At 44.7% G+C, this 71,450-nt stretch overlaps 2 protein-coding genes across 11 annotated transcripts in view; both read right to left on the bottom strand.

Annotated features, from left to right (window-relative positions):
• Nucleotides 1-9,992, bottom strand: part of LOC308485334 (CD209 antigen-like protein D) — a 58,202-nt gene extending 48,210 nt beyond the window's left edge. For 2 of the 5 annotated variants that reach the window (XM_081021079.1, XM_081021083.1), the window contains exons 1-5: nt 9,161-9,266; nt 7,026-7,118; nt 3,067-3,156; nt 2,119-2,229; nt 225-323 (exon numbers count right to left, since the gene is read on the bottom strand). In XM_081021079.1, the coding sequence (XP_080877205.1) occupies nt 225-323; nt 2,119-2,229; nt 3,067-3,156; nt 7,026-7,110 (385 nt within the window). In that variant the 5' untranslated portion in view covers nt 7,111-7,118; nt 9,161-9,266. Of the gene's footprint in view, nt 1-224; nt 324-2,118; nt 2,230-3,066; nt 3,157-7,025; nt 7,119-8,400; nt 8,528-8,899; nt 9,132-9,160; nt 9,267-9,700 lie in introns of those variants that run through there. The other 3 variants (XM_081021080.1, XM_081021081.1, XM_081021082.1) reach the window with 3 other exon arrangements.
• Nucleotides 9,993-50,051: 40,059 nt separating this feature from the next.
• LOC308485373 (CD209 antigen-like protein A) lies at nt 50,052-71,077 on the bottom strand. Of its 6 annotated transcripts, XM_081021220.1 has the most exons (10): nt 70,967-71,077; nt 67,530-67,629; nt 65,981-66,091; nt 58,111-58,221; nt 56,961-57,059; nt 56,108-56,194; nt 53,351-53,502; nt 52,188-52,297; nt 51,635-51,711; nt 50,052-50,421 (listed from the first exon to the last, which is right to left on the bottom strand). In XM_081021220.1, exons 3-9 carry the CDS (start codon nt 66,060-66,062, stop codon nt 51,672-51,674), a joined length of 681 nt encoding a protein of 226 aa, XP_080877346.1. In that variant the 5' UTR covers nt 66,063-66,091; nt 67,530-67,629; nt 70,967-71,077; the 3' UTR covers nt 50,052-50,421; nt 51,635-51,671. The 6 variants fall into 6 exon arrangements, with proteins under 6 accessions (XP_080877346.1, XP_080877343.1, XP_080877345.1 ...); XM_081021217.1 differs by lacking the exon at nt 51,635-51,711 and having other exon boundaries at nt 67,527-67,629; XM_081021219.1 differs by lacking the exon at nt 51,635-51,711 and having other exon boundaries at nt 65,981-66,076; nt 67,527-67,629.
• Between the last annotated feature and the right edge of the window lie 373 nt (nt 71,078-71,450).

The following is a 71,450-nucleotide window of genomic DNA, read 5'->3' as shown; positions in this document are numbered from 1 at the left end:
ATGGGGAAGGACAGCATTTCTAGTGGGGGGATGTGAGAATCACAACCATCTGCTTTTCTTCCTGCTGAGCAATGAAACGTGATAAACTCTATTGGGTGATGAGTTTCATTGAATAAATGTATTGCTTACACAATATGAATCCCAAAGTGAACTACAGGAATTGAAGCCTGTTTAAATTAAACAAGGTCTAGCAAAAGTGAGGATGTGCATAAAAAAATGCTTACCATCCTTGTCTTCATGGATTGTATCAAGCCCAACAACAAAGGTCCGAATGATATCCATTGCCATTTGAAACTCCGCTCTTCTTTTTAGTTCCTTTTGATCTAAGGATGAAGTAGGTAGAAAAGAAATGATTAAATTGTCTGATTAACTGGGGGAGGGGATACTTGGTTTCAAACTGCTTTTAATATTCAATTTAAATTGCTGACTTGTAACGCAAATAAGAAATCAAATCAACAAAACCATGGCTATGACTTTTATTAATATTTTCTGCTCTCAGCCCTTGATAGCGGCTGCCCTGCTGATCTGAAGTCCTGTTTCCATTTGGCCTGTTACTTCTGTCATTAGATGGTTTGGCCTCCCTTTGAGAGGTTTGGATTTTTGGTTGTCTAGATACACCTGTCCTCTTGGTCCTACAGTCTTGCATTTGCCAGGCTGCCTCATGCTCTGCCACATGCTTAAAATATGCAAATTCTTGGATCATTTGATTCCCCCCCCCCCCCCCGAGCTTTGCTTACTTTCAAGTGCCCTTTAAAAATGAATTAGGTGTTCAAATAGGTCAAGGGCTCATCTATCCAATGCTATTTTTCTGCAAAAAAAGGTGCTGGAACTCAGCATTAATGCCTCCCTTCTTCTCTTAAAATGGCCACAACGCCCACCTGAGAGGGGCCAGAACAGGGTCCAGATCAATTTCAGCTGAAAAAGCCCTGCATATATTTCGATATTTAGGTAGGCTCTGGACCCACCCAATTGGCCATGGCCTTTTCCTTTGCAGCCTGTTTTCCCCAAGCACTTTCCTTCAGGGGACTGGAGCCCTAGCAGAGGGCAGGCTTGCGAGGATCAGGAATTGGGCCTGCAGCGACGCAATGGCACTCTTTCTCCCCCTGGCACCGCTGTGCCAGACTCAGTTTCCCTTCCCTCAGGTGAATTCCCCCAATGGAGAATGAATCACGAGCAACTGTGGCTTTTACTTTTGGGAAAACAGGTTGCAAACAAACTTTATTACAACAGATGTAAACAAGGAGTTTTGGTTCTTCTTCCACAGAAATGTAACAAACAGTGAGGTTATTAACTGCGTGATGCTGATGCTTTTTATTAAAACATATACTGTTTCAAGTTATAGGCTGTATGCTATGCAGGCTTAAGGTTACTTCCTTTTACACATCTTTCATAGATCAGACTTTTCCACACACATTTCAGGAAATTAGGATTTTAACTGGACTGTTTCCTTACAGACCCTCAAATCCTCCTTAGCCTTGGAATCACTATTGCCCTTTCCAGTCAGAGTATCCCCTCTGAGGACCCTTTTTTCCTGTAAACAGCTTGTGGGACTGTGTCTTGTCTATTTTAACAGAGTTCTGCGATTCAGAACCTTAGAGCATATACTGAGAGTTCTCAGCTCTCTTCAGCTCTACCACCTGTCAGAACAAACTCTCCTAACAGAATCCAACTCACAGACTGAATTCCTCTCTCCCACTCCCTCACTCCACTCCAATTGCCTCCCTTGGAATGCTGGCCAATCAGGCGCTGTTGTTAGTTAAGTGTTTGCTGGTGGGGGGGGACACTAGATGACTCAACCTGCTCAGAAAAGAAACGTTTCCATCACAGGGCTTTCCCACAAGCAAATGAGGATTAGTTGGGAAAGGGAATTGTCCAGGGTGTCCCAGGGACTTGTGTTATCCTGTGCTTCTGTTCCAAGTGCTGGAACTCACTTATTCAGGGAGAACAAAACAGTGCCATTGCTCTCAGTGGGTGACAGCTGTAACTCACCCCCAGAAATCAAAGAGAGATGAAAGGGGTAAATGGAAGGTGGATCCTGCCATCTCTTTTTGGAAATGCTATTGACATTTAAGCAAAGCACATGACATTAGTTGCAAAGTATGCTAATTATGTACTTACATAGAAGGAAAAGCAGCAGTGTCATGGCAGTAAGGATGAAAATCTCAAGTATTATATATCTTTCACCCGTTGGAGATTCTAAGAAGGTAACCACGTCTTGAAAAACAGATGCTTGAAGAAAGAAAATTCTGATTTAGCCATCAGTAGCCAACAGTGTTCTTGAAGCTACCAACATGAGTTTGACCAAACTGCGGGAGGCAGTGGGAGACAGGAGTGCCTGGCGTGCTCTGGTCCATGGGGTTACAAAGAGTCAGACACGACTAAATGACTAAACAGCAACAAGCCAACATACCATTGCCACTCCAGGGAAAAGGGTTTCCATATGCTGTGATAGCCATCAGGCAGAGACAGTCAACTGTTCAAGAGGTGGTAATCTGGGTGGTTGAGCATGTGGAGGAAGTAAGGGGAGATACCTTGCTGCTTGAGGAAACTTTTCTGACCAATGTCTGGATCAGAAGACCGTAGCCTTTGATACTAAAGGACTTTCTGCCCACTAGGCAAATGACAAGATGCTCCCTCCAAACACATAATTCCACATACAGAAGCTGGGCTGGACTGGCCATTGGCTGATATTTTGATGCTGCTGATGGGGCAGCAGACTAACTGAGGAGGTGCAGTGCAGCTTGTGTGGTCTACCCATCTCTACCCACCCCAGCACCTGCTACCTGAGGCAACTGCCTCATTCTTCCTAATGGTAGAGCCATTCCTGGCTGCACACAGTAAAGGAACACCACAGCCAGCAGCAAAGAGTAGGCTGAATCCTGGGGTTTCTGTGGGGCTTAGTGGATCTCTGGCACCCAAAGAGCTGTGTGGGCTCTTCTCTGCACTCCTCCCTAGCACAACATGTCTGGCTCCACTCCCTGCCTGTCTCTCCATCAACTTCCCTTTCCCATGCATTCCTCTACTTTATGAGAAACCTCATCCCATATGACTGTGCTGTATACAGACCACGAGTTTCAGTTGTTGTTGGTGTTGCTGCTGCTGAATCCTTTCTGGATGCTTCATCAATTCCGGACTTTTCCATCCTCTCAGTTGCATCTGTGAAACAATAAGCTATTATAACGACTATGAACACATTGGTTGGATGGTGGGTCTTTTCCCTTCCAAGCTCAGAGTATTAGTCTCTTGTCAAGCATGAAAGCTCACAAAATTTGCTTTTATTCTCCTGCACTTAATCTCCCTATTACAGGAACATAATTTTTAAAATAGATGCACATCTACAAATGTCAAGGATTTCATCGGTACAACGTTGAAATGGACAACAACATCAGGCCAAAAATATGTCTCAATGAGGCATTTCCAACATTAAACTTTGGCATCTATCAGTATTAGACAATCATTTCCTGTAAAGACATTGTTGAGTCCAATAGAACTGAAATGTCTTTCTTTTTCTTTTGCTGGATCAGTCTCCATCTTATACCAAAAAGATGTTCCATATGGATTCAAAGGTATTGAAAAATGTTTTAGATAATATAGCATTCTCATTTGCATTATATTCTTCTCTAAGCTCCTGGATATCTAGTTTATGGAACTTCAGCAAGCATTTGCAAAGAACAGTTACGGGTTTGATTCATATGTTCTCTCTATATTTATTTTATGGGGTAAACCAAATTTGGGGCAATCTTCTTTGTGGAAGAAATGGGTTGATTGTGATATCTGTACATTAGATCAGCTGATAAGATCAGATGGAGAATTTTTGGTTCTGTTTATATTGCAGCTGAAATCTCAGTTACTTGGTGCGTGCTGAAAATAAATATCTTGCTTCATAACATTTATTGGTGTTTATTTATAGACTGTCTGCTTTGAGTGCTTTGGCATCTATTGAATATCTGGAGGAAATAATACGATTTTCCCATAGATATCTGGTTGGCCATGGAGTGGTCAGGATACAGTACTGGATGGACTTTTCACATGATCTAGCACTCAGACTCTTCTTATGATTCCAAAAATCAGTTTGAAAGCAGGGGCCTTCCAGGTCTCTCCATTTGCCCCGCCTGTCTGTCAATCAATGTCATATGATGTCACTATTACTTACTGTGCCAAATTACCATGCCTAAAGGTCCAAATGCCTTTCATTTTTGTGTTTGTCCCTTTTCCAGCAGCAACCAGAGCTGTTTTCGTTAAGATACCAGCCCTCAGGCTGAAAGTGGCTTCCTCACAATACATTACCAGATGTTCACCATTTAATAGATTCTAAGGAGGGGAGACTACCCGTAACTTTCTTTAAAATGGTGGAGAACTTTAACTTGCTTGATATATGGAGATTTAAACACCCACTGGATAGAGAAATTACTTTTTTTCAGAACCAAAGCAATCCGTTGGACAAACCAACTTGATATGGATATCTAATGAACTATCATTGAGAAGAAAAAAGGAGAGATACAATCAAGGACATGTTCGGATCACAAACCAGTATTAGAGGAATTGAAAGGTGAAAAAAACCACACACATTTAGGTGGAGATTAAATGATGGACTTCTTGATAGCCAAACAATTTTACACAAAGCTGAAAAAGCTTTGAAAGACTATTTTGAGTTAAACTTAAATCAAGGAGTGGATCTGAAGGTTGTCTGGGATTCAAGTAAAGCGGTAATGTGGGGGTTTTTGATCCAACAAAATGCTTTCCAAAAAAAGATGAGAGAACAAAAACAAACAAACAAATGAGAACTGCTAGAAGAATTGATTAAAAATAAAAAAGAATTGATCAAAAAACCAAGAAAAGATTCAGTAAAGCAACCATAAAAATGTTATAAACACAATATTTGATGTTGGTAAATCAAGAAATTGAATGGAAGATTAAAATGCTATGGCGGAATTTTTTTTATTTTGCCAGTCAGCCACACAACCTGCAGGCATGGCAGCTAAAGAAAATATAAGACGTGAACTTAATAAATAAATGAAATATAGAAGGGAAAGTTTTAGATAATACGAAACACATAAGAAAGCAATTTGTAAGGTATAATTCAGAACTGTACTGAGCCGGCATAAATAATATTGAAGAATATTTAAAGCAAAATAACTTACCAAAAATCCCAAAAGAGAAACCTAATTCATTTAATGCACCTATAACTATGATGGAGTTACAACAGGCAATTCATCAAGCCAAAATGGGCAAAACACAGAGGCCAGATGGGTTACCAGCAAAGTACTATAAGAAACTACATGATTATCTAGCACAACCACTAAAAGATGTAACTAATGAGATATTAAATACAGCGGAAAGTGCCAGGTTCTTGGAAAGATGCTTACATTACACTGATTCTGAAACAAGACACAAATTTATTATGTGCCAAAAAATATAGGCTGGTCTTAGAAATGGCAGTGCGGATTCAATCACTCTGAAAGCGACTATTGGTCTGAGGCTGGCAGGGGTAAGAGGGGAGAGTGCCAGGGCTAGGCACCCCCCCCCCCGAAAGCCTCACTCTGGCAGAAGCACCAATCTCCTGCTGCCCTCCTGGAAACCTTGCCAGAAGGCAGTTGGGGGGGAGTGCGGTTGAGAGCACTCGCAGCTTTAACACGACCCTACGAGGTATGTTTGGCATGCATATCTGTGGTATGAGAAGGTTAAAGTACATAGAGCTTTCTTAAATCATGTTGTAAGAAAATCGGTTTATGAGGTATGGGAAAAATATAAAAATCTACCAGAACAAAAAACACCATGGTGGCTCTCACCACTAGAAGTGATACCCTTAAAAAAAATTGAATATGAGAAATGACTGGGGAACGTATAAAGAGCTGTTAATGGAAGTAGAACTCCAATTGAAATTGAAGATGTCTGAGGACATAAGAGAATTACTAACTGACTGATTTCAACACCATCAACTTAATTAAATATTCAAGATGGACAAAAAGAATGGCTTTTCTAATGGAACCTCTAAATTTGAAAAAGAGCTGTTGAAGAACAAAACAAATTTACTCTCAAGAATATATAAATTAACACTAGAATGTTATACAAAAGATGAGCAGGTTAAATCAGCAATGATACACTGGGTGAAAGATTTTGGGTATAATATACAACTTGCAGCATGGGAGAACTTAGGGAATTGGAATTTAAAATTCACAGCATGTTGCACACTGTAAGGAAATTATACGAAAATGATATATCATTGGTATTTAACTCCCAGTCAATTAGCAAAACTGTATAAATCAGGGTCAAATATATGTTGGAAATGTAAGGAAAAAGAAGGCACCTTTTATCAAATGTGGTGGACATGTAAGGTAGTAAAATAATTTTGGGAAATTATATTTAATGAATTGGGGGGGAGTTTAATCCCCCCCCTAAAAACCCCCAAAGCTTTTCTTTTAGGGACTCTAGGTGCTGAAATCCCAAAGGAGCAGAAAAGACTATGTACATGACCACGACTGCGAGGATGTTATTGGCCCAGAGATGGAAAGAAGATGAAGTCCCTACCAGAGAAGAATGGCAGATAAATTTGGTGAATTATGCCGAAATGGCAAAAAAGAACAAAAGAATCAGAAATCAGGAAAGTTTTAAGGAATGGGGAAAGTTTATAATCTATCTTTAAAACCATTGGAAACAGCTAAAATTCTTAGTGCGGTTGGAATACCACTTGTAGTTTAATGGGGAATTTTGGACATAATAGAAATGTAAAAGATTTGGATTATTATAAAAGATGCAGGAGGAAATGACTAAAAATCGGACCCATAAAGGGGAGGAGGGAAGTCCAGGGGATTCTTTGGAATCTTGTTTTTGTACTGTATGTTGATATGTGATTGTAAAATTTTACTTTGAAAAACCAAATAAATAAATTTACAAAAGAAACAGAAAAAAGACTTTGGAGACCACAAGTTGGACATGGAAAAGAAGCAGACAGAACCTGTGCATTTCCCATGCATTCCTCTACTTTATGAGAAACCTCATCCCATATGACTGTGCAGTATACAGACCATCAGTTATAGTTGCTGATGGTGCTGCTGCCGATAGTGTTGTAGGCTCTGCGGGCGCTGGCTCTGCGGGCGCTGGCTCCTCCATCCTCTCAGCTAGAATAAGACAACAACAAATGGAGAACAAGATTATTGTAAAGTGGCATCAGTATTAGACCATCCTTTCCCGTAAAGACGTTGTTGAGTCCAATATAACTGAAACGTCTTTCTTTTTCTTTTGCTGGATCAATCTCAGTTTAAACCAAAAGAGATGTTCCACATGGATTCCAAGGCATTTTTAAATTTTTTAGGTAATATAGCACATTCTCATTTTGCATCCTATTCCTCTCTAAACCCCTGGACATCTAGTTTACAGGACTCCAGTAAGATGTTCACCATTTAATAGATAATGTGGGACCTATGAGGTCTTCAGATGTTCCTGGGTGCCAAATTCCTCCATCACAGGCCTCATGGTCAATGGTTGGGGGTCACGGGAATTGCAGACCAATAACATCTGGAGGGCCATTTGTCCCCCACCCTTGATGGAAAGTATATACATTTAATTATATCTCTATCTCCTGATCATCATTAAAGAAGAGGAGGAGGAGGAGGAGGAGGAGGAAGAGGAGGAGTTTGGACTTGATATCCCGCCTTTCACTCCCCTTAAGGAGTCTCAAAGTGGCTAACAATCTCCTTTCTCTTCCTCCCCCACAACAAACACTCTGTGAGGTGAGTGAGGCTGAGAGACGTCAAAGAAGTGTGACTAGCCAAGGTCACCCAGCTGCTGCAAGTGGAGGAGCGGGGATGCGAACCCGGTTCACCAGATTACGAGTCCACCGCTCTTAACCATTACACCACTGCTGGCTCTGCCTAGTACTCAATCTTTAATTCAATTAAAGATTGAGTACTAGATCTGATCTCTGTTGGACACATATAAATCCAATTGAACCTAGCAAGATTTGGACACCATGAGTTGGACCTGGAAAAGAAGTAGAGGTGAAGCTATTACCCAGGCTCTCCAAGTGTGTCATTTTGTTTTCTTTTTGCAAAGACCCAGCTTGACATCTGATGCTGTGGCTTAAAGAAAGGACTGTTGTCTAATCCCATTTCAATATGCAAGTAAATGGGTTTCCCAAAGACTTATATTTTCTGGATCATGATCCTAGATCTGGATTTACAAACTGGGCCCATGAATCAGAGCAGCGCACCTGTATTGCCAGGGAATAAAACAGAATGTGATGCTCCTGGTTTGCAATGTAGCTGGAGCTTTACTATAAGGGACATGGCTGTTTGAGAAGAAGCGAAAGCAACTTCATGGCTTGGCCAGCTATCAAACACCTGCCTGCATGGGGGAAGGAAGGAGGAACCAGTTGACTGGGAACAAGGAAAGTAACCTTACATTGACTGAACTGCACAGATAAAGAATGCAAATGAAGGCTCTCATGCCCACGTGCGTCGACTCCCAGGTCAGATCAAAGGATCGGAATTGAATTACATCATGAATTACATCTGTTGCCAGCTTGGCATGAGACCTTCACTATGGACTATATAAGGGCCAGCAGCTGAAGGGGACAGGGAGATCTTGATACATTGTTCTATGCTCCATTCCAGAATGTGAAGAGAACGACCACCTGCCAGTCTGAAGTGCCCCAGATAAGCCTTCCAGATCTCCATCGGCTGGAGAGACATGAAGAACAAAACCTATTCTAAGGTATTTTGCTTATTGGTTATATTGCTAGCTTTGTAGTTTAGTCCAGTTGCTGTTGGCTTTATATTGGACTCCATTCTAGGCTGCTGATCAATTTCTTTGCTAATGTTTATCAGTTAATAAGAGTTTGTCTCTACCTAAGAGTCTGTCAATTCTCTGTCCAGTGGAATCCAAAAAACCTGTTGCTTGCCTGGTTTTTGCTATTGGCCAAACAGCCAGTAGGGGACACTGGCAAGACAGCACCTGTGCACATCCTTATAATGTACCACCACTCAGTTTCATTGGATGACCCTGAGTTCTAGTATTTAAAAGAGAAAAACCATCTGTAGTTTATAAAAGCTCCCTATCATTTTCCCTCTTGGTGACCTTTCGGCCTTGGAATGAGTCCCTGCAAATACCATAGCTTGTAAGGAAAGTGTTCCACCCCTCAGACCTCTTTCTGTTTGGATACCTTGGTGCTGTCATGAAACAACCTTTTCTCTAATTTCTTCTTAAGGTTGTTTCATCCTCCCACTGGCTAAGAACCACCTCCCTTGTGATGTCAGGCATTCCAGAACTCCTCCCATTTAAGCTATACCATTTCCTGATTGGCTGCTCATTTTATCCAATCAGCATTCCACATAAAGCATAAACCCAGGCAAATGTTGGTTTCAGAGTTGATATTCTACTTATTTTTTTCAAAAGTTATTAGCTTTATTTTTTATTTAGGCTGGGTACATACTTTACCTTCAAAGCATATTCCCCAGAAGAATCCTTACTCCTCATAAACTCTGCTAGTAATATTGGAAAGCTTCCTGTCTCAACACTTGTACCAGGAAATATGGCAAAGTGCATTAGTGTAAATCTTCATTTGCAAAGTTAAAGCACAAAGAAAAGGAACAGAAACAGTCAAATTTCAACATTTTTGGTTCTACATTTATTGAATGCATCATCATCAAAACATATATGCCACCAGTGCTATTTTTCCAGAAAAAAGGGTACCAGAACTCACCATGAACACTTCCCTTGCTCTCTTATGATGGTGTCAACCTGAGAGGTGTCAGAAATGACCGCTCCCCGCTTAAAACGGGGGGCGCCCTTTGCGTGGACGCGCGCAGCCCCTAGATCTGGAGCGGCATAGGCTTGGCTTTGCCTTCCCTCAGGTGGGATACCTGGAGGTCTCCGCCTACCTCAGTCAGTTGTCCAATCCCACCTGGGGGAAGCGTTGCCAAGGAGACCAGGCCAGGTAGGGGAGGGATTACCTGCCCACACAATAGAGGGAGGATCTTACCTGGGAATCCTCACTTGGCTCCAGAGCTTCTCCCACCCTACCCACCCTCAGTTAATGCCTTATTTTGCAGGTTAACTTTTCTTCACAGGTTTTGCAGGTTAACTTTTCTTCGCAGGTATGCGGGCACTGCTACTTTAAGGTCGCTGTCAAAGGTCCGGAAAGGAATTTCCCTGCATTGGCAGGTTTCGCCTTTCCCGTAGCAAAACGTCACAACTTTGGCAGTATCAGGCCTTGGGCAGAATCCTTTTGTCCATCTTCCTCTTGCAGAGGCGATACCAGGGTTCCCTGTTAAAGGGGTTTCTGAAGGGAGGCTTTGACCGTATGCCGAAAGGTCGTCATTGCTCTCCCCTGCGGCGGCGGCGTAACGGGGGCGGCTATCTCTGCTTGAACATATGTTCTCCAGAGCCGGCCCATCCCCCCCCACACACACTGGATAACCCTGATGCTCCCTAGGTCCCCGGCTGGGGACTGGGGAGGGAGAACGCCCAATGCCTGAGCCAAGGTCTACCCACGTTTGAAATTTAATAAAGTTGTCGCCAATTTAATCCCATAGCACGTTGTCATGAGTCGTTATTCCACATGACGGGGGGACCGCGCGGATCTGGGGACTCCGTCTGTCCATGCAATGAGTTCAATGAGTTCCAGATGCAAAAAAGCCCTGCATGCAACTGACCTTCAGCCAATGGCAACTCATCGAGAACTGTACTTGGAAAGAAAGATAGATCTGCACAAACTCTGAATCAGTCTCATATGCTAGAAACCCCTCATGTATACTTGTTTCTCTTATTGTTTATTATGTTTTTGTATGTTTATATGTCACTACCAATAAAAATATTGTTCTAAAATGTTTTCTGTCATTTAAATCCTGTCCTTCTGTATAAAGATTCAAGAATCATATAATACTGGTTGTAAAGGTTCTCCAGTGGTTCCCAGTACATTTCCGAGCACAATTCAAAGTGTTGGTGCTGACCTTTAATGCCCTAAACGGCCTCAGCCCTGGATACCTGAAGGAGCGTCTCTACCCCCATAGTCCAGCCCAGATACTGAGGTCCATCTCCGAGGGTCTTCTGGCTGCTCCCTCACTGTAAGGTTGCAGTGAACTAGGCAGAGGGCCTTCTTGACAGTAGCACCTTCCCTGGGGAACACCCTTCCATCAGATGTCAAGGAGATTATGAACTACATAACTGTATTGGGAAGTTTTTAACACTTGACCTTTATTATGTTTTTATATTTTGCTGGAAGCTGCTCAGGGTGGCTGGGGAAACCTCGCCAGATGGGTGGTGTGGTGTACAATAATAATAATTGTATAATAATAATAGTGATGATAATAATAATAATAATAATAATAATAATAATAATAATAATAATAACATAAACCATTAAACACTTAACTAGAGGTAAATGTGTTTGTTCTATCCATTTATTTTAGACATAAGTTTACACATTCAGTGTTCAAACATATAACTCTATGTAACCTCTTCACTGAGAAAATTGAGTGGCTGCTATAACCAGGGCCGTCTTTAGCATATGCAGCGCCAGGTGCGCAAAGATCCGCCCAGCACCCCCAAATTTAGTTTAGCTCCCAAATCGATCTTCTTCCGGGGTGGTCACAAGATGAGAGAAAGTGACAGGAGGACACAAAGGGTGTGCGCGCACACACAGGAAGGAGATTGTGAGGGGGTCCTCTCTCACCTGCCACACCCCACAGGTTCTCCCCATGGGGAGGCCTTGGCCTGCCACCCCTCAGCCACAAAAATGACTCAACAACTGGAGCACTGCTTGCAATCATGCATGCCTCCATTGCCGCCTATCATCTGCCCGATCAGCATAACCAGCTGCGTGTCACTCACAATTGACGCAGCGGCAGCCAATACACAGCCGACAATCGCTGCTGACACTATCCTGCTCGCGGTAACACCCGTCCCAACGAGGCACAACCCATGTATAAGACAACCCCCTCCCCATTTTAGACTTAATTTGGGGGTTAAAAAAGGTTGTCTAAATAATACATGGAAAAATATGGTATTTATTATTCCATAAGAGATGATAGTTAAGAGCTTAGGTGGTTCCAGTGGCGGGCGCCTGGTGCCCCCCAGAATTCAGTGCCCGGGTGCACTGCACACCTTTCACACCCAAGTAAAGATGGCCCCGGCTATAACAGGGTCTTGATTTTGGACATTAAAGTAGTAAAGAAAGGGATCTATACTTCTTGGAAGGTGTCTCTTTGTGTTATGCCTTTAAATGCCCTCCAGTGTTTCATGAGACACTCATTTATTCTATCCGAGAGAGAGAGAGAGAGAGAGAGAGAGAGAGAGTCATAAAATCATAGAATCATAGAGTTGGAAGAGACCACAAGGGCCATCGAGTCCAACCCCCTGCCAAGCAGGAAACACCATCAGAGCACTCCTGACATATGGTTGTCAAGCCTCTGCTTAAAGACCTCCAAAGAAGGAGACTCCACCACACTCCTTGGCAGCAAATTCCAATGTCGAACAGCTCTTACTGTCAGGAAGTTCTTCCTAATGTTTAGGTGGAATCTTCTTTCTTGTAGTTTGGATCCATTGCTCCGTGTCCGCTTCTCTGGAGCAGCAGAAAACAACCTTTCTCCCTCCTCTATATGACATCCTTTTATATATTTGAACATGGCTATCATATCACCCCTTAACCTCCTCTTCTCCAGGCTAAACATGCCCAGCTCCCTTAGCCGTTCCTCATAAGGCATCATTTCCAGGCCTTTGACCATTTTGGTTGCCCTCCTCTGGACACGTTCCAGTTTGTCAGTGTCCTTCTTGAACTGTGGTGCCCAGAACTGGACACAGTACTCCAGGTGAGGTCTGACCAGAGCAGAATACAGTGGCACTATTACTTCCCTTGATCTAGATGCTATACTCCTATTGATGCAGCCCAGAATTGCATTGGCTTTTTTAGCTGCCGCGTCACACTGTTGGCTCATGTCAAGTTTGTGGTCAACCAAAACTCCTAGATCCTTTTCACATGTACTGTTCTCAAGCCAGGTGTCCCCCATCTTGTATTTGTGCCTCTCATTTTTTTTGCCCAAGTGCAATACTTTACATTTCTCCCTGTTAAAATTCATCTTGTTTGTTTTGGCCCAGTTCTCTAATCTGTCAAGGTCATTTTGAAGTGTGATCCTGTCCTCTGGGGTGTTAGCCACCCCTCCCAGTTTGGTGTCATCTGCAAATTTGATCAGGATGCCCTTGAGTTCATCATCCAAGTCGTTGATAAAGATGTTGAATAAGACCAGGCCCAAGACAGAACCCTGTGGCACCCCACTAGTCACTCTTCTCCAGGATGAAGAGGAACCATTGATGAGCACCCTTTGGGTTTGGTCAGTCAGCCAGTTACAAATCCACTGAGTGGTAGCATAGTCAAGACCACATTTTACCAGCTTATTTACAAGAATATCATGGGGCACCTTGTCAAATGCCTTGCTGAAATCAAGGTAGGCTACATCCACTGCATTCCCTTCATCTACCAGACTTGTAATTCTGTCAAAAAACGAGATCAGGTTAGTCTGACATGACTTATTTTTCAGAAATCCATGCTGACTATTGGTGATCACAGCATTCCTTTCTAGGTGCTCACAGACTGTTTGCTTAATGATCTGCTCCAGAATCTTCCCTGGTATTGATTTCAGACTGACTGGGTGGTAATTATTTGGGTCCTCTCTTTTCCCCTTTTTGAAAACAGGGACAACATTTGCCCTCCTCCAGTCTGCCGGGACTTCGCCTGTTCTCCAGGAATTCTCAGAGATGACTGCCAGTGGTTTTGAGATCACATCTGCCAGTTCTTTTAATACTCTTGGATGCGGAGAGAGAGATGGGTGTTGTGAAGGAGCACTTGTGGTGAGAGAAAGCCCGAGTGAGGTGGCCAGTGAGTCGGCAAAGGAGGCAGGATTCTGAGCGCAGTGGGACTGCTCCACCTGCCATCCTCCTGGCCAGCCCTGCCCTGCCCAGCCTGCCAGTGGGGGCATCAGCATGGTTGGCGCTTTCTTCAAAAGCACAGTGGCTGCTGCTGCTCCAGCCCTCCTCCTTTCCCCGGTGTACTGGTTGCCTCCTCTTCCTGGAGCCTCTTTGTGTGTACTTGGGCACACTGCTGCAGCAATGGTGTAGCTAGGGCTTTTGCACAGCAGCAGGCTCCCCTGGGGGTGAATCAAATACCCCTTCCCCAAACAAACCACTGCAAGTTAATGTGTGGTGGGTGAGACTCCCCTGAAACAGCCTTCGCTATTCTGCTTTCGCTATTGGGCACTGGTAGAAAAAGAGCTCCCTTAACTTCTTCGCTTGCAGCTGCTGAGAAACGTAGGAGGGTGGAAACATAAGACAAAAGATTGCAACCGGCTGTGCTTCAGCCCTCGCTCGGTTCCCATGTCAGGTCCAAGGGAGCCCGTAGAGAGAGAGATGGTTCTGGTAGGGTTGTGGAATGAACTAAGCAGTCTCCTGGAAATTCCCTTGCTCTTGCAGATGCTGATTTAGTGCTGTGTGCCCACTCAATTTGTTTTTCCATCTCATCTTCCTTGGTATCCAGAAAGTTCTCCAATTCTTTAATCAGCGGTTGTTAAAAACCTTCCTCTCTTTATTCTGGAATCAATCAACATCTCAAATACATTTCCTTGTGCTGCATCTCTTGGAGAGCGACCGGTTCATCCAGTATTTCTGGGTTCTGCTGTATTCCAATTACCTGTTCTTGGGTTTATGTGATTTGTTACTGCATCTCTTTCGCTTGATTTCATGTCTCTGATTTCATTGACCAGTAGTGTGTTGTTGTTTTTTCAGTTTCTTCCAGAGAGCTAGGCCTTTAAAACAGATCACTTATTTCTTTGGAGCAATCCCTTAAATCCCTTGCAACTTCTGCAAGTGTTGCTGGCTTAGTGATACTCTCATTACTGTCAAAATATCACTTAAATCTCCTTCTTGTTGTAGTTGGTTTTTTATATCCTGTTACTGCCATTTTGTACATTTATCCCTGTGTGTCAGTGTTTGTTGGGAGTCATTCTGCAAAGAAACAGTAAAGATGTTTGTACTGTGATAGGAATTTTATGGACTTAGATATATGTTAAATGTTCATAAGCACATACATAGATCAGCACAGGAAGGCCAACCTGGAACCATTTTGATTCCTAACTGAGCAAATGTTTTCTCTGCAAGGTCAAACTGGAAAAGCCTCCCCATTGTCTTTTCCTTCACAAATCCTGTCTTAAGGGTATGTCTGTGTTTGAATAGGGTGTAAGCCTGTGACGTGGCCCAGGAACTAAGTATTTATCATTACAAAAGATTGGCCAGGCTCCCCAGGCAATCCAATCAAGTAGCCTGCCAGACAGGAGATAAACAAGGACAGGAGAAAAACAACATTCAAATTTCTGTTTAGACCGCCTTTTTTGTGATGTAGGTATGATGTATCTGAGGGGTGGTCTTAGGTTACACCCCTTCTGTGATGTTTGTATGATGTTTCTGTTAGTATCTTCAGCTCACAGGCAGAGGTACCTGGCCTCCCCCGAGGCAATTGAGCGAGATACTGTGTTTACCGTCCGTCGCGACCTCCGGCAGGCTAGGTCATAAACTGGCGATTTCCCTCATTAGATGTGAGGAAAACACACCCTCTGCTTCTCTCTGCTTCTCTCCCTCCCTGCATTCTCCCCAGGGAGGGGAAATGAGACAGACAGGAGTCCTATTTACATGTTTTATTCCTGTCACTCAACAGTACATAGAAATGTGACTGTTCCCTTCTGACTCCATCAGAAGAGTCACACAACTCCTCCCCTGTACTTCCAGCACAGGTCAGATGACACACTGAGCTAACATCCGGTGCTCAGTACAGAGAATAGGCTCCACCTTTTCCCCAACAGTATATCTGCACTGTTTTGCATTCCAGCCATCTGGAGCTGGCTTTTGCCTTGGTGCTTTTTCCCAACATCCTCCCCCAAAAGCATCAATTGGCAAAACATGATCCAGAGAAGAGAACAAACAGTTGTTATACATATAACAGTCCCCTGTTGTTTCAGTTCCACCCTTGGAACTCCCCACCACTGGTTCCACCAGTGTACCTCTCTGGTTGTCTGGCTTCCAAGGAATGAGTGCTTCTGCATTACCTTGGCTTGCTACCCTCTGTTGTGTCTTTGTCTCTGACTTAGACACTGCTTCAACCTGCTTTGAGTTGTTAACAATAGCAACACATGCAACAGCTAAGTTAGCAAACTCTTTTGAGTACCTCTTTGGTGGTACACCCTTTGTGACTCTCTCAGACCTGCGTATGAGGTTCTGATCCTCTGTGCTCACTGGTTCAACCTCTGGACTTTGTTGAGAACCAGTAGCAATCAGTGGTTCTTCCTTCATCTGTGAAGGTCTATCCATTGTGTGAGATTTTCTCTCAATGACTGTTACAACTGAACTCTCTGAGCTATCACTGTCATCATCAGTACCACTGTAATCTGTGACATCAGAAAAATCATCATCATCATCTGAATCGTTTCCTGTGGGAAATGTCTGTACTATCCGCTCTTGCTTTGGAGCACTCTCTAGGAACTTTGTGAGAATCACCTGACCAGATTCAGACAAAATTACTCTGTAGAGACCCTTTTCATAACCCACAAAAATGCCTCTGGCATTCTTTACTCCACCTGGAGCTTCTGTTCTCACATGAGACCCGAAAACCTTAAAATAGGCAACAGAAGGTTTTCTATTGAACAGCTTCTCAAAAGGAGAACATCCCAACTCTGTTGAGACCTTTCTCAACCACACATGAAGATAGGACGCTAGCGATTCGGCCCAATATTCATGTGGCAAATGTGAACTCAGCAATTGCGCATTCATCCCCTTTTGCAATTCTTTGTTCACTCTAACACAGACCCCCCTGTTCCACGCTTCTGGCGAAACAGCCACTTTGTGGTCTATCCCTTTTCCATCCAGGAACTTCTGAAACTTCTGTAACAGAAAAACTTGCTTGTGATCTGTGAAAAGACAATCAATGTTAGCATCATGCATATTTTTAACCTTGTCACAAAACTCCTGAAACTTTTCTAAAGTTTCTTGCGGTTTCTCCATCATATAAACCCAAGAATAATTAGTGAAACAATCCACACACAAAAGGTAATACTTTGCACTGCCTCTAGATGGTTCTAGAGGACCAATCACATCAGCATACACCCGCTGAAATGCTCTGTCGACCTTCTTGGTCAGCTTTCTGGTGCTCACACTGGTCACACCTGCAAGAGAGATTTCGTTAGAAACAGAAGAATTACATTTCATGTAATCACTTTGATCAAAAGTCAACAAATACAGTCCATCTTTCTCTTTGGCAGTAAGAAACAGTTCTCCATCTTTGTAGATCTTGCAGCTTTTAGCATCATAGGACAGTTTCAGTCCTTTCTTTGCAATCTGCGACACACTCAGCAGATTAAATCTCAGTTCTGGAACCAGGTAAACATCACTTATAGTCAAGTTCAGACTCTCAAGATACACAGTCCCAATTCCAGTCGCTTCCAACTCTTGACCGTTGGCCTGTTTCACAGCGAAGCTTTGCTTCCTCAACGTCGAAAATAGTCCTCTGTGCGGGCACAAATGTTTTGTACAGCCCGTGTCGATTATGAATGCGTTCCCAACATCTGGCGTGGTTCCTTTCGCCATCATAGCCTTTGCAGGTTTCACCTGGCACTTGGTACGGCTTTTGCCTGACGCCTCAGGCTTCGTAGAGCTGCTCTTTGCTCCTCTTGACTGGCGCGGCTTCTTACAGTTTCGCTGTAGATGCCCAGTCTGTCCACAATTGTAGCATCGGACAGCACTCAATGCTACACCATGCTCCCTAGTAGCATCAGCAGTGGGGGAATTAGAACTCTGTTCTTCCCTCCCCCTGTCTTTTTCTTCCAGTGCAGCAAGTCTGTCGTGTTCATTCAGGACCACAGCACAAACTCTCTCCGCGGTCAGCTGCGCGGCCGGTAGGGAACCAAGCTGACTGGCAACAACCTTGTAGGTGCGGCTAAGGCTGTTTATCATCATGAAGCAAAACACTTCCTCCTGAAGACGGAAATTGCGTTCCACCATCTGTTGACGCAGAAACTTCATTTCTGTCAGGTGCGCTTGAACATCTCCATCAGGCGCAAGTCTCAGATTGGTCAATTTCTCAAAATATCAAAATCAAATCCGTTTATTGTGAGGACCATGCCTGTACACAAACATCAACACAACAATAGTTAAAAAATATTAAAATTCATTACATACTACGCCAACAAAACCTTCATCCCACAAAATAGAAAGAGAGGGAAAACAAGCAACGAGTTAAACAGACGATGAAGGGGTCTTTACATTGTCATCCATAAATCTTTCCCTGGCTTTCATGGCCTTCATCACAAAAACCGCTACCACATGGGTAACACGTGGGTTTGCATCGACTAACAAAAATTTTACTCTATCTTCAGGATTGGTTATAGAGTTGGGTATAATTTGCAGCAATGCGTCTCTAAAGCCCGAGTAGATGGGGCAATAGAGGAGGTAATGTGTAAGATCCTCTTTAATTTTCATAAGGCAAGGGCATAAACGATGTTCTACTGGGGTTTTTGTGAATCTACCAGTCAGATATGCAGTTGGCAGTGTTTGAAACCGTGCCATAGTAAAAGCTCTCCGAAGGGTGGGATCAGTGATCTCCACCAAGTAGTTGGCACAGATTTTGACTGCTTTTACTCGGGGAAACCAGTAGGAAAACCCAGAGTTTTTTATCTTTGTGGAGTCCAAAAAGGCGTCTTTTTCAAAGATCCATTCCCGAACTTTATCAGGGCTCCACAATTTGAGGGTATTAAACTCAGGTAGATTGTATCTGGATAGGATGTCTAGTAGGTTTTTATGCCAAGTAGTATTATTTTGTAATGATACAAAGGCTTGTTTAGCCAATAAGGTGTTCGGGGCATCTGTGAGGTTGGTGAAAAAACGCAGGAATCTTAAGTGGGCCCTGGCAGACACAGAGGGTAATCCTACTTCCACTCTTAGGAGAGCTGCCGGAGTACTCTGAGGGAGGCCTAGAATTCTTCTGAGGTAAAAATTTTGGAAGATTTCAAGCCGTTCTAACAGCTTCTGATTCCATCCCCAGAGTTCTACTCCATATAGCATCTGGGGAATCACTTTTCCAACAAAAGCTTTTAGTGCCGGGATCACCAGTTGCCCTCCCCTCGAATAAAAAAAGCTGAGCAGAGCACCGATTGTCCTACGTGTTAGAAGGGCTACAGTCTTGAAGTGGGCAAGCCAGCTAGATGTAGCTTGGAAAGTGATACCAAGATATTTAAAAAAAAGACACTGTTCAATTTTGTGTTCATCTAAAGACCATCTAAATGTGTGGCGAGCTCTAGTAAATACCACAATTTTTGTTTTGTCATAATTTATCTTTAGAGAGTTTTGGGAACAATAAGCTGCGAGCCCCTCCAGCATGCTATGTAGGCCCCTTCGAGTAAGTGCCATGACAGCCATGTCATCAGCATATAGTAATATATTCAGGTGTTTGCCTTCCAGGGCAGGAGCTGATGACTTATACTTTGCCATATGTTGAACAATGTCATTTATATAGAAATTAAAGAGGAACGGCGCTAACAAACAGCCCTGTTTAACCCCTTTCCCCAGTGGCAGTGGGTCAGTATAGTTGCCTGACATCCCAGTTCTGATTTTAACTGTGGTGTCTGAATGTAACTCTCTAAGTATTTTGAGAAGTCGTCTATCAATATCTGTTTCATATAGTTTTTGCCATAATTTGTCCCTACAGATTGAATCAAAAGCGGATGTGAGATCTACAAAAGCCACAAAAAGTTTGCTCTTATGTACCTTTGTATACTTATCTATCATTGTCTGTAGTACCAAACAATGGCCTGTTGTACTATGGCCCTTTCTAAACCCTGCCTGTTCCGGATTAAGCAGGTTAGAGTGGTCAGCCCAGTCAACCAGTTTATTTAGCAGGTAGCGAGTATAAAGTTTATACACAATGTCCAGGAGACTTATGGGGCGATAGTTTGAGGGGTCTTGGGGGTCTCCCTTCTTATAGATGGGGGCTACCAGGCTCAGTTTCCAGTTTTCTGGGATTTTGCATATATCATTTATTACCGTAAAAAGTTGGGCCAAAATAGCAGCCCACCACTGGGCATTTAGTTTAAACACCTCAGGAGGAATCATATCCTCACCGGGAGCTTTGCCATTCTTGAGTGTTTTAATTAGCTGTAAACATTCTGATTCGGTAACAGGATCCCAGCCCGTTAATAGATCGTTTTTAAGAGGAGGGAACTGGCTCGGTTTAGCAATGTTTGGAGCTGTATATAGCCGGGAAAAATGTTGGTACCATAAGTTAGATGAAATACTGTTGGTTACAATTTTCCCTTTGGGTGAAACTCCCTGAGCAATTATTTCCCAGAACTTTTTGTCGTCCCGCAATTTGATCGCTTTGTCAAGTGCCTCCCATTGTTCCTTTCTGTAGAGGGATTTCTTAAATTTTAGAGTATTTTTATAATGAGAACGCCACCTGTGCAGGTTTTCCAATGAGGACAGGGTCCCTTCCTGTTTTACCTTATTTTGTAATTTCCTAAGCAAAGATCTTAGATTCCTACAGTCTTTGTCGAACCAGGCCCTCAAGTTGTTTTGTTTTTTGGGAGGGTTGGAATTCGTGAGTAGTGGGAAGAGCGACTCTGAGACCTGCTGAAATGTTGAAAAGGGGTCAGAAATAGATGAGATACACTGGTCTCTCAAGGCCAGTAAGTCTGATGAATGCAGGTGTAGTTTGATTTTAGATTCCAGGTCGCTGTTCCATTTACGCCTACGAAGGGCCAGAGTTGGAGGTGGGTCTGCACAGTGATTGCGGTATTGCGGATCCTCCAAACCACGGGGAATTAGTGAAATTGATATAGGAAGATGATCACTCTCAATTCTATTGAAAGTCCTGAAGCCCTGTGACCTCTCCTAGAGTTTTGGGGAGACCAGGATATAATCAATAACGCTCGCACCTCTAGGTCCAAGAAAAGAAAAGAAACCCCCTGACCTGTCCATATGGGTACCATGCAAATTATACAAATTATGTTTGAAGGCAGTCTCCATTAATGTAATGCCTGCCTTATTCAAGACCTTATCGTCAGAGGACCAGGGAATAAACCAATCTGCCTCTGGCAGGAACTGAGATTTAGAGCAGTACGTATTAATGTAGTTTCCTATCCTGGCGTTGAAATCACCTGCCAGCAGGATATCCATGCCAGGGAGTTCTAGTTCAGCCTTCTCCAAACATAGCTCTAAATCTTCCCAGATTTGTGACGACTGGGGAGGGGTGCCTATGGGAGGGATATATATATTAAAGCAAAGGAAATCTCCTCCTTCACTGCTAGAAATAAGTAAGATTTGTAAATTGTTACTCTTCACCCACTGCTGTTGCCGGGCCTTGCACTTTAGCTTGGTAGAAACAAAAGTGACTAAACCACCACTAGGTCGGCCTCGGGAATTTGGTTTTATCGCAGGGGTAGCAAAGGCTTCGTATCCCTGTAAAGAGGGGACATGGAGATCTAGACACCATGTCTCCTGTAGACATAAAATCTGAAATTTTGTAAGGAAATCCAGAAGGTCGACGTCACCCTGCTTAGATAGCCATCCCGCCACATTCCAGGATAGAATGTGGAAATAGGGTGATGGTGGAAATAGTGGCAGTCAATCTCTTTTCCGGTGGTTTGAGGCTCCTGAGCTGGGCTCCTCCTCTATCTGCCCTGCTTGGTGGTTCCAGGTTTGAGGTCGCTGGTCCCTAGATAGGTGTGATAGCTTTAACTGAGGGGCCAATAGGTTGATTTGGCCCAGAGGATCTTCGATGACACCGTTACAAATATCATGTTGTTCAGCTGATGTATCATGATGTTCAGCTGGTTTTCGCAGAGCAAGGGTTTTGCCGACCCGTATAGGCTGTACAGGTAGCAGGTCGACAGCTGCATCTTGCGTCGGTACTGCTAGCGGGTCAAAATTTGACAAAAGCTGTGGATCTTGATTGCGTATTGGGCTTAGAATAATGGAAGCCTCCAATTCCGGCATCGAGGCATATGAGGACGAGAGCATTTCAGATTGGTCTTGCTTGGGTAGTCCAATGCCAGGCTCGTTGCACGTAGAGACCAGGGTACCAAGCGGGGGGTGTAGGAAATCAATTAAGTCATTTGCGGGCAGGCTTGCCACTCCCTGTGGGGTAATAGATCCCGGCTCCATTCCCCCGTCTATTTGTTCTTTATGGCGCACAGGCCCAGCATCAACACAGACAGCACCTATCCTGGTGCATAGCGGTGTACGGGTCAGATTGGTGAATACCCTTGTAAAATAGATGTACCATTTTCTTGTACGGTTTCTTAATTTTAGAATCTTTGCAACGAAATGGGCAGATCTAAAGTTAATAACCATACGTCTCATATAAGGTCCAGAAGGCAGCCATGAGATGTCCACGATATCTACGGGGCGTAATGTCTGCCCCAGCAGTTGGGTCAGGGAATTTGTGACCGAATGTTTATCCGCCCATTTGTTATAATTCAAGGGGTGGTTTCCCACCAGTACTGCAAGTTTGCTGTTCTGGAGTTGCAGACTTGAGTTTTGTACTTGGTTGGGCAGGCATCTCACTTGTTTTTGTGCAAGGTTGGCCTGCACACTTGGGCAGGGGTGAGCGGAGTTTGCAATATTGTTAAGCTGAGGAAGTGAGGGGGGGCAACTGAACAAGCCAAAGACTTTTTCAAGCTTCTTTTCGATCCCATCCAGCCTTTTATATAAGTTGGTGATGGTATATGTTATCAACTCAGTCTGGCAGATTAGCAGTTCCAGTGCCTCTCGGTCCTTGTTTAACTGGGCTGGTGACTGGGATAATTCAGGTGAAGTTTTTTGCAGGGACTCAAGAGTCTGTTCCATCTGTTCCTTCATACACAGGCTCGAGGCTAGTTGTGGGCCATCCACAATGCCGGCAGGCTCCTCATGAGTAGTACTGGGAGCAAGGACCTCATAGCTGTTTGCTATGGGGAAGTTTCTACAGATCTCATTTAGGTCGTCAGGCAAGAAATCCCTGATATTTGTCTGTTTTTTGGCAGTGCTCGTAGCTTCATTGGAATGCTGCCTGCGGCGTTTCTTCCCTCTCATGTCGGCAAGAAAATAGGGAGAAAATTTCTCAAAATAGCAGGGTCAGGGCAGGTTGTGCTGTTAATGAGCCCTACTCCCTTTAACAGTCTTTATCTGCCGCGTTTTCTTGCAGATTTATGGGAGAAGTAGAAATAATCTAAACCATAAAACTTCTAAAATAAACGCCTTAAGGCATCTTAGAGCCCTTAGAACCCATCAAAGCAGATAGTAAAAACATAGCTTTACCGAGCATAAGACAAGGCTGCCGCTCACGTCGCCATCTTGCATCTCTCTTCCCCCAAAAAGCCTTTTGCCTGACGCCTCAGGCTTCGTAGAGCTGCTCTTTGCTCCTCTTGACTGGCGCGGCTTCTTACAGTTTCGCTGTAGATGCCCAGTCTGTCCACAATTGTAGCATCGGACAGCACTCAATGCTACACCATGCTCCCTAGTAGCATCAGCAGTGGGGGAATTAGAACTCTGTTCTTCCCTCCCCCTGTCTTTTTCTTCCAGTGCAGCAAGTCTGTCGTGTTCATTCAGGACCACAGCACAAACTCTCTCCGCGGTCAGCTGCGCGGCCGGTAGGGAACCAAGCTGACTGGCAACAACCTTGTAGGTGCGGCTAAGGCTGTTTATCATCATGAAGCAAAACACTTCCTCCTGAAGACGGAAATTGCGTTCCACCATCTGTTGACGCAGAAACTTCATTTCTGTCAGGTGCGCTTGAACATCTCCATCAGGCGCAAGTCTCAGATTGGTCAATTTCTCAAAATACAGCAACGCTGAAGAACCAGCATCTCTCTGATGCGTTGTACGCAGCGTGTCCCAAACCTCTTTCGCATTTTCTAAATGCTGAACATGCACCAACTGATCATCTGAGACACACAGAATTATAGCAGTCCTGGCCCTTACATTCCGTGATTCCCAACCTCCGGTTGGTGCTGCAGGGATGGGGTTTTCAATTACATCAAAAAGCCTCTGATTCTGCAGCAGGGCCTTCATCTTTACAGACCAAGATGAATAATTGTCATTGGTTAAGGGAGGTGGGTAAGGCAAACCTCCCCCTTTCTTGGCATCCATCTTGAAGCCAAGCCTCCAGCTCACACTGTCAAACAAACTGTAAAATCCAACAGTTGTTTTTTTCTTTTCTCACGCAGCAAACTGCAAGTTGTTTACGGTCTTTTGCACCTGGCAGCTAAACTCTGGCTGCTATGAAAAGTCCCTTCCAAGGGCACGTGAACTTGTAGCCAAAACACTCTCTGGTTTTGTTTCGCTTTCCCAAGCTTACACTCACAGTCCAGCCCCTTTGCCAGTAACTTTCCAACTTTCCGTTACTTAGCAACAATGCATTTCAATAGGACATCTTATCTTAACCACAAGAATTTGTGGAATGCAGGCCTCTTCTCCCGGAGCTGTATTTTTCCAAGACGCAGCTCCCCCGTGAACCAGAGAATCAATCAATCTGCGTTCACACTTTTAGCCCGAAATGCAGCAGCATACCTTGAACTTTGTTGCTCTGGAAAACACCTCTTCTTTCCACCAGCTGTCTGTTGAGCCTCTGGCTTCTTTCAGACGCCACTCTTCCTCCTTGGAGCAGAGGAGGACAATCCACCAGCCTCTCATGCAGAGGTCGATGGATCGAAACCATCCGAAGGCTGCCATATGTCAGTATCTTCAGCTCACAGGCAGAGGTACCTGGCCTCCCCCGAGGCAATTGAGCGAGATACTGTGTTTACCGTCCGTCGCGACCTCCGGCAGGCTAGGTCATAAACCGGCGATTTCCCTCATTAGATGTGAGGAAAACACACCCTCTGCTTCTCTCTGCTTCTCTCCCTCCCTGCATTCTCCCCAGGGAGGGGAAATGAGACAGACAGGAGTCCTATTTACATGTTTTATTCCTGTCACTCAACAGTACATAGAAATGTGACTGTTCCCTTCTGACTCCATCAGAAGAGTCACACAACTCCTCCCCTGTACTTCCAGCACAGGTCAGATGACACACTGAGCTAACATCCGGTGCTCAGTACAGAGAATAGGCTCCACCTTTTCCCCAACAGTACATCTGCACTGTTTTGCATTCCAGCCATCTGGAGCTGGCTTTTGCCTTGGTGCTTTTTCCCAACAGTTTCTGGGGGTGGTCTTGATCTACAGGGTGGCAATTTCAAAAGTCTTTATAAGGCCTTGCACACCATTTTTCTGGGTTCCCCCCCCTCTCCTGCGGGTGAGGGGAGCACCATGTTGCAACAGATCAATAAAGGCCAAGCCTACAGGCTGCTGTTTTGCTCCAAGTAATCCTGGTTAGTGTCTTTGTTTTTGTCCAAGAGACCCCTCGGATTTTTCCATTAACAGTACCTTTAAGAACTGTTTCTGTGAGCTCTGGGCAGATTGGGTACAGCTGGTCATGACTACAAAAGGAGGAAAAATTGCAGTTTGAACTTTGCCTGCAGGGAAAAACACCCACAAGCTTTGTTGTTTTGTAATAAAACCATTATTTGATTTGGTTTTACACCGGTCTCGTGGTGTCGTAGTTTCTGTCATCTGCCACCAGAAGAAAAAAACCCTCTAACAGTGTTGTATCATTTATACTTCAATTTCTCTCTCAATTTCCAAGCACTTGTTGCTAGTTTCCCACCATTTGATGCCGCTGTTGTATTATTTATAGCTCACTCACTGGATCATCCCCTTGTTGTGGTGAGTGGGCTTGCAATTCCTATGACCCTTGTGAGTGAAGCTGTAGGGAGTCTCATACTCCCAGCAGGGTCACCAAAGCGGTAAGGTCAAAGGAGAGGAGCTAGACAAAGAATGATCCAAGAAGTTCTCAATGGCAAGACAGGTGGACGATAACAAGTGGTATGTTACAGTGGCTGTGAAGGGTAGATTTGAACAATTTGGGGCAATCAAAATGTTAAAAAGTTAAATAAGCCTTGTGGATGGAGGAGTGTTAATGTATATAAAATTGTACATATGGTTGATTTGAATATTGATTATGTAAACCCAATGTATCAGCCACCTGGGGGGTTTCACTGTGTTTTGGTTGTTGGTAAAAAATAAAAATTGTAAACATAAAAAAAAAAAAATACATTGGCTGTGAAGGCAGAGGAAGGCTGGAGCAGATAAGAATCTACTGTTGGAAAAACACCTGGGAAGGCTACCACCTCCCCAAGACACCAGGGCGTTTCTCTGGTGGTCACTCTCTGGCTGTAAATCTTCCTCAGTCCAGAGAGACTGGTGATAAGCGACCCCTCCCTCCTGAGAGGAGCACACTCCTCTTCTGGCATCTCATAGCAGAAGAAAGAGTCAATCGTAGTTCTAAACCTACTTTATTTACAGTCTTATATACAGAGAATCCATCAGCATGTCTCAGCCCCAGTACAGAACAGCATAACATACAGAAGTGAAACTAACTTCTCAACCAAACTCCAATAGTACTGAGACTTCCTGTCTCATACTCTCAGACACTCACATGACATAAACAACCATAGTGCTACTACTGAGCAGCTTGGGTGGGTAAAAATCCTAACATCACTCCCCCATTTTTAGGTAACCCTGGCTGCAAAAGCTAGTGCAGCATCAAGAGACATAAACAAACAGTTGTCATACAAATAGTATACCCCTGCTGTACTGGTTCCACATTTGGAACTACCTGCAACTGGATTGACCAGTTCAAATCTCTGGTTACCTGTCTTCCATTGGACTAGAGCTTTTGATCTACCTTGTGCATCTGAAACCTGGTTTGAGCTACTAGCTACAGCTATGCATGTCACAGCTGTGTTAGCAAACTCCCAGGAGTACCTCTTGGGTGGCAGTCCCTTTGTGACTCTCCCAGATCTACATATCAGGTGCAGATCCTCCTTGCTGGCTGGTTCTTCCTTAGGACTTTTGGGAGAACCACGACCAACAGTAAACAGTGGCTCTGGCAATTCCAGTTCAGCCTCAGATGATGGCCTGGACATTGCTTGTGTACCCCTCTCAATGACTGTCATCTGTACTAGAACTCTCGGTGGTGCTTTCAGTGTCACTCTCAATGTCAGAATCTACATCTGCGTTGGCATTGATGGGGAAACTGTGGTGAACCTCTCTCTCCTGTCGTGCACTGCAGTCTACATTCCTAGTAAGAATCACTGTGTCAGAATCAGGCAATGAAACTCTGTATTGACCTTTCTCATAACCCATGAAAATGCCCCGTGCACTTTTTGCACCTTGTGGTGTTTCTATCCACACGTGAGACCCGAAAACCTGTAAGTGCTTGACAGAAGGTTTTCTCTGGAACAGTTTCTCAAAAGGAGAACTTTCCATACCAGCTGAAACCTTTCTTACCCACGTGTAAGAAATAGCATTCAGTGACTCAGCCCAAAACTTCTGGGGCAAACATGCACTTAGCAGTTGTGCTTTCAGGCCTTGTTGCAACTCTGTGTTCACCTTGACACATACACTCTTGTTCCATGCAGCTTCTGAGACAGCAACCTTGTGCTCAATCTCCTGTTCACCTAGGAAATCTTGAAATTCCTCTGAAACAAAAACCTGCTTTTCATCAGTAAAAAGACTTTCAACATTAGCATCATGAACAAACTTCACCTTATCACAAAATTCTCGGAACTTTGTTAAGGTTTGTTGCGGTTTCTGCAACATGTACACCCAGACATATTGAGAAAAACAATCATCCATTATCAGGTAGTACTTAGCTTTGCCTCTAGAAAGTGGTAGAGGTCCAATCACATCAGCATACACTCACTGGGAAACTCTGGTGACTTTCTTGGGCTTCTTGCTTTTGGGACCTGTTTTGCTTTTGGGACCTGCTTTTGGGACACAGCAACACCATGACAACAATCAGTACTATCAAAGGCAAGCAAATAAAGGCCATCTCCTTGTAGGCATAAAGAAGTGGTGTCCCATCTCTGGAGATTATACATCTCTTCTTGTTGCAGGATATCTCAAAACCCTGCTCAGTCAGCTGTGACACACTCAAAAGGTTGTACTTTAAACCTGGAATAAAATAAACATTGTTAATGGTGATTTGGGGACTCTAAAGAAACTCAGTTCCAAACCCAGTGGCTTCCAACTCATGACCGTCCACTTGCTTGACGATGTAATGCCGATCCTTAAAAGTGGTAAAGACTTTCGGCAGGACGGTCCCTCCCCTAACCTGGCCAATCACCTGGCAATGCCTCCCCAGGCAGGATTGGGCGATTGGCAGAGGTAGGCGGAGACCTCCTGGTATCCAGCCTGGGGAGGATGAAGCCAGCCCGAACTACCAGGGGCTGCACTGGGATCTGGGGAGCTGCACACGACCATACAAAAGGCGCCCCCTTTTGATGTGGGAGCGATCATTCTTGGGATCTTCAACTGTAATCACAAGGTCATCAGCATATGTTTTCAGTTTATATGTTGTTTTTCCTACCGTGATTCCTCTAATGTTTTTGTCTGGGCATTTTGGGATATTACAGGGATTTCAATGGCAGAAGTGATGTCCAGGGGGGAAAGCAGTGTTTTGCCCTGTATTTTTATGGTTCCCCCCCCCACACAAAAAGCTCGACAACCTGGCTTACCTCAAAAAAACACACCTCCCTATTCTCTATTATCTGTGAACTGAATTGAATACTGCTAAAAGGACAAGAAGTTAAACAACTTGGGTTATCTCAAAACTTTGACGTATTTCTACTTGAAATATGGCAACCCTACGTTAAATATACCACCTACAAATCACCACTCAAATGAGAAAAAACACACAGAAACAAAGTAGAAAGAGAACCTAGAAAGAAAAAGAGAGAATTAAACCAGGCTCCCTCTGGCCTGTTATTAAAAGACTCCATGACCTTGGGAGAAAGATTACAGGACCAGTTCATTCTTCTTAAACCAGCTTAACCCAAAACAACACCTGCTCTCAGCAGAATGGAAACTTACTTGTCAGCTAAAATGTTCCAGGTTGCACCTGCTAGAGAAGGCACCAACTTCTAGCTTGTGTCACACAGAGAAAATACCAGAACCTTCTACTTGAATGAATAGGTAAGAAATTATCTCTACACTTAGATTAACACTTTCTGTACCTCAAAAATGCAAGCTATCACACTGTGATATTTGAGAGATCTTTGAGTGAAGCGTGTTATAGAAATTTAATAATAAGACGGTAATGATACATTGGGCAAAAAACTTTGGATATAATATACAGCTTAAAGAATGGGAAAGGTTGTGGAATGAAAGGATAAAATTTACAGCCTGTAATGCTTTGAAAGAGAATATGATGAAAATGATGCATAGATGGTATATTACACCAGTGAAATGAGCTAAAATTCTTAGGTCATTTATTGCTCAGATAGATAAGTCTGGCATCCAGCCCGCTTCCATCGCTGTGCCAGGCCTCGCATTCCAAAGCTCTGAGCAAAAGCAGAGTCTAGCAGCGGTCAGAAAAATCAGCCTCTGTCTCCTGTGCGTCAGTGTGCATAAACAGAGTCTCACACAGAGTTACTAAAAGCTAAAGCACTTTATTTACAGCAGAAACTATCCATTATCTAGCAGAGTACGGAACATCATACAAGCATGTTTGTTCCGTACGAAAACCGAAAGCAGAATAGAACAAAGGACTGAGACTCTCGGAAGTGACACAGAGTCTCTCCGCCCCACAGTAGGCAGGACGCACACTCTGAGCTGTTTAACCCTGTAAGCTCAGGTTCTCCTCACACCCCCTCTTGCCCTGCACTACTGTGGGGCAAGCAAGTATCACCACTTACCCCAACTCCAAACCACCACAGAACTCCCCATGACGCTGTAAGCTCAATGGTTTGGTAAAACCATCAGCCAAGTTATCGTGACTGGCACAATATTTCAGCCGTATCAAACCTGACTGAACACTTTGACACACATTCTGGAAAACTATGTCTAGATGCTTGGTTCTGGCCTTAAATTGCCCAGATTCTGCTAGCTCCAGACAGGGTTGATTGTCTTCCCAAACAGTGATGGGCAAGCTACAATCCCCACAGATCTCTTGCACCAAGCATCTATAGAACTCCAGTTCCCGGCACAAATCTGACAGTGCGCTGAACTCAACCTCAGTAGAGGACAGCGCAATGAGACTTTGCTTCCGGGACTTCCACCCAACAAGAGATTGCCCAAACTTTATCACCAACCCGGATACGGACTTCCTGTCCTTCAGATTCGCCCAGTCGCTGTCTGCAAAGCATGTAAGCTTTGTCTCATCTGCAGCCGACAGTTTGAGACTGAAGTCTTTGGTATCCTGCAGTACCCGCTTGATACCGTGCCAGGCACTTCTTCATCAGCAGAGTCAAGCAGACTCTCTGAAAGAATATCAGGGTTCCCATGTATCCGTGTCCACCCACTCTGCTCACAGAATTCAGCACTGTTGTTGAGCAGAATTCTGGACTGATTCCCTGATGGATAAGCGAACCTCCATCCCTTCGTCCCTGGCTCGTACCCACAGAAAATCATCTTTTGGGATCTGGGGCCACCCTTTTTGCGTTTGGCCTTTGGTATGAGGACCCAAGCGTCACAGCCAAAAACACGGAAGAAATGCACCTTGGGCTTCTTGCTGTGCAGCAGAAAATAGGGTGTGTCCCCTACCACTGAATTGAATGACCTGTTTGAAGCTATTAATCTGCCGTCCAGTCGCGCTCCCCTGTGCAACATCTGCTGGGGTCGACCTGGGCAGAAAATGCAGAGTTGCAACGGTCCTGCCGTCCGTGTGAGAAAGAGGGATAAATCAAGTCCAGAGACAGTTCCTTTCTATCTCTAAAGCGTTTATTTTACAAGCAGTAAATCATTCCACACCGTCGGAGCTTTCCGGCATCTTTCCCGTGCTAGAAACACACACAGTCTAAATCGAAAGCAACTCTCACAGACAAAGACGGACAAAAGCCTGTGACGCACGGCCTTATGTAAAGGCCCCTCCCCCAGATACAGGACACCAAGGAGTTTTAACTCTATAACCACCAAACTCCACACTGTTCAAGGTAAAATTGGCCGTCCGCCAAGACTCCCCCCAAAAGTGCTGTGGGAGCCCGGCGTCAAACAGCAACGCTGCGGACATCTCCTGCAGCATTCTGTTCCAACGTTCTGCAATACCATTCTGCTGGGGACTGTGTGGAGTTGTCAACCTGTGTTGAATCCCCTTCTTGCAGAAGAAAATTTGCAGCGCAGACCCGGTGAACTCCCCGTCGTGGTCACTCTGAAAGTTTCACACACATGTGGAAAACTGCAGTTCCACTGCCACAATCCAGTCTTTAATTAGCGGCGCAGCCTCACTCTTGTGTTGAAGTATGAACAGCCAGCCATTCTTCGAAAAATCATCAATCAGCACCAACAGATATTTAGCCCTGCCCATACTGGTTACTGACATGGGGCCACACAAATCTGCATGCACTAGCTTAAAAGGCCTAGTGGTCACCCTTTCAGACCTTGGGTATGGGCACGTTTTCACCTTTGCGTGCTTACACCCTCTGCACTCAAGTAACTTAGCACAAGATTTCATTTTGCACCCCTCAGTACATTCTGGGATCTTCTTCACGGAACCCCACGACACGTGAGCCAGACGTCTGTGCCAGAGATGAGCATACGCATCATGGACTGGAACATTGGCACACTGTGCTCCAGCTGCCTCCATGTCATCTGGAACTGCAAGAGAAGTTTCTAGCACAAACAGCCTAGCTTTACATTCCACACTGACTAGTTGCTGCCCATCCCTGGAAATAGAACACATGTTATCCTCAAAACAGACTCTATAATTATCAGCAACAAGAGCGGCGATGGATAGCAACGCGCAGGACAGTCCAGGAACAACAAACGCCTGTATCAAATCCTGTAAGAAAGAACAAAACAGTGAGCCAGTCTGCGTCAGAGCACACTTAGTCCCATCTGCCAAACAGATTTTCCAGAGACTGCAGAGGTGCAGTTCCTCAGAAAACCCCCAGAGGGCACGAGATGATGCGACGCTCCTGAATCTGTCACAAAAGATGGCACTGTGTCCTGTTTACAGCTCTGGAATATTGCCATAGAAGCTGCTAAATGTTTATGTTCAGGGCCGTCTCTGCCAGCTGCCTTCAGCTTTGATTTCCAACATTTCGAAGAGCTCTTTATCTGGTTGCTCCAGGAGATGACCTTGGGCTGTTCCTGCGCCTCCACTGCACAGTCTCTCGTGAGATGGGAGGGGGAGCCACAGCAATAACAACGGCGTGAAGCGAAAGCTCTCACAGTCTCCCCTCCAGCTCTTCCTGCATTCCCTGCACCCCCACCTTTGGGAGCACAGCCTGGGCCTGCAGCTCGCACCCTAGTTCTCTGTCTGCGAGCCTCCTCATCACAAAGACGCCCCGCAACATAATCCAGACTTAGTTGGTCGGCCGGCATAGCCTCCAAGGTCAAACACAACGTCTCATAGCTCCTGTCCAATGAGCTCAGGAGACTGTACACTTTGAGCTCCTCAGAGAGAGGGACTTGCAGCTGTCGAAGCATATTAAACGTGGCCAGCATCTGGGTTATATGCTCTCTCATCGAACCACCCAGCATAAGCTTCATCTCAAAAAGACTCCTAGTAGTATGGATCTTGGCCCAGCAGTCGTTCTCTCATGGACACACTCCAAAGCGTCCCAGATGGCTTCGCAGTCGTTAAACCATCAACATGAGGGAGTTGGGAGGAATCCAAGGCAAGGATTAAAAGCCCCAACATTCTCTGGTCCCTTCTCAGTGCAGTAGCTGCCTGCACCCTCACTGCTTCATCAGCACCAGCAGCTGCTGGGGTAGGTTCACGCTGAACACAGTTCCACAGGCCTTTCCCTGTGAGCCACGCCCATGTTCTCCTCAACCAGTCCTCCCAGTTCTGCCCATTTAACCATTCAAACGGCACATTAAAAGACTCCTGGAGCTCAGCCATCTCCTCCCCCAGTCCTCCCTTGGGGCTCAGAAGTACTCACGCGTACAAGCCGGCTTCCGAGGAGAGGCCTCCAGCAACTCTTGCAGCACACAGCTTGCAGCCAGCGAGACCCCCGGCTTTCCTCCAGGCAGGCCCTCAGAGCTGGGCTTCCTTCCTCAGCAGCCAAAAGCTTTCCAGCACACAGCACATAAAAGTAGGCTTTCTCTGACGGCGTCTTGCTGCGTCCATAACCTCTTAGGTCATTTATTGCTCAGATAGATAAGTCTGGCATCCAGCCCGCTTCCATCGCTGTGCCAGGCCTTGCATTCCAAAGCTCTGAGCAAAAGCAGAGTCTAGCAGCGGTCAGAAAAATCAGCCTCTGTCTCCTGTGCATCAGTGTGCATAAACAGAGTCTCACACAGAGTTACTAAAAGCTAAAGCACTTTATTTACAGCAGAAACTATCCATTATCTAGCAGAGTACGGAACATCATACAAGCATGTCTGTTCCGTACGAAAACCGAAAGCAGAATATTTTTTAAAAAAATAATATTTATTGATAATTTCAAGATTACAAGAAGAAAAAATAAAAAACAACAACACTACAATACAAAAAAGAGGGGGAAAATGAAAAAAAGAGAAAAGCACAAAATATACGACAATACAGCAAAAGAAAAAAAGAAAGAAAGAAAAAAAAGAAAAAAACACAAATCCCAAATTGCATATCCATAATTTCCATTTGCTTGTATTCTAGTTTAATAATTATTTCAGCAAATTCTTTCCATTTTCTCAATTTTTGTTATAAAATTTATCTTAACAATTTAACCTAATAATTAACTCAACAAATCCTTTCCATCTTTCCCCATATTCTGTTATTCAAATTATCTTAATTTATTTAACCTTATCCTACTCTTAAGTACCTTAAGACTTAAATTTTAGTTTTCAAATATACATAGCTCCTGATAATATTTCTGCTAGAGTCGTATAGTTTCATTCCCACATTTCCCCTAATATTCATTAAGCTGATTCTAAAATAAAAAATTCCCATTATAAATTCTCTTTCAGTCATCATCCAGCATCTCTTCTTCCTGGTCTCGGGTCGTGTCAGTCCTTACTGTCCATTCCATCTAGTCCATCAACCTGGAAGCCTTATGTCCGAGGCCCTTAAGTCTCTTCCATGTCCCTTCTGCAATTCTTCTTCATCTTGTTTGTGCTTGCCCTTTTCCTTGTCTTTTGTTGGTCTCTGTCTTAATTTCTTTCCTTTCTCATTGAGGAGTAGGTCTCTGGGGGATTCCAACCCAAAATTGTCTCCATCACCCTTCATCCAGCTCGCCCATTCCCCACAGTCCCACTCCCCACAGTCCTCAATATAATCCAAAATGTATTTAAGATCAAATTTCAAGGTCTCTCCAAAGCTAGGAATCTAATCATCTCCAGACTCCCCTTGGCCCACTCCAACTTCAATCTTCAATAACAGCGGCTTATGCTCCTGTAGGGCCTCGGGTCTCTCCATTTGTACTATTTGAGGTGCAGCCGCATCCTCCTCCATTGTCATCTGCACTTGCCCAGTCAGTACAGATTCATAGGTTGGTTCCTGAATGATTTCTGTATCAATGTTCCCTGTTTGTCCACAGTTATTAACCACAACAGTCAAATCCATTTTCTCATTCATCAAGTCCATCTTCTCATGCATCTGTTCCAGCAAAGCATTTGTCTTGCATAGAGCAAGCACCCAGTCTTCCTCCCAGCTCATCTCTGTTCAAGGTCAGAAAAGACTGTTCCCACGGTCTTAATCTCACAGATGTTGGGTCTCAAATATCCTACAGCAACAATTTAGCAAGCTCCCTCTAGAGGAGACAAACTATTTGTATCCATTTTTTAAAAAAAAGACAAAGGAAAGTTACTTTCATTTTTTCAGATATTTCAGATGTTTTTCAGATATTTTGTTTCTTTAAAATGCAAAAGGCAACATTAGAATCAACTTGTTTCTCTTCATTAGCTATCTGTCAAAGTATTACGTTCACAGTCAATGAACCTCTCCAACAGTTTCTGTCTCTGACACCCCATTCCCAGGTAAGAGACGGTGGAAACTTGGACTTCTGGGGTGGCGCCATTGGTAATGGCGGACTCCCTCTGATCTGGAGGGACCAGCTCCACGGGAAACAGGTCTTTTCCGCTACGGTGAAGCAGGGACCCTTTCAAAAATCACAGGCGGATGAAGCCTGTGACCATGGGACTCGGCGGGCACCTTTCGCGCGCCCCCAACTCGTAAAGGAACCCGGTTACAGGCTCCGGAGCGAAGAGGGGGAAGTGGCGCGGTGCTGAGAGTCAACTGCTTCTTCCATGGAGCGAAGCCGCACAGCCGTTGCCGGAGAGCGCTGCCTTTTTCCTGGGACAATTTGGCTTTTAAAACAATCACCCGTGAGTACTTAAATTTCAGACAATTGGACTCTAAATAATGATTGGCGAGTAGAAAGGAAAATTGGACTAAGAAATTAATCTCAATTTGGCACTGAAACGGGAAGGTCTAAACAGGAAGTCAGCCTTCCGTTTCTTTGTAGATAGATTAAAGTAAAGACATGACAATCTAGAGTTCAGAAAATCGCTTGTAAAGGATTAACTTTCATCATCTAAAATTGTTGAACCCCCTCGGAAGCAGGAGAAGAGGGGGGATTTTTTCCGGACTGTTTAAACCTGCAGAAGAGAGTGTAAAGCAAAGTAACTTTCCACCGTCTTGATCCTGGAGCGGGGTGTCAGGACTGATGTTCTTTGGGAAGCTCATTGACCAGAGACAAATGTCTTTGACAGATAGTTAAAAGAAGAGAAACATAGTGATTCCATTGTTCCCCTTTGCATTTTAAAGGAACAAATATTGACAAAATATCTGAAAAAGGAAACTTTGTTGTTAGATCTGTCTTTAAAAGAAAAGAACAAATAGAAGTTCTTCCCCTAGAGGGAGCCTGTGAAACTGTAACCAATTCTGAATTGGGGAGCTTGCAGCTGTTACAGATTACGATAGTGGGAATAGACTTCTGACCTTGCAGGACAATGTATTCAGAAGCTCTGTTGTGTGCTTTCTGTAAAACAAGTGCCCTACTGGAACAGCTACATGAGAAGACGGATTTTATGACTGATGCGATCAGAAATTTTGGACAGGCAGTGGGAAATTATATAGGGTCCACCCAGGAATCAGATCAGGAGTGTGCCCTGACAGAACAGATGAGGGAAGAGGATGTTGCTGAACCTTGGGCGCCAGAGATGGAGGGAGCTGTGGCCCAGCAGGAACATGAATTCTTGGACTTGACAAATGAACTTGGAAAAAGCCAGATTTCGAAAGATAAAGTTTGGTTTGGTTTGGAATTGGGGGGTTGGATAGACCCCCCCATGCAGGGATGTTTGGACTTTTCAAGTCTGGCAATGGGCCGTGAGATGTTTGGGGTTGTGGGGGCTCTTAATTTTGGAGGGACTTTGAAACATGTTTTTAAATATCACATGGAGTTTAGTGTGGACTATGGAAAAGGGGCTGATTTGTCGAGAAGGGTCAAAAACATTGTCAAGTTGGAGTTCCCACGAGTGAAAGGAGCAGGAGACAAAGGAAAGTACAGTTATAAATATGAAGAAGAGCTGCGGAAGGGACATGGAAGGGACTTAAGGGCCTCGGACATAAGATTACCAGGTTAATGCGCTAGATTGATGGGATAGAAAGGACTGACAAAACCCGGGACCAGGAGGAAGAGACGCTGGATGAAGATTGGAAGAAAAAAATTTTTTTATTAGTATTGTTCTATAAAATTGATGAATGTTAGAAAAATGTTGGAACGAAATTATTTGGCTTTAGCAAAAATGTTTAAAGAATTATGTAAGAATATTATGTGTCAGGGGTTCAGGGACAGAGGCACAGGGTAGGCAGGAGATGGAGAGCGATGGGGATGAATCCCAGGACAGCGAGGAAGAGGATGACAATGACTCAAGAGATTCCATGAGTCTTTCCAGCGAATCAGAGGATTCCCAGAAGGGGGCGCCGGTGGTCAAGGCCAGGGGAGCCCCAGGGGGGACGTGTCAGGAGCAGGGGGCCAGCAGGGGATCCCAAAGTGGCAGCTGGGCGTCAGGACCAGCCTCCCCGCCAGAGTGCAGCGAAGGGGGTGGAGGTTCCAGTGTATCAGGGGAAGCAGCTCCGGCAGCAGAGAAGGGAGGGAGGTCGGAGCAAGCCAGCCTCCCAGAAGGGGAGGGGAGTAGTGAAGGGAGTAGTGTAACTGTCAAAAGGAAGGTTAGAGGTTGGGCGCGCGCGCCAAGTTCAAATGTGGAGGCGTGCGGAAGTACAGGGAGCCCGGAGGAGGAGCCAGGTCCCAAAGCCCGCAGGAGGGGGGAAGAGCAATCTGGGGATTCCGCGTCAGGGGAATCCAGGAGGGGCGAAACCCCAGCGGGCAGGAAGACCCTGCGGAAAAGGAAAGAGAGGAAGAGGTGGAGCAGCGCAAGCCTCTTAAACTGGTGCAGGGGAGGGACTGACTCAGAGGGGACTTCAACGGTCTAAGCGTAGCAGACGTGGGGCTGCGCGCCTCGGATGTGAAGCAAACAATGAACTCCAATAAACACTTTTGTATATAAGAAGAACTTGGCGTTGGTCTTTTGTGAGCTGAGACCTGAGGCAGCCCTGACATTATGGTTATGAGAAATTGGTAAAAATAAGATCTAAGTTTTAAGTTTTAAGGTTTTTTATAGTAAGATAAGATTAAAATAGATTAAGGTAATGTAATGACAGAATATTATGAAATAAGGAAAGGATTTGCTGTGATAATTAATAACTAGGATACAAAAAAAGGGAGGAGGAGGAGGTGAAAGAAAGAAGGTAATGACAGTTAAGGATTTGAGAATATTGGATTTGTTTTTAAATGTTTGCGGTATATTTTTGTCTTTTGATCGTGTTGTGTTATTTTTTGATTTTGATTTCTATTAATTTGTATTGTTTGATTGTGGTTTGTTTTCCCTTTGTTTTTTCTCTCTCTTTTTCTTCTTTGTTTTTTTTTTGTAATTCTAAAATTTTCAATAAATATCATTTAAAAAAAAAAAAGAGAGATGGTGGATGGTGGAGTAAAGCAGTCGAAGCTTGAATCTCCCCCACCATCTACTAACAATAACAGCAAAACAGAGCAAGTAATTGTTTCTGCGGTCGAAACATACAACCGCTTTTGGCCTCTGTATGATCAAGGAGAGCCGGAAAAGCTAGCTGATCCAGCGGGGGATGGAAGCCATAGGGAAGCCCTCCTCCCTGATACCCTAATTACACCTCCGTCATTGAAACGGGACGCATTAGGGCAAACTGCCCATGAATTAGTACCTGATCAAATACAACTGGTAATCAGGACTTTAAGCTTCATTTTCAAGGAATTGGAGGGGATTTCTTTGTCATTGAATAAACTTTCACGGGCCCTTCTGGCTCATCTACCTTCCTCAACTGAGCTATCTAATTTGCATCAATCTCCTGTGCAGCTTGTAAGTGCCTTAAAGAGACAACCTGACCAGAAATCTCACCTTAAGAGCTCAAGATGCAGGCCGCCACTGCCCCAAAGGAATAGGCAATCCTTGATTTTTCAACCTAATAAAATATGTCTAGCCATTTTTTCCCGTGACGCCCCCAGACTTAGGTGGAATAACCTGAGGATGGCTAAAGGGTACCTACGTGATTTGTTAAATATTCCTTTTTTCCAGATAGATCTTATATCTGTAGTACCCCTAATTGCCACGCCCTGGCCAAGGAAATTTATGCTCTCCTTCCAGTCTGCAAGGATCCCACATCTCCTTGCAAGAGAGAAAGATCGGCTGGCACCCTGGGAGATTGTAACAACAAGAGTCTTTAAGGACACGAGTGTTAAACCTCTTTTTGCCAACATCTTAAGCGGCAATGAACGCTCGTTTCCTCCTTCTGTTCCTATAATAAAGGGGAAAACACCTAGCCGGGTACCCCCTGTTCCATCTGCGACCTCAAGTGCCCATCTAGCTACACTGAGGAATGATCCAATTGCAATCGGAGATTGGAATATCCCTGAAGAGAGAAATCTTATCTTCTCTTATGGAAAACTCCCTTCAGAAGAACAGCAGGCTATTCTCGATAGATTGGATCTACTCAAACAAAGACTCCTATCGCAAGGGGACCCCTCTATGCCGATGAGAGAGGAGAGCAGGCACTCCACGTCCCACAAGGCGTCTCCATCAAATGCCCTGATAATCTCTCAACCTGCTACTTTGTTACCCCCTACTGATCTGAATCAGCAATCACCTGTTGACCAACAGCTCCAACAGCACCATTCTACCGTGGAGGAAGTTGATAAACTCAATACTCCCGTCTTAGACCTTATGTCCAATCAAAATATGGAAGTTGATGATTCCTTTGCCTCAATGCCTGAGCTAGAATCTACCCTGTCTGAAGATCACCAGGAAATGACTATGCATGTACCATCCCCACGTTCACATCTTTCTATACATCTGCGTGATAATTCTTCTCCAGCTGCGCAGCAACTACAAGTGATGACTGGAACACCTCTTAGTGCTACCCTGGTTAAGACTGATAACTCTGACGGATCTACTAGTATAGCCCATCAAAGACTTGCTACTACTCACCTCAATGAACAGCATCCGACCTCACCAACTTTGCCTAATTCTTCCTCCCCGGCAAAGCCCTTCCTGCCTGTTAATGTTACCAAATCACGGATTCAATCAACACAGAAGAAGACTTTATCCGCACAAACTAAAATTACTGATTTCCTTATGGGTCCTCGCTCTACCTCCAAGAACCCATTAAACAACTCAAAGTGACAATTACCGGGACAGTACAAGGACCCGACATTATCAATACTTAGCTGGAACATTGCTGGTTGGAGAACCAAAAAATCAGACCCCGAATTCAGGAAGTACATAAATTCATTTAACATCATCCTATTCCAAGAAACATGGGATGAGGAAGAGATTACCATAGACGGCTTTGATCTTCTAACACTTCCGGCCTCCCCTTCCTTGAAAGGTGGTCGCCCCAAAGGGGGTCTTTTGATTGGGATCTCACTCCAACTTCGCGCCAAATTCACTCTGGTACGGGCTTCCCCGCCTTTTGCTCTTTCTGGACTGATCGCAGAAGGGAAGTCCTCATTACTAATTACTAATGTTTATCTCCCCCCCGAAGGCTCAGCACCTGATCTTGATTGGAGATGGGAATCATTTGAAAATCACCTATTGTCATGTCATACCAAATGCCCTAACTCGTACTCCTTAATTGGGGGAGACTTTAATGCTCGAATTGCCACAAATTGGGACCTACTAACCAAGTCCAAATGGTGGACTCCCCCATGTTTGGACAACTTTGACTTGGAACATGCTAGAATTAGAACTTCAAAAGACAACAGAGTAAACAAAGCTGGAGTGACCCTTTACCAAATGGCCATTCGCCTGAATCTAGTATTCTTGAACGGCACCTTCCCCCCCGATATACCGGGGGAGTTCACTCACCTGGGACCAGCATCTAACAGTGTTATCGATTACCTCTTGATCTCCGCAAATTTGGCCGTCAATGTACTTTCCTTCCAAGTTGAAAACCAACATTTCAGTGATCACCTCCCAATAGTGACCACTTTGTCATTGTTCCGGTACCAGAAGGACTATAAACACTCAGTCCCTCTGGAAACCTCACCAGCGACCAAAATAAGAGGGATCAAATGGTCGGAGGCTGTGGCCCAAAAATACCAGGATTTTTTCCATAGGGAAATCACTGCCTATCTACCTCAAATAATTATTGATTTACAAGATTCCAATTCGGTTTTGAAACTTTTTAACCTTCTTACAACAAACCTTACCACTTTTTTTACATCACCTCCTCAAAAGGCGAAAGTAGCGCATTGCAGTGCTGGGGCCCCTTGGTTTAACATCTCTTGCAAACAAGCAAGATCCCTTCTTCGTTCCATCTATAATGAATACAAAAACTCTAATGCCCAGGCTCTACCATCCTCCTATTTACAAGCCAAAAGAGCATACAAACAGACTTTAAAGCTGGCCAAACGTGAGTGGTATCTAAAGCGTTGGCGAGCCTTGATTGCGGCCTCTAGATCCCGCAGACCACAGGAATTTTGGGCTTTGATAAACAAAAGAGGAAGGAAGTACCCACTGACGATTATCCCTGCGCCCACATGGGAACAATTCTTGAGTAAATATTTCTCCTTGGCAGAGGAATCCAACTCATCCACTGAATTCCGAGCCGACCATCTACCTTTGTGGCCCTCTACCGACCCAGACCTGATAATGGACTTGATATTAGATCTGAAAACGGGCAAAGCCCCCGGGCCGGATCTAGTCCCCGCTGAGGCTATTGTTGCGCAACCGAGGTGGTGGGCTGAAATCCTGGCCAAAGTCTTTGATGCACTTAATTCTACGGGGCTTATCCCTAGGTCATGGAAGGAGGCCGTGATCGTGCCAGTCCATAAAAAGGGTCCCCCTGCTGACCCGGAGAACTATCGGAACATCAGCCTTTTGTCTATCATCGGGAAAATCTATGCAAAATTTTTGCTGTCTAAGCTGTCCCATTGGGCAAACGACTCAAATTTGATTGGCCACGAGCAAGCGGGCTTTAGGAACAATTATTCGACCACTGACCATATGGTAATCATGTATCATCTTGCCAGAAAATATTCTGCCCCGAGTCGGGGGCGCCTATGTGTCGCTTTCATAGACCTAAAGGCCGCCTTCGACAGTATCCCAAGAAACTGTCTATGGAAGAAATTAGAGAGATGGGGCATAGATAGAAGGCTGTTATGGCTTATAACCCAATTACACCACGGGTCGTCGGCTAGAGTGAGACTCACACCGGCGGGAAACCTATCCAACGAGGTCCCAATAAATAGAGGTGTGCGCCAAGGCTGCATTTTGGCCCCACTCCTCTTCAACTTGTTTATTAGCGATATGAAGCTCTTTCTGAATGAGTCTCAAGCCAACATTCATGCCCCCCGCCTAGCTGATTTTCGCTGCCCTCTGCTCCTATATGCCGACGATGCAGCGATCCTTTCCTACTCTAGAGTCGGTTTATGCAGAGCTCTAAAGATTTTTGCGGCTTATTGCAAACTCAACCATCTGACAATTAATCATGGGAAATCTAAAGTCCTGGTCTTTACCAGGTCTCGGAAAACTTACAGCTGGAAGTTAGATGGAGTCCAATTAGAACAGGTTTTCAAATTTAAATACCTGGGAGTCTTTTTTCACTACAACCTAAGCTGGAAGCCACAGATACAGTATTTACTAAACAAAGGGAAAACAATACTTTATACTCTACTCCAATTTTTTGCGGCCGACGGAGCCTCCCACATCCCTTCTGCATTGAAGGTGTATCATGCAAAAGTGGTTTCCACCCTCTGTTATGCTGCCCCGCTCTGGGCCCCAGGGTCCAATTTAACATTGTTGGGGACATTGCAGAATCAGTTTCTCCGTCGCCTCCTGAAACTCCCCATGTGTGTGAGCAACGCAGCCATACGTCTGGAGTTAAGGATTGCATCATTGGAGACTGTCATCTGGAAGCGAGTCTTTGGTTATTGGCTGTCCAGCTGGCATAGGCTTCCCAACCATTACCTTTTTCAGTGCCTCTGGCGGGACGACTTTGTCAATCCGTGGGTAGGAAAAATCCATGCCAAACTTCTGAGCATCGGAATTTCCCCAGCGGACTCCTTAAAGATGAACTTACACTCAGCCAAAAGACTTATTGAGCAAAGATTAGCAGACATTGAAAATCAACACAACCTCACCGGAGGTGGGGGTGTCTGCTCCCCCAGGTATCACGGAATAACCCCACCACTTGGCCTTCCATCATATATGTCATCTCTTTCATCTGTACCACACCGACTTGCATTTACTCGTGCAAGGTTCAATGTCCTTCCATCGAACCTGCTGAGCCACAGATTTTCCAAGGGTTTGGTGTCTCCGCTATGCGTGTGTGACGGGAAAACTGTTGATTCTCTCCCACATATAATGTTCAACTGTCCCCTACATAGCATAGCCAGGACTAAATTCCTGGGTCCTGCTTTACTGCGCTTGGTTGGCAGGCCTGCTGAGTCACATGCCGCACTACTTTTGCAGGATACAGATCCTTCTGTAACTCTGCAGGTGGCGAGATTCCTGAATGCGGTTATCTCACACACAAAAACCACCAAAAACAACAACATCAAAAACTAATCGGACAGTTTTGAAGAGAGTGCATGTCGGATCTCGTCTTCAGTTTTCCTTTTTCTGGGATCCGTCCCTTGGAGCTCTCCGGGCCCCAAGCTGTTATCTGGCTCTGCTCAATGACCCACCCCTGCAACATGGTGTTCACCTTCTGGTGCCGAATATATCGGTCCTTATGCCTCTGTGCTTTTATGTTTGTACATACTTTATGGGCTAATAGCCGTAAATAAATAAATAAATAAATAAATCCTTCTTCACTCCCTCTCCTGCTAGGGTTAAACAGAGTCCCCCCCCCTTTTCTCCTGCTTCCAAGGGGGGTTTCAGTAATTCTGAATGGAGGAAATTTAGTCTTTTTTTGACAGCTTCCTGGCTTTAGCTTGCAAAAATTTTGCTTTAGTCTATATACAAAAAAGCGGAAGGCAGACTTCCTGTTTGCACCTTCCCGCTTCGATACCAAATTAAACAATTTCTTGATCCAATTTTCCATTTCTACTCACGGGTACTTGTTTTAAGTCCAACTGTCCACAGGAAAAAGTCAGTGCTCTCTGGCAATGGCTGTGCGGCTTCACTCCGTGAAAGTAGCAGTCAGTTCATAGCACCGCGCTTCTCACCCCACTTCGCTCTGGAGCCCCTAGATGGGATTCCGCGCGAGTAGGGGGGCGCTTCTGGTGCCCTGCCGAACCCCACGTTCCCAGGCTTCCTCCGCCTGGGATTTCTAGCTGGTCCCCACCTTCGCCGTGGCGGGAAGACCCAGTTTCCACGGAGCCCGTTCCTCCGGTCGGAGGAACTCCGCCATTCACCAATGGCGCTGACCCGGAAGTCTCCGAAAACCGAAAGCAGAATAGAACAAAGGACTGAGACTCTCGGAAGTGACGCAGAGTCTCTCCGCCCCACAGTAGGCAGGACGCACACTCTGAGCTGTTTAACCTAGTAAGCTCAGGTTCTCCTCACAAAAATGTATAAGACAAATAACAAATGTTGGAAATGTAAAGAAAAAGAAGGAACATTTTATCATATGTGGTAGGAATGTAAAAAAGTAAAGAAATTCTGGGAAATGATATATAATGAGATGAAAAAGATGTTGAAATATACATTTTTTTAAAAAAAACAGAAGAATTTTTACTTGGTATTATAGGCCAGGACATTAATAGGCAAGATGTTAAATTGTTTTTATATGCAACAACTGCGGCAAGAGTATTGTTAGCCTAGAAATGGAAACAAGAAGAAATTCTGATGAAAGAAGAATGGCAGACGAAATTAATGGACTATGCAGAACTGGACAAAATGACAGGAAATATTTGAAACCTGCGGGACTAGAGATTTACAGAAGATTGGACTTCCGGGGTGGCGCCATCGGTAATGGCGGATTCCCTCTGATTCGGAGGGACCAGCTCCACGGAAAACGGGTCTTTCCCGCTACGGCGAAGCAGGGACCCTTTAAAAAATCACAGGCGGATGAAGCCTGTGACCATGGGACTCGGCGGGCACCTTTAGCGCCCCCCAACCCGTAAAGGAACCCACTTACGGGCTCTGGAGCGAAGAGGGGGAAGTGGCGCGGTGCTGAGAGTCAACTGCTTCTTCCGTGGAGCGAAGCCGCACAGCCGTTGCCGGAGAGCACTGCCTTTTTCCTGGGACAATTTGGCTTTTAAAACAATCACCCATGAGTACTTTAATTTTGGACAATTGGACTATAAATAATGACCTGCGAGTAGAAAGGAAAATTGGACTAAGAAATTAATCTCAATTTGGCACTGAAACGGGAAGGTCTAAACAGGAAGTCAGCCTTCCGTTTCTTGTAGATAGATTAAAGCAAAGACATGGCAAAGTAGAGTTCAGAAAATCGCTTGTAAAGGATTAACTTTCATCATTTCAAATTGTTGAACCCCCTTCGGAAGCAGGAGAAGAGGGGGGATTTTTTCCGGACTGTTTAAACCTGCAGAAGAGAGTGTAAAGCAAAGTAATTTTCCACCGTCTTGATCCTGGGAGCGGGGTGTCAGGACTGACGTTCTTTGGGAAGCTCATTGACCAGAGACAAATGTATTTGACAGATAGTTAAAAGAAGAGAAACATAGTGATTCCATTGTTCTCCTTCGCATTTTAAAGGAACAAATATTGACAAAATATCTGAAAAAGGAAACTTTGTTGCTAGATCTGCCTTTAAAAGAAAAGAACAAATAGAAGTTCTTCCCCTAGAGGGAGCCTGTGAAACTGTTACTAAAGCTGAATCGGGGAGCTCTGCAGCTGCAACAGATTACGATCGTGGGAATAGACTTCTGACCTTGCAGAACAATGTATCCAGAAGCTCTGGTGCGTGCTTTCTGCAAAACAAGTGCCCTACTGGAACAGCTACATGAGAAGATGGACTTGATAACTGCTGCGATCAGAAATTTTGGACAGCTAGTGGGAAACTATATAGAGCCCACCCAGGAATCAAATCAGGAGTGTGCTCTGACAGATCAGATGAGGGAAGAGGATGTTGCTGAACCTCGGGCGCCAGAGATGGAGGGAGATGTGGCCCAGTGGGAACATGAGCTCTTGGATCTGACAAATGAACTTGGAAAAAGCCAGATTTGGAAAGATAAAGTTTAGTATGGTTTGGAAATGGGGGGTTGGATAGACCCCCCTATGCAGGGATGTTTGGACTTTTCAAGTCTGGCAATGGGCCATGAGATGTTTGGGGTTGTGGGGGCTCTTAATTCTGGAGGGACTTTGAAACATGCTTTTAAATAGCACATGGAGTTTAGTGTGGAATATGGAAAAGGGGCTGATTTGTCGAGAAGGGTCAAAAACATTGTCAAGTTAGAGTTCCCACGAGTGAAAGGAGCAGGAGACAAAGTAAAGTACAGGTATAAATATGAAGAAGAGCCGCGGAAGGGACATGGAAGAGACTTAAGGGCCTCGGACATATGATTACCAGTTTAATGCACTAGATTGATGGGATAGAAAGGACTGACAAAACCCGGGACCAGGAGGAAGAGACGCTGGATGAAGATTGGAATAATTTTTTTTTATTATTATTAGGATTGTTTTATAAAATTGATGAATGTTAGAAAAATGTTGGAATGAAATCATCTGGCTTTAGCAAAAATGTTAAAAGAATTATGTAAGAATATGTTATGGTTATGAGAAATTGGTATAAATAAGATCTAAGTTTCAAGTTTTAGGATCTTTTATAGTAAGATAAGGTTAAAATAGACTAAGGTAATGTAATGACAGAATATTATGAAAAATGGAAAGGATTTGCTGTGACAATTAACAACCAGGATACAAAAAAAGGGAGGAGTGAGGAGGTCAAAGAAAGAAGGTAGTGACAGTTAAGGATTTGAGAATATTGGACTTGTTTTTTAAATGTTTGTGGCTTATTTTTGTTTTTTGATTGTGTTGTGTTACGTGCTTTGTTGTTATTTTTTTGATTTTGATTTTTATCAATTTGTATTGTTTGATTGTGGTTTGTTTTTCTTCTGTTTTTTCTTTTTCTTTTTCTTTTTTGTTTTTTCTGTAACTTTAAAATTCTTAATAAATATCATTTAAAAAAAAGAGAGATTTACAGAAGATTGGAAGAAGTATATGAATTATTTGAAGAGCAACTGTAATAAACAAATCACACTAGTAGGACTACAACATGTTTTGTAAGGAGAAATATACGTAGTGTTACAAAGTAGAAAAAGATAGAGACATAGGTTATGCGTTTGAAATGTAATAGGGAAGATAAGAAATGCATACTGAGAGATTAGATTGGAAAATTTTCAGACAGGATTGATGGAAGCCAAAAATTTGAATAAGATGTAAAAGTATGTTTAATTACTGTTGAAAATGATATGTAAAAAAAAAACCTAATAAAATTTATATATAAAAAAAGAAGAAAAGAAATTTTATAATAAGAAGAAAACAAATAAAATGGCTACTAGGATCTAGGGGTCTAAGGAGACCACAAGCTTAACATGAGTCAAGAGTGTGATGCAGCAGGGGGACGGGGTACTAATGCTCTTCTAGGCTGCATCAACAGAAGTCTAGTGTCCATTCAAGGGCAGTAATAGTACCACTCTACTTTTGAGGCATCAGATCAAGGTCTGCATTTTAAAATGAGCTTAAAAAATATATTTTTAAATGTTTGTATGTTTTATGCCAGGCATAAAGCAGCAGGCTAAGTACTTTGGCAGATGTTTATCTTCCTAAACAGGGCCCCTCTGATTTATAGCATTAGCAGGAGACGAGTACCTCAAAGTTGTAAAAGGAAATTACAGGCTGGGAGCAAAGGTTACACTGACCCTACAAATTACAGAATACAATCAAGCTGCAAAAACACTAATTAAGAGTTGGTAAATAGTAAAATTTATTGTTTAACAGAAGACTCGAGCCATATTTTCATAAGGTAAAAGGGCAAGAGCTAATGGGAACAGCAGCTGGCTAGGAAAGGGAGTTGTAAATTGAAGAGGCTTCTTTTTGAAACTGTTTTTACTAAGTTCCTTTCCTTCTAAAAATCTCTCTATGTTAATGTATGAAATATATTGGCTTAAATGTAATTATGCAAAGGATTTAGAAAGTAAGAAATGTTAGATTCTTATGTTAGATTCTTATTTCATTGATGGTGTGTGAGAAGGTGAACCCAAGATCTCTGTTTAAGACACAATTTAAAACCATGAGCCATCTGTTTTAGCCATCTGTTTTGGAGTGAATAGGGCAATAGGGCAATAGGGCAAAGATGATCTGGTAATTAAGGTGCCTGGTCGAGGCAAATATAAGATATATGGCTACTTGTTTGCCATTTATGGATAGAAGGAAATATAGCTCTTTGTCTCCCATAAAAGGTAATAGGAAATGGGTGTATCTTTTATGATTGGTTCTAGCAAACAGCCAATAGGAATTTCAACCAGGCTGATTGGACAGAGGCAGCCAAAAGAGGAGCAAGGGGGCTGGGCTGAGGAAATATAAGTGCTGACCATTAGGGCTGGAGTGGGCAGAGCTTTGGTAACCATATACCACTGTGTCTCTCATTTATTTGTCTGACAAATAAATTATTATTTTAATTTCTCTATTGCTGTGTTGAATATTTCATTCCAGCTAAACGTTAACCACAAGCAGGGTGCTACACTTTGTCTAGGTCAGACCACACCTGGAGTGCTGTGTCCCATTTTGGGCACCACAATTTAAGAAGGATGTTGACAAGCTGGAAGGCGCGCAGAGGAGGGCAACCAAGATGATCAAGGGGCTGGAAATCATGCCTTATGAGGACTGGTTGAGGGAATTGGGAATATTTAGTATGGGAAAGAGGAGATAAGATCGCCATCTTCAAAAACCTCCAGGGTTGTCACATGGAAGGTGAGACCACTTCCAGAGGGAAGGACACAAACCCATGGTTTCAAGTTACATGAAATAACATTCTGACACTAAGAGCAGTTCGACAGTGGAACAGTCTCCCTCGGGAGGTTGTGGACTCCTTTAATGGAGCTTTTTAAGCAGAGGTTAGATGTCAATCTGTCATGGAGGCTTCAGTTTGAGATTCCTGCATTGCAGAGGGTTGGACTAGATGACCCTCTGAGTCCCTTCCAACTCTACAATCCTATGATTCCAACTCTCAAGCATGTGGTAAAGCCACATGACAGGATGGAATCCACCCAGAAGTTCTGAAAGCCGGCTTCAGAACTTCCCTCATGAAACTCCTCCACAACCTCCTCTTTCAGAGTTAGGAGCAAGGATCCATGGCACAAGACACAAGTATCATACATACCACCAAGATGATATCCTTTTGTCAATAAATGTTAGGAGTGGAAAACACTCTCATCTCCTGGTAGCATCAAAGACAAGAAGAACAAGCAAGTTTGTATTTATGTTTTTTATTCAGTCATCTGGTTGCAAGACAAAGAATCCAGGTCTCCACACAAAAAAGATGTTGCCTACTCTGAAGATCACCTCTTTCATTTCCAACAATATCCTGAGTACCTACAGAAAATTTTGGGAATCACACGCCTCTGCATTCTTTGCACCTGAATGCAGAGTGAGTGATGAGCCCTTGGAGAAGGAGAATCTCTCAAACTTTCCAGGGAGATCTCTGCAGTCTGGTCTCTCACTCCCCCCTCCTCCACCACTACCTTCAGCTATAATTCAGCTCTGTTTTCTTCTCCTCTTGAAACTGTTGGAGACAAGGGGGCGAACCTTCCCACTCTCCCTCCTCTTCTGAGAGGAGCCAAACAGACTGAGTGGACACTTCCAAGTCTTCCTGTTCAGTTCATTCCCCGACAATAAAGAATTAAAATATCAGTTTTCCTTGGCTGGGTATACAGGACAGATTGAAGCAACCACAACCACTTCCAGCCATCAATCATGCAAGATGTGGCAGGAGAGGTCCCCGGCTAGACTCCTGGGGTGCTAGTCCTCAACACAGACCAAGCTATTATTCACACCTTGTAAAGGTCTGATTCAGGACAGCAGAGTCTAAGTGGTTACTTAACTCAGTTGACGGCCACTGTACATTTGAGCCAACTTCAAGAGGTAAAGGCCCCCATAAAATATTTTAGGGGGCTGCCATTGCCATTCAAATGATGTGTGTGCACTGTCTTGTGATCAATTATGCAGGGGGGAGCTTACCTGCTCCACCTCCAATATTTTATTTAAGTTAGCACCCCTGCAGCCATGAATACCATGAAAGCAGCCCCCTGCCAAGTTCTGAAGAAATCAAGGGCAGTTCACTATGTTTGTTGCCCAATATTAGCCCTATATGAGAATAAGGGCGCTGGAATTTCCCAGTGATAAAGCCAAGAAGGGGACACCAAACGCTAGGTGGCCCTCATTCTCATTGCCTGACATGCATGGTTGTCCTTATGTGCCTTGTAAGGTAGCGACCATGGAGATCTGAAGGGGCAATGGGGCATCAAACACACAGAGTAAGGAAACAAATATTGATATGCATTGCAAATAAATACATTAAACAGAAAACAGGCTATGATTGGACCCTTCCATTCTTTATTTTCGTAGCCATCTACGTTTGAGCTTGCAGAATAAGGTCTTTTCAAGGTGTTTTTGAGGGCTGATGCCAGACAGACCCATAATCTAAATGACAGTGTGGATTGTGCATTAAAACAGTGAGGTGGGGTGATCTCTTGTTTTTGTTTTTGTGTAGTGATCATGCGATCCAGTTTCTTTCATCTTAAAGTGTCTTCTTAGAGCCAAGCATCATCAGGCACCTTCTTACAAATGTACCCTATGCGTTCCTCACAGTGTAATGCAATCCAGCAATGCGTTCCGCAATCAAGGCCTATTGCAGCACAGTGGTTTCTGTCTTCGTTTTTAGGCTCATCTGTTTTCCAGTACCTGAAAAGAAAAGAGCAGCACTGATCAATCAAGATTGGATGTCTACTTCCTCATGTGCTCCCCATGCCTTCTACCATTAAAAAGATGTCCAGCTCTTTCTCTCTTAACATCCACCCACAATTGGGATGGATATTTCTCCCCAGATTTTAGAATTCTAACCGTGTAAGGAAAACAACAACAACAACTGTGGGTCAAGACTGTCTCTTTTCTTTTCACGTGAAGTGATTTCTCATAGGAAACTACAAAATAGTGAGGGTGTCACTTTGGAAGGCTCAGTGGTACACACAAGAACTGTCAGTCAGTTTAGTTTGGGCAGTATCCAATGCAGTACTTCTGCTATTGCCAGGATTTCCATTTCTGCAACGGAACTGGCCCTCTCTCCTTTCCATATGCACCCACATCCTCCTCAGATCTGCTCTGGACCCTTGTGAGTGATGAGAGATCCTTACTCTCAAGTAGCAGAGTTAGCACAGTAATGATTGTTCTGGGCATATTAAAACAATGCTAGATTTGCATCCACCTTCATCCACCTCATCTCACATCCATCACCCACCCCATGAATGAGGAGAGCAATGACGCTATACAGAAACAAACATAGCTATGTCTACAAATGGAATACAAAATATAATCTATAACCACAAAGCCATTATACAGTTGTCCGAAATGATATGATATCTCTCACATATATATCTTATCTAAATCTTACATGCTGATTCTAAGTTTAATCAATTATCCATAATTGACAAAGGTATCACCCTAGCCTCACTCTTATTGTCACTTGCATTCGCCAGTGTCCATTGTATCCTGAATCAAGTCCCACTACACAGCACTAAAATTTTGTGATAAACTCATTCTGTGATAACTTCCTCATTTTTAGCTCTCTGTAAATCTATTAAATTTATATTACTAGTAATAGTAGGTGTTTTTTACTCCCACGAGATGTTTGGGTGATCAAGTCTAAGATCACATACAGTAGTGGCTCCCAGTTGGTGGCCGAAGGACCACCCACCCAGGGGTTCCATGGTGTCATTCACATAACTAAAACTGCCACAGAGATATCAAAATGTTCAAAGGTACGGTGGCCCATGGCGTGGCTTTTGAAAACGAAGGGGTCTGCAGTACTTAGCTAACTGGGAACCACTGGCATACAGGGTTTAATTTCCCAGCTAGTATTATACAACCCCACTGCCTGTTTGTAAAGTTTACTCAATACCTTTGTCAAAAAGGATTCGTGGTTGGTATTGGGTGCATCAATAGAGATGAATGTCATTGGATTTTGTTCCAGGAGACCTTGCAAAAATGAAAGCAGCCCTCTGTTAATGCAGTCTTGGTAATAAATGCCAGTCCAGTTCTCTGTTCTACTACCAAGCTGTGGATGAGTGAGATCTTACTCTGACCTTGTACATCCATCCACACAAGCTGAAAAGAGTTGTTAGAACCATGAAGTGTCTTAAACTGCCAGCTGACAGTGTTGCTCAGCTTTAGGTTCCTGCAAGTCCTTTTGAAGCTGAACTAAGGAGCACAAACCATTTAAAAGCCTGCCTTCAGCCTCTCCCGAATCACCACATTCATTAGGTTAGAGAAGCAGGAAGAGTAGCCTTCCTGGGCAATGGGCAATGATGTGGAGGAGTACATATGTAGGTCTTTGGTAGTAGAGAAAATTGCATAACAAAATATATTTGGAAAGGGAAAGAATGAATTATGTAAACAGAATCTACAACTTTTTGGAATGCATGCCATTAACAAATGTTTCTGCAGAAACTTACGTGATTATAGTCTCTATTCCTGCCAGCCATCTCCATTTCTTTGCCTTGTCTTTAAAGACTCCAAACCAAAAAAGCTTCTTACGCTTTTGTACTTGCTCGTTTATAAAATACTAGGGTAGGGGTGTTGAGAAAGAACAAATAAAATCTTTTAAGACAATGTCCCTTTCTCTGGGAGACTATAGCCCTTTACAGAAATTCAACAGGCGTAAAACAAACACATTTTAAAAGGAGAAGGTATCACATTTGAAGACCCAATCCAATTTTTAGCGGAAAAGTGATCAAAACTATACATTGTATTCCCATCTCCAATAATAATTTCATATACTGGATGTGGTATTGTCCCCCTGATCAAAATTATGATGCTGATGGTGATGATCATGAATGACGAAGATGATGGTGATGGAATCAAGGAAGCATCCCAAAGAGGAAATATTGTAGTGAAGGGGAACTTCACCTGCCCTCACCGAGACTGACTACATATGTCCAGTCATGACACAGAGTTCTAATTTCCAGATACTGTAAATGACTGTGCCAGAGAACAGTTGGTCATGGAACCACCTAGCAGGACAGTGACCTGTGTGTCAAATACTCCAATTTCTGCATCCATGTTTGATGGTTGGTTCCAGAGACACTGGAATCAGTCCGGTTGTGGTATGCTTGATGGCATGATGATGGGATCTCACCCATGTCTGTGCCCTGCAGCAGCCCAGTAGCCCCTGTGCCAGAGCTAAAGCGCTGGGAAAAGGATATACCTTGCAAGCTCCTCTAGAGTCATCTCCATGATACTCTACTGCCAGAAGGTTAGCATGGTGAGGGTAGCCTTCCCCCCCCCCAACAACTGAATACATCGCAAAGAACAGAGGAAGAATTTACAGAGAATCCAAGTGATAGATGCCTCTGAAGTATCTACTCCTCCTCCTCCTTGAAGATCTCCTTCCTGACTGCCAGCTTCATTCTATTAGAGCTCAGCAGCTCCAAGAAACCTTATTGAGTCCCAGATGGTAGCAGCTCTCCCTGCCCCTCCCACCCCTTGGCTTGACTGATGGAATTGCTGTCTTGGTTGCACACAGGTACATGTAACCTTCCTAAATGGATAGTGATGATAGGAGCCCTTTGGCTCAAGAAGATCCCCTACCTTTCCTATACTTAGCTTTGATGCTCACCTGTTCTTCCCTTGTTTCCACAGACATGAGCTGGGCACCTTCTCTCTCACATTTTTTTTTGGAATCTGCCCATGAGTCTTTGTCACGAGAAAGGAAATACATTGTCCTTTGATATACAAACCAACCCTCTTTCAAGTCGTCAGTAAGGTCGTCTTTGAGTCAAGCCAGATATGCAGGAAGATCAGAAAAAGAAAACAAGATAGGGAATTTAATGGGAACCACCTTGTATGTCTGTGCAGATTTCAATTATTTTTATTAAGTTCATTTCCGTCTCCACGTGATAACATATATTCATCTGGGAAGCTCAGAAATCTTAAAACAAGAAAAACATTAACTCTTCAACCCATGTTGATGGTGCAGTAAATACCTGGGTGGGCATAGCTGGAACAGGGAGCACAGTCAAGAACCTCACCTACTTGTTTCCACCTGGATACTCAGGGCAGAATCAGGGCAGACTTGAAGGTTGGGAAGGGGGAGTAGTTGTGGTTTATCAAAATTCTCTTTCTCTTTCCAGGCCCTCTGTTAAGTTGTGGAGGGGGAAGGGGAATCTAGAATGTAGGTTCCTGGCATTGGGCAACTGGGACAGATGAGGGATTCTGCTGGTTTACCACCCAGTTTGCTGCCAAGCATTCTCCCTGCTGGAGCTGACAGGATGGATGTAGTGGGCTTCCAAATCCAGTGGGCTTCCAAATGGCTCTGGGGGATTTTCCAGCTGATCTGACAGGTGCTCCTGCTGAGTTTGGCTGATCTCTGGAACAACCAAATAACAACAACAACAACAACAAAGTATATGCTGCCCATCTGACTGGGTTTCCCCCCAACCACTCTGGGCTACTTCCAAAAAATTAAAACACAATCAACTATTTAAAACGTCCCTGAACAGGGCTGCCTTCAGATGTCTTCTGAGAGTCAGATAGTAGTTTTTTCCCCTTGACATCTGGGGGGAGGGAGTGCCACAAGGTGGGCACAACTACCCAGAAGACCCCCTGCCTTGGCTTGGGCCATGGACACAATTGGCCCTGAGTACCCTCTCCCACTTCATACAGCCTGTTTTGCCCCCTAGTATACTGCAGAGGAGAGGGCGAAAAAAGAAGTTGGGAGATGGCTTGAATGCAAGTGGAGGAAAAATCTGATTGAATGGATTCAACTACTGGTGAGGGTTCATCCTCGAACCTTCCAAGTGGCAGTGAAGGATACAAAGAAGCCTTGCTTTGCTTCCTCCATTGTGCTATCCAGCAGAGCTTTCCTTCCCAGGTAGTGTGGGGCCTGCTACAGTCTGGCCCAAAGGAGATGATAGAACTGAAAGCAGCTTTCTGTGACTTGCTTGCAAAGCATTTGCTTGCATCCCCTGGCATCTTGACCCACCCTGCTATTACAGTAGACAAATCTCAAAGAATGTCCAGAGCAGAGTCTGTTTCCATTGTGTTGGGCATGTTTCAGTCGGTAAGGTTTGTGAGATTTGGTGGTTATAGGGTTAACCTCTATGTGTCCTGCATCTGGGGAGGAGCTTCCTACATCCAGGAGCTGAGTTCTTTGCCTGTGAAGTTACTTTCACTTCTCACCAGAGAAGAGTCAGAGATAAATTGCTTGTTTTATCTGTCTGTGTAAATGAAGCTGTTTAGATTAGGCACAAACAGAGTTTGGACTCTCTCTTCACTCACACATCAAGCACACGCTGCTGCTCTGCTGCCGGCCGGGATTTCTGGCGCAGGGAAACGTGCCGGACCCGGGCAGTTATCCAACAAGGTTCAAGAATGTGGACAAGGTCCTTGGATTGGTCAGGACAACCACTTGCACACTGGACCCTGCCCTTTGTGGCTGATACAAACTAGTAGGGAACGGACAGCTGGCTGGACTAGAAAGGTGATTAATGCCTCTTTACAAGAGGGGCTGGTCCCAGCCTGCTTGAAGGCAGGCCTTAAGAAATCTTCCCTGTGCTCAGAAAATCTAAGTAACTGCCTGCCGGTTGCTAATCTCCCCTTCCTGGGCAAGGTTCTTGAGAGGGTGGTTGTGGACCAGATCCAGATGCTCTTGGAGAAAACTACTTTTCTAGATCCATGTCAATCAGGATTTAGACCTGGTTTTGGAACAATGTCTTTAAAAGCAATCATATTTCCAAAGGTCAAAGAGAAAGAGGGGAAATGGCATTATACGACTCTCACAAAATGTGTGTTTTGGTGCTGAACATCTTTAGCTTGCTTTTTATGTACAAGTGATGTAATATGCATTCATTCCCATTCTTTGCTTTCACATCTAAAGCTTTATAGACAATTTTATAATCACTTTACACTTTGTGATGATGGGCTTGTGAAACAGGAGAGAGATTTTACTGTTGCACCAACCACCCCACTGCCCAGCAGTCTCTCTGACCAAGTTGGCGGAAGTTGCCTTCTAAGTGCTGCTCATGAATCTCTCTCTTTCAGTTGACCTCTTTTAATTGTCTCTGCAGAGGCGGGGCTCTCATGAGTGAAAATAATAAAGGACAGGTCTTTCAGCTGACCTGTTTTGATTGTCTCTGTTATAGCAAAGAATGGCAAAATCTTTTCTTTCCTAACCATAGAGGCTAAGTCAATTCAAAAGTTCAGGAGAGCTGAACGGAATATCTCTGATGTTTCCCTAGGGTGGCTGGATTCAAAGGAGGGCAGCACTCTGCTCTGGCTCTAAGAGTATTCAGCTAGAGGAGGGGCTTTCAGCTGGGGCAGAATCAGGGCAGGTTCCCAATGCGCTACAATTCTTCAGCATCATAGGGTAGCTTACCAATTACTTTTTGTAGTTCATCATTTTTGTTGGCAAGGTACCGCATTTCCTCTGATTTGTTTTGTGCCACAGCAAGTATTCCGAAGTCTAAAAGATTTGAAATAGTTCAAGGCAAAAGAGTATCTGAAATAACAATCTGCAAATATTAAGAAACCATTTTCAAACTATTCAAACACTCTAGCCTGAAACAAGAAGCAGAGCTCAAGGATCAGGTTCTTATGAATATGAGGACAGACTTGATTCTCTGTGGCTGAAATCACCAATGAAAAGCCTCAGAAGAATCCTGCAGCTGGATCAGACCAAAGACCCATGCAATCCACTATCCTATTCTCATATTAAAACTGCCTCATGAAGTATCTCTAATTTTCCTCTCCTATGTCCTCCTTTTCTGCTGGGAATCACTGGGTCATAAAACAATTCCCACCTCGAGTCCCACAGTAAAGCCAAATATACAAAGAATACTTTGCAGTTTTCTGTTATGCTTTGTGAGATCTAAGAAAATGAAGGCGCCAAAACTCTTTTTCTGATGAATACTGGGTTGCATTCCACATAATTCTAAGGAGGACATTATGTCAGTGCAGGAATTTCTCCTTGTGTAATGCAATCTTCCGCCCCTTTCCCTCCAATCTGTTCTGAAGTTTCCCCCACCCTGCAGAGCAGCTTTGGTGATGGCATGCAGGGAGAAGTGGGGGCAAAGTTCCCTTGTGCTAGTGCTAAAATCTTGCAGTAGCACAAACATTGTGAATTACAATTTGATGGGGAAGGACAGCCTTTCTAGTGGGGGGATGTGAGAATCACAACCATCTGCTTTTCTTCCTGCTGAGCAATGAAACTGTGATAAAAAAATGTTTACCATCCTTGTCTTCATGGATTGTATCAAGCCCAACAACAAAGGTCCGAATCATATCCATTGCCATTTGAAACTCGTCTCTTTTTTTTACTTCCTTTTGATCTAAGGAGGAGGTAGGTAGAAAAGAAATGATTAAAATGTCTGACTACCTGGGGGAGGGGATACTTGGTTTCAAACTGCTTTTAATATTGAATTTAAATTGATGACTTGTAACGCAGATAAGAAATCAAATCAACAAAACCATGAATATGACTTCTATTAATATTTCCTGCTCTTGGTGGGACTTCAGACCAGCAGGGCAGCCGCTGTTTCAATTTGGCCTGTTACTTCTGTCATCAGATGGTTTGGCCTTCCTTTGAGAGCTTTAGCTTTTTGGTTGTCTAGATACATCTGTCCTCTTTGTCCTACAGTCTTGCATTTGCCAGGCTGCCTCATGCTCTGCCACATGCTTAAAATATGCAAATTCTTGGATCATTTGATTCCTTCCACTCGAGATTTGCTTACTTTTGAGTGCCCTTGAAAATGAGTTAGGTGTGCAAATAGGTCAAGGGCTCATCTATCCAGTGCTATTTTTCTACAAAAAGAGGTGCTGGAACTCAGCATGAATGCCTCCCTTCTTCTCTTAAAATGGCAATGGCGCCCACCTGAGAGGGGCCAGAACTGAGTCCTGATGAATTCCAGCTGAAAAAAAGCCCTGCATATATTTCAATATTTAGGTAGGCTCTGGACCCACCCACTTTGGCCATGGCCTTATCCTCTGCAGCCTGTTTTCCCCAAGCACTTTCCTTCAGGGGACTGGAGCCCTAGCAGAGGGCAGGCGAGGATCAGGAATGGGGGCTCTTCCAAAGCAAATGAGGATTAGTTGGGAAAGGAGCAGAGAATGGCAACTGGGAAAGGGAATTGCCCAGGGTGTCCCAGGGACTTGTGTTAGCCTGTGCTTCTGTTCCAAATGCTGGAACTCACTTATTCAGGGAGAACAAGACAGTGTCATTGCTTTCAGTGGGTGACAGCTGTAACTCCCTCCCTGATATCAAAGAGAGCGGGCAAATGGGGTAAATGTAAACTGGATCCTACCATCTCTTTTTGGAAATGCTATTGGCATTCAAGCAAAGCCCAACACAGTAGTAGCAAAGTACGCCAATTATGTACTTACATAGCAGGAAAAGCAGCAGTGTCAACGTAGTAAAGAGGATCATCAGAAATACGACAATGTATTCACCCGTGGGAGATTTCATGAAGGTTACAAACTTCTGAAAACCAGATGCTTGAAGAAAGACAATTCTGCTTTAGCCATCAGTAGCCAACATATCATTGCCACCCCAGAAAAAAGGATTTTCATACACTGTGGTAGCCATTAGCCAGAGACACTCAGTGGTTCAGGGGGTGGGTCCTTGGGAAGCTAAGGAGATGGAGGAAGCAAGGCAAGATGCCTTGCTGCGTGACGAAACTTTTCCATCTTTTTTCTTTTTTAAAAAGTTTTAATCTATACTTTTCAAGTTTATAGATTTCATTAGTTTTACAATCATTTTAACATTTCAAAGTTTGACTTCCTTTCTCCTCTATCTGTGGTTCCTTAAATTTATTTTTTAATATCTTCTGCATATCCCAATTTATTTAACTTGCTCATTTAATTATCTACTTTAAATACCTGTATATATTCTTATGAAACTGCACGTTATTATCATAATCCTAATGTTTTCAGCTGTTTTCAACTTATCTGTAAATATTCAATAAACCATTTCCATTCCTTTATAAAAAGTTTGTTATCTCAATTTCTTATTCTTCCCGTAACTTTTGCCATTTATGCATATTGTTAGTACTGTAATGTCTCATTCTCACATTGCACAATGTTGCAGGTTGCCTTTATTTACTTAATTGATGTATGAGTATGGGAAATATTTAAATGTCTCCTCCCTCTCTCTGCTCTCTCTCTCTGCTCCTCTGCTGAAGAAGATGGACGTGAGTGTCCTCTTGTTGTTTTGTTATTTGCTTTACAAATAAAACCTTTGGTGTTACTATTCCAACCACAGTTGCTTCTTCTGCATTCTGCTGTAAAGGACTGAATTTACTATCTGCAAACAGGCATTTAATGCTCACACATATTCCATAAGTTTTTGTAGCCGTTTCTCCTTTGTTGAGACTTCTGCTTCTTTCCACTTTGGGGCAAGTAGCATTCTTCCTGCTGTAGTAGCATACATGTTATGTACTAAGTTGAATAGGATCCAAACTGCAGCAGTCTGATTGGTCCTAGAACAATGCAGCAGTATGATTGCTTGGCAGGAACCACCCAATCATGCTCCAGATAGAAGTGAATCCACAACCTGATTGGCTTACAGTAGAATTCCAGAATTAGCCAATCATGTGCAGCCCATTGTGTAAATAATGTATATAAAGCAGATACTTTGAGGGGACATTCACTCATTCCTCCTCACCACTATGAGCTGAATAAAGAGCATGAAATCACTTTGCGACTCTAAGTATATTTCACTGGTGACGAAGGTGGGATCCCGCTGAGCTGACTGCCACACACAGCACCGCAACACCGCCACCTGCCGCACCGCTGCCTCGCACCGTGTATCCAGGCTTCAGCTCCGGGACACAAGGAACTCAGAATGGCAACCAACAGCAGCTTCTCGCCGTTCAACCCAGCATCTGGAGACTGGGAAGCGTACGCCTCCCGTTTCACCTTCCTCCTAGAAGCCAAAGGGGTCACCGATGAAGAAGACGCCAAGAAGAGGGCGATATTCTTCAGCGTCTGCGGAGAGGAGACGTTTGAAATCACCCGGGCTCTCCTTGCGCCTGATGACGTCGCTACTGTTCCATACAAAACAATAATGGAACAGCTGAAGGGGCACTTTTCGCCGCAGCCCTCAGTGGTGGCTCGTCAAAATGCCTTCTACGCAAAGCGGCAAGCCCCTGGGGAAACCATAACTGGGTTTGTGACCTCTCTCCGCCAAGCCGCCCGGTTCTGCAACTTCTCAGAGCTGGAGAACATGCTTCGGGACCGCCTCATCGGTGGCCTGAAGGATGAGAAGCTGCAATGACGCCTCTACGCTAAGAAGGACCTAACGTTCCAGGTTGCTCTGGAGGAGACCCTGGCAACAGAAGCTGCCGAGAGGTCGACGCAAGAGGCACGGCCGAGCCTGCCATCCCAACCGAGGGTCCACCACGAAGACCTCACCGACGACTCAGGATCTGACAGGGAGGAGGTGCACCGAGTACAGCAGTGCACTCAAGCAGCCCACATACCACAGCTGCCTCGACGAGAAGGAGGGAACTGCGCAAGCTGCAGGGAAAGTCACGAGAGGAGGACCTGCCGTTTCCGCAACGCAGAGTGCAGGCAGTGCAGAAAACCAGGACACATCGCCCGGGTGTGTCGAGCTTGGCCCACCCGACGCCAGGCATCAGATGACCAAGAGCCCCAGGTCCCGAGGCCCAACGCACCAAGGCAACTCGACGGAGCTCACAGACTTCCAGGTATACCATTTGCTCCACCCCAACATAGAGAAAATTTATGTAGAGGTACAGATAGAGGGGGCCCCATGCCGCATGGAGCTTGACACGGGTTCAACTCTATCCATAATCTCGGCAAGGACCTTAAGGAAACTGTGTCCTACTGGGGTCCCAAACTCAGGCCGGCCCCATTCACCCTCTGGGACTTCCAGAAACGTAAGGTCCCCACAATGGGGGTGGGGACCTTCAGGGTGCAATACCGAGGGCGGACACGGCAACTGGACTTGCTTGTGGTCAAGGGCCCCTACATTAGCTTACTGGGATTGGCATGGTTTGGACCACTGGGGCTAGCCATCACCGGGGTGAACCACACTAGCTTACAAGTGGACGTGGACGCTGTATGCAAGGAATTTCCAGGGGTTTTCGATGGGAAATTGTGACAGTATACGCCCCCCCATTGCTCTACAGCTTGACCCTGCAGTATGACCGGTCAGGTTCAAGGCCCGCCGGGTCCCGTTCACCCTGAAACCCCGTATAGATAAGGAATTGGACTGGCTCGTGGAGCAAAGAGTGCTGGAGCCAGTGCCTAATGCCCCCTGGGTAACCCCAATCGTCACACCCGTCAAGCCTAATGGTTTGGTCCGCATCTGCGCAGACTACAAATGTACCATAAACAAGGCCCTCACGGCCCATGCATACCCAGTGCCAGTGGTCAGCCATGTCCTTGCCACCCTGGCTGGGTCGAAAATTTTTGGCAAGCTGGACTTGGCCCAAGCATATCAACAGCTGCCAGTAGATGAGGCCACAGCAGAGGCACAGACGATTGTGACGCACAGAGGAGCGTTCAGGGTAAAGCGGCTGCAATTCGGTGTCAGTGTGGCACCAGGCATATTCCAGAATCTAATGGACTCGCTCCTTAAAGGGATTCCTGGCGTCACCCCCTTCTTCGATGATGTGTTGATTGCCGGGCCCACACCAGAGGAGTTTGAGGACCGCCTCTGCACCATTCTGCACCGTTTCCAGACGGCGGGTCTCAAGGTGAAGCGGGAAAAATGTCTACTAGGAGTGCCTCAGGTGGACTTTCCGGGATTTATGGTGGACGCAGAAGGGGTCCACCCGACTGGGGACAAGGTACGGGCCATTTGTGATGCCCCAGCGCCCAAGAGCAAGACTGAACTTCAGGCCTTCTTGGGACTATTGAACTTTTACCATTCCTTCCTTCCCCACAAGGCGGCGGTAGCGGAGCCCCTACACAGACTCCTGGACAAGCGGGCCCCTTGGGTGTGGGGCCAGCACCAGGAGGCTGCATTCCAGGCAGTCAAGGACTTGCTTGTCTCAAACTCGGTCTTGGCACACTTCGACGAGAGGCTGCCGGTGGTGCTAGCATGCGACGCCTCACCCTATGGCATTAGTGCTGTCCTGGGACAACAACTCCCGGATGGAAGAGAGGTACCGGTGGCATACTTTTCCCAGACACTCAACGCAACCGAGCGGAACTACTCGCAAATAGACAAGGGGGGTCTGGCAATCGTGAAGGGAGTAAAAAAATTCCATGATTTCTTGTACGGGCGGCCCTTCACCGTGGTGACTGACCACAAGCCGTTGCTTGGCTTGTTTGCCCCCAAAAAGCAGACCCCCCAAGTGCTGTCTCCTCGCGTCCTCAGGTGGTCAATTTTCCTTGCCAGCTACCAGTATGCACTGATTCACCGCCTGGGGAAGGCGATGGGCCATGCAGACGCCCTCAGCAGGCTACCACTACCGGAAACAGGCCCCAACCCAGCACCTGCACAAGAGGTTATGAGCCTGGAGCTGCTTCCCGACTGCCCCATTCAGGCACAAGAAGTTGCACACCATTCCAAGAAAGATAGGGTCATCTCCCGGGTCCTGGACTGGGTGTGGAGGGGATGGCCCAGCAGCAGCCCCGGGCCAGAATTCGCTGGCTACACAACCCGCAAACATGAACTGTCGGCCCACAAGGGGTGCCTGTTATGGGGAAGCAGGGTCGTTGTTCCCCAGCCCCTCCGCAAAAGGGTCCTCACAGCCCTACACGAGACATACCCAGGGGTAGTAAGAATGAAGGCCCTGGCCAGGAGTTATGTGTGGTGGCCGGGGATCGACGGAGAGATAGAGGCCTGGGTCAAACACTGCCAGGCCTGCCAAGAATCCCGCCCAGATCCCCCAAGTCCTTTCAATAATCTTTTATTGATCAGAATTCTTCTGTGTTTCATCGCAATATGCATTTCCTGAGAGCAAATCACGTTCAAAATTATTTATCTTTACCACATGTTCAATCCCTGCCCTTTTTGTTTTATTATTGAGTCCATTTACATTCCACATTAGGATTATCAATGCCATTTTGTCCTTTATTCATTTATCTCTCTTCTCCCCCTCTGTTGATTCTTCTTCATGTTGTGGCTCCAAACCAAATGCTCTTTCTCCTGCTAATTCTTTTCCATATTTTCTCCAGAATTTATCTGCTTCTGTGGGATCTCTACATCTCTACTTTCACCCTTTAAATATAAAGGAGACTCCATCAGGGTATTCCCCAATGAAAAGCGATTTTGTTTTAACACGGTGTGTCCATCAGATATTTGTAATTTGCTCCTTTCCGAAGTAGTCCCATCAGGATTTCTTTCAAAATTATTATTCTCTGGTCATCATCCTGAGATTTTTCTGATAGTGCTTCTGTATTATTCTGTCTTTAAATCTCTTTGAATTTTTAAAACAATCACCTGACAGACTTTTTGCTTTAGCATATCTTGATTTTACATGAAAAGATCTATCCACTGCCACTTTAACAGTTTCTTCACCCATTTCAATCAAATTCTCAAGTTCTTTCATTATTTTTTCACTTAATTCCACTGCCGTATCTTCTGGCAAATCTCAAACTAAGAATCAAAACTTTTAGATGTACTTCCAAAACTGTGATCTCATCCAGAGTCTGTTCATAAAGCAATTTGATTGCTTCAGCATCCCCCCTCATTCTTTCTTGCTCCTCTTTGTTTCTCTTACCTCCCCTTCTACTTTCTTAAATGATTCCTCCAAGCTGGATGTTTTCACCTTTAAATCCTGTACGGTTTTCTCTATTTCTGAAGTTTTATGTGACAGTTCTGCAATTTCTGCTGATAAGTTTTGGACTGCCTGCGCATTAAAATCAGCCTTCTGTCCTAGTCTCTGTATACCCTCCCCCATCTCTTTTCTCATTTCTATTGAAATTCTAATGTCAAATTTGTGTCTCCTTCTACAATTAAACCTTTTCTCTGACTTGGTGTTGTGATGGGCATGGAGGTGGTTTCTTGCCGACTTTAGCCATAGCCATATCATAATGTCACTAGATGGTGATCTTTCCTTTATTATAGGGAAATACTTAAAAAGGAAATAAAAAAAAAGACCCTGCAATTAGTTTTTGGGCTGCACTGTGTCACTATATCACTATATTTCCACCCTTTGTCACCAGTTAGTATCTAACCCCATCAGATCCCAATAAAAAATTGAAAAAATGCAGAGTGAATAAAAATAAAAATTAACCCTTAGTATATGTATTACCAAAAAAAATAATAATTAAAAAATCAGCAATCCACAAAGTAATTCAGATGAAATTCAGTCTCACAATGTCCATCTCCTTTGGGTTATCAAAATGAGGCAAAGAAAAATATATATATACAAAATATGTATTTTTAAAAGGGAAAAAGGAAAAAGAAAGGAAAACACAAAGTCCCACTTTCCTCTCTTCCATTCCACAACATTTAAAGATCTTTGTGATTTGACCCGCTTGCTGGAAGATATTTATAAAGTCACCAAAATTCTGCATCCAGAGCTTTAGAGAAATCACAAGTTAATCAAAATTCTTCGCCTGGAATGCTTGTAAAAATAATCACTAGACTGTACTTCTTCTCATTCTCATTCTTAATTCAGTCCCTGCATATTTTTTCCATGCAGATCAACACCGGCATCGGGGGGGGGGGCTCCTCTTTGCCACCCTAGTCTGGATCCAATGGTTTTATTGACACTACCTTAAATTCTTTTTCTTGCCTTGTCAAATTGGTCCAAATTCCTTTGTTTGGAGATGTCACTGCTTCAATGGAGGCACAAGAGGCAGCTTTCTGCGGGTCTTCAATTGTGCCATGTGTCTGAGCTCAATCTGGGATCTTTTCAGCTCCCTATGGAGCTTTGGGAGAATCTAGAGAGCATATTTTGACACCACTGGACCCTTCAGAACCTGAACTTCTCCTTCAGGCTCTTTTTGAGAAGGTGCTTTGCCTGAGCCCCATTCTTCGATCCTCACAGCAATCAGGCTGCTCAGAGCAAGCAGTCTCTGTGATCCTCCATTATCCATATCCAGCAGGAAGTGCTGGAGGAAACTTTTCTGATAACTAAGAAATAAAAATGCTAGCAGAATTAAAGTAAATTCAGCAGCATATAATTAAGTTGGGAGAAAGTGAGAAATAATTTATATGGAGTAAGTTATACTTAAATGGAGTAACATAAGGGGTCTCTATAGTATAGTGTATTTTAAAATGGGGTTTCAGAGTTTTTAGAGGTTTTTGAATGTTTTATGTAGTTTTTATGTAGTTTTATGTAGTTTTTATGTAGTTCTATGTAGTTTTGTAGTAGCTTTATGTAGTTTTTCAATTTCATTGTTCTGCATGGGACAATGACAATAAAGATATTGTATATTGTATATTGTATAATTTATTTGGAGTAATTAGAATATGCAGTAGCAGGAGGATAATAATTAGAAGGAACCCTGGAAGGGGGAAAAGGAAGTTGAAGAATAAATGTATTTGGCTGTTTTCTTTTTGTAAATGTGGAAAATTGTATAAGTGTGGCATAGGGCAGGGAGGAGGAGGCAGAGCAAAGAAGGCGATCTTCGCCCTCGCTCATCCCAGCCCCCTCCGGCTGCCAGGACACCAGGCAGAGGCTGGGAGGAATGAAGGCAAAGATCATCCTCACTTGTCCCAGCCCCCTCCTGGCTCCTTGTCTCCCAGGCAGGGGTGGGGGCACACATAGGGTGCCCAGTGATGGTTGGGGATGTTAGCCCCTCAATATTGCAGGGCTTGAGACCCTTGCCTCAACACATTTACATGGCTGAAGCCCCTTGCACTTCCTATACCCAGCACCCCTGCACAAGATACTCCCTCCATACACATAATTCCACATACACAAGCTGAGCTGGGCTGGCCATTGGCTCTTATCTCAATGCTGCTGCTGCGGCAGCAGGCTAACTGAGGAGGTGCAGTGCAGCTTGTGTGGTCTACACATCTCTACCCACCCCAGCACCTGCTACCTGAGGCAACTGCCTCATTCTGCCTAATGGTAGAGCCATTCTGGACTGCACACAGTAAAGGAACACAACAGCCAGCAGCAAAGAGTGGGCTGAATCCTGGGGTTTCTATGGGGCTTAGTGGATCTCTGGCACCCAAAGAGCTGCGTGGGCTCTTCCCTGGATTCTTCCCTGGCACAACATGTCTGGTTCCACTTTCTACCTGTCTCCCCATCAACTTCCCTTTCCCGTGCATTCCTCTGCTTTAAGAGACACCTCATCCCATATGACTATGCTGTATACAGACCACCAGTTCCTGGTTCTTCTGCTCCTCCTGGAGCTGCAGCCTTTGCAGGCGCTGCAGCCTTTGCGGGCGCTGGCTTCCCCATCCTCTCAGTCTTGTCTGTGAAACAACAAGCTAGAATGAGACAACAACAAATGGAGATTAAGACTATGAGCACGTTAGGTATAGAGCGGCGATGGTCAGTCGGGTCGGGACTGCTGATTCTCTTAGATCTGTCAGCAGCCTTCAACATGGTTGATCATGAACTTTTGAACCACCGCCTTGCCGACGTGGGGATTCAGGGCACAGTCCAACAATGGCTACGTTACTTTATCTCAGGTCAGGTACAGAGGGTGGCGCTAGGGAGGGTGTTGTTGCTGTGGCACTCTTTGGTGTGTGGAGTCCCACAGGGCACAATCCTTTCACCAATGCTTTTCAACATCTTTATGTGCCCCCTTGCCTAGATTGTCCGGAGCATTGGGTTCGGTTGTCATCAATATGCTGATAACACTCAGCTTTATCTTTTGATGGATGGCTGCCCTGACTCGGCCCCGGACACACTGACCAGATGCTTGGAAGCTGCGGCTGGATGGCTGCGTGGGAGCCGGTTGAAGTTAAATCCTTTCAAGACAGAGGTCCTCTGGCTGGGTTGGGACGACATGGGGTTGGGGAGCCAACTCCCATCTTTTGCAGGGGCTCAGTTAATGCTAGTGCCTTCTGTCAAAAGCTTGGGTGTAACCTTTGATGCCTCCCTTTCCATGGAGGCGCAGGTTGCAGCCACAGCAAAGGTGGCATTTTTCTATCTCTGCCGTATTAAGCAGTTGGTCCCTTTCCTTTCTCGCCCTGATCTGGCCACAGTGATCCATGCGACAATCACCTCCAGGCTTGATTATTGTAACTCACTCTACACGGGGCTGCAGTACTGGCCCCGACTTGTTGGAATGCTCTGTCACAAGAGACCAGGGCCTTCGGGATTTGAGATCTTTCCACAGGGCCTGCAAGACAGAGCTGTTCCACGTGGCCTATGGTTTGGACTCAGTCTGACCCTTTTGTTTCCCTCACCTTGTGGTTTTGATCTAAGGGCTACTATTAAAATGAGGCTGCATTTTATTGTAATTTTACTGGTGTTAGCTGCCCTGAGCCCAGATCTGGCCGGGGAGGGCAGGGTATAAATAAAAAATTAGTAGTAGTAGTAGTAGTAGTAATAGTAGTAGTAGTAGTATTAGACAATCCAACATAAAGATGTTGTTGAGTCCAATATAACTGAAATGTCTTTCATTTTCTTTTGCTGGATCAATCTCAGTTTTAAACCAAAAGAGATGTTCCATATGGATTCCAAGGCATTTTTAAAAATTGTTTTAGGTAATATAGTACATTCTCATTTTGCATCCTATTCCTCTCCCTTAACTCCTGGACATCTAGTTTACAGGACTCCAGTAAGATGTTCACCATTTAATAGATAGTGTGGGACCTATGAGGTCTTCAGATGTTCCTGGGTGCCAACTTCCTCCATCACAGGGCCACATCTTCCCCACCCTTAATGGAAGATATATTCATTTAATTATACAACTACCTCCTGGTCATCAGAAAAGATGGAGTACTAGATCCGGTCTCAGTTGGATGCATATAAATCCACTTGAATCTAACAAGACTTTGGAGATCATCTGTTGGTCCTGAAAAAGAAGCAGAGGGAAGCTGTTATCCAGGTTCTCCAGGTGTGCCATTTTGTGTGTTTTTTGCCAAGACGCAGCCTGACATCTGATGCTGTGACTTCAAGAAAAAAGAGTGCTGTTGTCTAATCCTGTTTCAAAGCCATCTGATCTAGCAGCCCTTGATATGCTAGTAAATGAGTTTTTTCAAGAATTGTATTTTTTGGATCATGATCTGGATTGTGGAATTGATTTATTGGCGTGACCCCCGCTAATTGATTTACGATCCCCAATTAGCTCTTTATGCCCGGCGCGCTTCCTCTCCGAGCTGCGCCACTCAGCTCCGTCTCCAGTAGCTCTCCAGTCACGCCTCAGCAGAGTTGAACACAGCAGCGAAAACTGTCACGTAGCTTCACTTAGCTTCAGACAAACACACACAGAGTCCAGGTTTGTCTAATATCAGTATCTTTATTCCGACATTCCCCAGGAATCTCCTGGGCTCACCGCAGCCATGACAAACTGCGACCTCTTCCCTCAGAGAACCAGAGGGGAACAGAGACGAAACTCCTCCCAGACTCCTCCCAGCTTCGAAAGCTGACGTCAGAATGTTGAGGCATCATGGGAACAACTTAACCAGTTAAGTTCCAAACCCAACACCCCCTCTTGCCGAACCATTCTGACAAGACCTTTTTTTTTGAGTTCAACACCTTTCCCTTTGCCTTGTGCCCCTTCCCGGCATCTTTCCCAGGCACCTGTTGAACCCCTTCAACACTCCCAGAATCACACTGTGCGACACTTTTCCACGCACTTGTGACCTGAAACCCTACTGACCCATTTGGGCCAGCAGTTGTGTCTTCTCCGTCAGATCCTTCCCCCTCTGACTTGACACCCTGTTTGTGAGCTTTCTCCATTACGCTAACCGGAGATGAAGCCTCACACCTGGACACTCCTTTCACAACCTTTGGAGATGCCCAGACCTGCCCTGAACCCTGATCTTGGACCTGGTCCCCATCACCGGGTTCTGAACCCTGATCCTGGACCTGGTCCCTATCACCGGGATCAGCCTCTGGCTCCCTTTCCTCCTCAGAATCAGACAGACATTCTGAGAGAAAATCAGAACCATCCCTGAGTCTTGAACACCCATCCTGTTCACAGAACTCAGCCTGCTTACTGACCAGCAGCTTGGTTTGATCACCCTCTGGGTATGCAAACTTCCACCCATTGGTTGCAGGATCATATCCACAGAAGATCATTTCCTGAACCTTTGGACCACCTGCCTCAAAGAGCTCAAAGGGCTCTTTGGCTACCCTCCCAAACCCGGGAAAAACATGTACCTGTGCACCCTTGCATGCCCTGCACCCTAGGGACCTCCCACATTTCCGGAGTTTGTACCCTTTTGTGCACCTGTGCAGCTTTTGCACATGACTGGGAACCTTAGCACACTGCGCCTGTGCTTTTCCAGCATTCCCACCACCCTCCAGAGGTGACTCCAGAACAAAGAGATCGTTCTGCCCCCTTTTCACGTTGGCCACTTGTTTCCCCCCTCTGAAAATGGAACAGGTGTCATTTTCAAAGCAAATTTTGTATCCCTGCTTCATTGGAGCTGATACAGATAACAAACAACAATTCAGTCCCGGCACAACGTAGACCTCTAGCTCCTCCTGTAAAGGAGAAAAAGACATGTTAGCCACACCAGAAACAGATTTTCTCATTCCGTCTGCTAACATCACAGTTGTGTCCTGTTGAAACAGCCCTGCAGTTCCGCATTTTGCCAGCAGGCTTGCTTATCAGGTGCTGACCAACAGCAGTATCCAGCACCCAGCGTGTCACCGTGTCCTGGCTGGAGTTGTTCTTCACAGTTGCCATAGAAGCAGTGATAAGAAAACAACCCTCCCCAGTGTCTGAACCACGTCCTTCCCTTGCGTTCCCACGCTGGCCTCCTCTCCGAGACTGACTCCCATGGGAACTCAGCTGGTTGACCTTGGGACCTTCCTGCCCAGCTGTCTCCACTCTCCATGGGCAGCAACGACGAACTCCAGTGGAAAAACACTGCCCGGGGCTCCTCCCAGCTGGCCTCCTTCTCCTTCTTCCGGAAAAGCACTCCTTGCCAGCTCCGCCCCCTCTGGCCTGGCTCCCACTGCGGCTTTCTGGGAACCTGCTTTGTTGACATTCCACTCCAGCACGCACAGTGGACAAGCCTTTACACTTGCCTTTGGAATCCTTCGCCCCCCCGATCTGCTCGCTAGCACTCCTTGAGGCTAAAGCATCAGGAACAGGGGCACCAGCCATCTCTAGGCTTTTGCAATGCTTCTCCAGGGCTCTGGCCTCCTGCTGAAGCTTCACAGCACACGCAGCACATTCCCAGCAGCCCTTGCTCAACATCTTAGAGTGAGCTGTTCAATCGGAATGTCCTCCAAGACCTGGCTGTCTGCCATCGTCTTCCCGGGGCCCCAAGCTTACTCACCAGCTTATCCGGCACCCGTTTCCAGCTGCTCCCAGCTCCCAGCACTCAGCTCTCAGCACAGGCAAACACTTTGCGTCTTTCAGCTGCTCTGAGCTCCGCAGCTCTCCTTTGCCTCTTAACACCAGGCAAAAACTCCTGCCAGCGACTTCAAACGCATTCCGGCACTTCAAAGCGTTCCTGTGACAGTTTTACGATCGGTGATTAAGGGTCCATAACCTGTGGAATTGATTTATTGGCGTGACCCCCGCTAATTGATTTACGATCCCCAATTAGCTCTTTATGCCCGGCGCGCTTCCTCTCCGAGCTGCGCCACTCAGCTCCGTCTCCAGTAGCTCTCCAGTCACGCCTCAGCAGAGTTGAACACAGCAGCGAAAACTGTCACGTAGCTTCACTTAGCTTCAGACAAACACACACAGAGTCCAGGTTTGTCTAATATCAGTATCTTTATTCCGACATTCCCCAGGAATCTCCTGGGCTCACCACAGCCATGACAAACTGCGACCTCTTCCCTCAGAGAACCAGAGGGGAACAGAGACGAAACTCCTCCCAGACTCCTCCCAGCTTCGAAAGCTGACGTCAGAATGTTGAGGCATCATGGGAACAACTTAACCAGTTAAGTTCCAAACCCAACATGGATGATAATCTGGATCTGGATTTACAACCTGGGACCATGAGTCAGAGCAGGGCACCTGGACGCAGCCCTAGAATATACCACCACTGACTTTCATTGGATGACGCTGGATTCTAGTATTCGAAAGAGAAAACCTATCTGAAGTTTTATAAACCTGCTTATCATTTTCCCTCTTAGTGACCTTTTGGCCCTGGAATGAGACCCTGCAAATATCATAGCTTGTAAGGAAAGTATTCCACCCATCAGACTTATTTCTGTTTGGATACCTTGGTGTTGTCATGGAACAATCTTTTCTCTCCTTTAATTTCTTCTTAAGGTTGTTTCATCCTCCCACTGGCTCAGAACCACCTCCCTTGTGATGTCAGGCATTCCAGAACTCCTCCCCTTTAGGCTATACCATTTCCTGATTGGCTGCTCATCATATACAATCAGCATGCCACATAAAGCATAAACCCAGGAAAATGTTTATTTCAGATATGTTATACTACTTATTTTTTTCCAAAAGTTATTACTGTTTTATTTTTGAACCTTTAAAAACTTATCTAGAAGTACATCTAATGGTCTTTGTTTTATTCCATTTTTGGAAGGTGTGTCTTTTTCTAATGCCTCTAATTGACCTACTGTGTTTGGTGAGACACTCAAGCATTGCTGTATCCCAGTTTTTATTTTCTCATATGTTCAGGGATATTTCTTTTCTTTTAATAATAATTTTTATTACTTTGCAATTACAATCCAATAATAGCCTCATTA

The sequence above is a fragment of the Podarcis pityusensis genome, assembly GCF_964106645.2.
Source record: "Podarcis pityusensis genome assembly, chromosome: 9".
In the NCBI taxonomy this organism is placed as follows: domain Eukaryota; kingdom Metazoa; phylum Chordata; class Lepidosauria; order Squamata; family Lacertidae; genus Podarcis; species Podarcis pityusensis.
Note: the sequence above shows the minus strand (reverse complement) of the source record. Positions and strands in the feature narration are given on the sequence as shown.

Bases quoted from the DNA above. Each gene is read 5' to 3' on its own strand.
- LOC308485373 (XM_081021217.1), bottom strand. From the start codon at position 66,062: ATGGGGAAGCCAGCGCCCGCAAAGGCTGCAGCGCCTGCAAAGGCTGCA. The intron at 58,222-65,980 runs GTCTGTATACAG...TCTTTCTTCAAG, and splicing joins AGAAGAACCAGGAACTGGTG to CATCTGGTTTTCAGAAGTTT. The intron at 53,503-56,107 runs GTAAGCTACCCT...CTTGACTCAAAG, and splicing joins TGAACTACAAAAAGTAATTG to ACGACCTTACTGACGACTTG.